The sequence below is a fragment of the Desmodus rotundus genome, chromosome 8 (assembly GCF_022682495.2).
Source record: "Desmodus rotundus isolate HL8 chromosome 8, HLdesRot8A.1, whole genome shotgun sequence".
Taxonomy (NCBI): domain Eukaryota; kingdom Metazoa; phylum Chordata; class Mammalia; order Chiroptera; family Phyllostomidae; genus Desmodus; species Desmodus rotundus.
The window spans coordinates 20,766,773-20,838,861 of NC_071394.1; the positions used below are offsets into that span (position 1 = coordinate 20,766,773).

The 72,089-nt window shown below is 39.8% G+C and overlaps 1 protein-coding gene across 1 annotated transcript; it reads right to left on the minus strand.

The window, feature by feature from the left end:
• Positions 1-3,217: 3,217 nt before the first annotated feature.
• On the minus strand, positions 3,218-39,718 carry TRHR (thyrotropin releasing hormone receptor). Its single transcript, XM_024572318.3, has 2 exons — positions 38,870-39,718; positions 3,218-3,745 (listed from the first exon to the last, which is right to left on the minus strand). The coding sequence occupies exons 1-2, from the start codon at positions 39,656-39,658 to the stop codon at positions 3,338-3,340; spliced, it is 1,197 nt and encodes a 398-aa protein (XP_024428086.1). The 5' UTR covers positions 39,659-39,718; the 3' UTR covers positions 3,218-3,337.
• Positions 39,719-72,089: the final 32,371 nt, after the last annotated feature.

Here is a 72,089-nt window from a genome sequence, read left to right on the forward strand (position 1 = left end):
AAGACCAGTCCAGTGCTGTGTGGATTCGGCTTTATTGACAGATTGTCTTGTTATTCCAACACATTCTTCTGAACATTTAACAAAGTATCCATTTAAGATGTAGTTATACTAAGCCAAGTTTTATGGCCACAGTTTTCCTTCATCTTTACTAATCGTTTAGCTCAAACCATCTTTCTGTTTCAAACATTGTATGGTGTGTTGTTCTGTGCATTTAGCCTGTTTAAGACTGAATCTAGTTTAAATTTTTCCCATTTCTTTCCAGTATTTCAGATAGTTGTATTGAATGAAGCTCCAGAAATATACTCACAATACTGATGGTGAAATCTTAGGAGGGAATTTACGCTTACTTGTTTTATTCATGATCTGTGGCCTTTACCTAATTATCTCCAGTACAAGATCTAACTAAAGACACTCAGGAACTAATGAAATTGGAATAAAACAACTCAATGAATTATATTAAGGGAAGCCCTTAATAATGTTACTTCACTCCAGCAGCAATTTTTAATCTAGTTCTTAATTTTTCATTTGATGGTATATTAAGCTTTGATTCTTTATGGAACTTCTTAGTACAGTGTGAGAAAGAATACCTTAGAAAGTCGTATCTCCTCTGTGTAAACCCAAACACCTATTGGACACTGCGCAAGGCATTTAATTTTGTTATGGCATTTGCTTTAGAGTTGAGATACTGTGAACTGCGCTCTTCTGCATTTCCCATGTGGTCTAAAACTAACAGATTATTAGCAAATAATTTTTAAAAAATTAAAATGGAAAAACTGAGCTCAGATATTAAATTTCCAAAGGTGGGAGAGGTATACTGTGTTCTGTGTATAACATGTAAGACAAACCGTAATTTTTTTCAACATATGATACTACCATCCTACAAAGTGTATATAATATATATATTATATATTTTATATATAATATATATATATTTTATTATTTAAGCCTTCAGGCTACAAGAATTTTAATCAGCATGCTGGCTTAAAAAAGAGACATATTCTCTCTCCCTAATATCTACACAATTTAGGGAAGCTGTCTTGATCCCTGATCTTTGGTCTTATCACAAGAGACATTATAGCTGCAGAGATATTGTGATGAAGATAATGTTGGCTAAGGACCTAGCAGCATGCCTGAGACATCATTAGAAGTTCGATGATATAGGTTCCTTACCCTAACGAAAAACATCTAATATATTCCAATCCCCTTTGTTAAGCAATTTATTTATATGTGTGTCTGTGTTGACATGCGCCTGCCCATGTGCTTGTGTGGTGTGGAGTTGGTGATCTCTCTATACGGTTCCAAGATTAACATTTAATCCAGATGCAAGTCAGTTAAAGTAGATTTCTTCGTGTCATGCAGACAGATTTTAGGGTATGTACGTAAATATTTGCTTGCATTTGTTTACTGACACGGGGGCAGGATAAGGACGTCTTCCTGGAGATGAGGCCCATTTTTACAGAAGCATATTTCAAAACGAAGTTCTGCATGACAAAGTCTCCATGAAGCAGCATTTTAAGTCTAAAGTTTCCAAAACAGAATGGTGTATTCTTCATTAAGAAAAGTGGGGCAGGGTAATTACCATTAATGATGAGATTTAAGAAAAGAATGCACAAAACGGGACACAGGCTGGAGAGGAGAAATTCTAGCCTATGGAACAGTTAAAGGTACCCAGTACTTTCTGATCCAGTCATTAAAAATCAGCTATTACTGAGTCATCCCCAAGTATTTTATATATATATATATATATATGTATATATATATATATATTATATATACACACACTCGGAGATGCTGATTGGCCAAATCTCAGTAGGTGAGTTTTGAGAAAGGAATTAAAGTAAGACCAGACACTCTGGCCTGGGCCAATGCACATTCATACTTCTCTCATATAACCACTGGAATAAAATAGCAGGTCTAAGTCGTAACTCTGAAGAGATACTGATTATGAGTTGAAATCAGTTTTATCTCTACAGGAAATAAAGCCAACAACATTTTGCATTGCTCTGATTTAGACTCTATAAACAAAATATCACTACGCATTTAAAAAAAGATAAAGAACCTACAAATAACAAGCAGGCCGAAAGGACAGACAATTGCAGACAAGTTAAAATCTGTAGGTTACACACAATGCTCAGAGGGGCGTCCTCATCTGGGAGTGTAATGGTTAGACTTTGAGAATAGCAACTAAGCTTTCAGCTTTAACAAGTGGGTAAGTAAGTAATAGCAAGTAAGGTTCTGACTTTTAAGCTTGATTCGGTTAGAAGGATTTACTCACTTGACGTGGCTCAATAATTTATACACGAGAATGCTTGCTTAAACAGGATTCTCTTTCTTAAAAGTTTCAGAGAAAAGTAGAACCCTATTTTAAATGCTTGGTCTTGCCTTGACTATACTTTTCAATATTAATTGTGTGTTAGTTTTTATCTTCACAGTTATTTAATCTGAATAATTCTCACATCTCATCCATCATTTAGGAGGCTTGAACAGTTGGTAAAGGCTGGATATGTCTAAAAATTAAATCTACATTTCCTCATAACTTGGAATTTTGGCTATTTTGTCATCTTTTTTACATTAAAGTTGAAATGATGACTCTCTATTTTGTAAGATATAAAAATCATCTCAAAATTTTATAAGCATTATGATATTCGCTTTTGTATTTGTTTTAGTATAGTACACATTTGTTTGAAATCTCATTTTTCCTCGATAAGTAAAATATTTTTTTGTATTTTTCCCTGTAGTCTCAGATATTCATGATATAACATTGCACTTTGTTGAAATGCTAAATGCAAACATTTAAACATTTGCATTTTGCAAAATTACCAAAGACGGGGGAGGGGGGCAAAAGTAAGTTTACAGTTGTGAATACGGGAAACAGAGTTTACTCTTGTATTATTGTTTATTAATTATTATATTATTTTCCATACAAACAATTATAAACCTAGTTTTACCTCACCTTATATGTAAATAATTTGGGGAAGCAGTTGAGAAATCATATTTAATAGAGCTATTATAAATAATGTAAATTGATCTCTAGATTTTATCTAAACTTCATAGCCTCCAAAAATAAAATGGATTTCTCAATTAGAAAGGGCTACACTCTCGATTGTCACCCTTTGGCTATTTCACAGACCTGCCTCACATCTTATGAGATTAGTTTTGTGATTCTAGAAGGGAAACATGAATCATTCTGTGGGTTAAACTGTCTCGGGCCAGGATTTGTGAGAACACTGGAAAAGATTTTATCTGCTGTCTTCACATACGAGTATTGGCCTTTTCCTTGCTTGGGTTGATAACTACACCAATTTCCTTTGTGGTCCATTTTCTTCTAACTCATGAATCAGCTTTGACTAAAAGTTATTTCAGAAGCCAAGCAGGTGTCATCAAAAGACACTTTTGTGGCAGACAAATAAGTGTCCGTGACCATGATGTCGTCGTGCTCCGTGCTTAAGTGATCCGACTCCTTAATGACGCTGTAGTTTAGGGCCACGCTGTAGTTAGCGGGCTTCTCCGTTGGCTTCTGTTTACAGTTGCAGAGTTTTCTGAAGGCTGCTCGGAATTTCTGGGACATGAGGTTGTAAATCACTGGGTTGATGGCACTGTTGAGATAAATGCAAATTCTGCAAAAGAGTAAGAACCAATTTTCTTGGAAAGGACTGGAGAGAAATGAATTAACAACCACAAGAGTCCGGTAGGGCATCCATAAAAGGGCAAACAGAATTACAACCACTGCCAGCATCTTGGTGACCTGTGGAGAGAGAAATAAAGAGAAAAAAGCAGTGCAAACACAAATGAAAACAAAGCAAAGCAAGAGAAGGGAAACAACACAACCTGCCCCCACCAAACCTTTAGTTCCCAAGATGCTGAGACAAGGACTTAAGTGTAAGCAGTTTATTTGGGAGACGGCCCCAGGAGGCCAGATCAAGGGTATGGAGGAAAGCATTGCAGAGGAAGAAAAGCCAAAACAGGGTGTGTGTTACTGAGATAGTCCCCATTATGGGAAACTGCAGATCAAATAGTGCCCCTCAGCGTTATCTGTCCAGAGGAAGAAAGGCGGGGGCATTTACTCACTGGTTGCCCCCCCAACTTTGCTTGAGGGGTAGTGTTGGGGCTTTAATGGTCCCGCATTTCCAGGATTCTCCTGCCTGGGGCTTTGCAAAGTACCTTGAGTCAGATAAACAGTCAGAGGACAGTGGACACCTGAAGTGGGACATTCTCTCCAAGCAGGGACCATCCACTGTAGCTGTGACTGCAATCAGTCCCACTAAGAGGATGCGACACAGGATGCCAAAGTGCGTGTCTGAGACAAACGCTAGGAGACTGAGGGTCTAACCTCCACTCCACTTACCTTATATGTGATCCCGGGAAAGGACCTTAACCTTTCTTATGGCTTCTCTGTAAGACAGAACCAATATTGCTCCCCTATGTCAAATGAGGTAACACACTAGCTTGAAAAGGATAAAGTGTCTTAAGTAAAAAAAGCCAATGGTAATTGAATGTCTACATGCCAGACACTATATAAGTGTTTTACATATGTGATCCCATTTAAAAAGCTTAAAACCCTCCAAAATAGGTATTACATCCTCTATTGTTCAAACTAGAAAATGGAGGTACAGAGGCTGGCAAGTACTGTGCAGGAGTTGGAGGGTCTTAGAGCCGGGACTGGAATCCATGTTACCAGGAACCCAAAGCCTTTGCCCCTCCCACTGCACAGCTTTCCTTCGGGGCAATGGGAGATGGAGGCCAGAGAAGACAAATCTGGAATTGAATGTGGTCTTAAGTACAGGCAATGCACAGGAGCTAGGACAACAGGCAGGGTGAGGTTTAATATCCAAGATTGCCCAAAGACAAGATTATTGATGGGCGTAATTCAGCAGATTCTTCTCTCACTCACTGCCATGCTCAGTGAAAGGCTGGGAATTGGCCTGAATTCAGAGTTAAATCATCTGGCTTTGATTTCATAAGTGGTTTTAAGACCTTAATAAAGTCATTCATCCATACTTCCATTCCTACGCCTAGAAATATGTCTGATCATATTGTTTCATTTACTTCACAGAGATAGAGAGAAAATGAAATAATGAACGTGAGAAGGACTTTGAAACTTTAAAGTGTTATGGAAATTATTACCCTTTGACTAATGACAATGTAAAGAGACCATAGTGTTTCAAGTAGAGGAAAGGTGCATTAAAATTGTAGCAGTGATTATCTTTGGGTGGGAGAGACAATAACTGATGATTTTCTTCAAGAGCAACACTTTACACATTTAAAAATAAGGTTTCAGACATATTTAGTCTCCCACAGAGTTTGAGAAAATTCAGCTTCCTCAACCCATAGTTTCTAGATGTTCTGAACTTGAAAAATTCCCAACAACATAGAAGAAACTGATTCCTCTTCCCTCCTCCCTCTTAACCTCTCAGCTGTTTCACTGAAGCCCCCCGCAAGCAGCCTATATTTTCTTCTGACATTGGGGAAGATCCTGTTTTTAGAGAGGGTTTTTAAAAGTTCTTTAATGTAGAAATAAAGATTCCACATCTAGACACCTATTCTGTCACTGATATGTACTATAAACTCAGCTCCCACCCTTGTACTTAATCCTGGTGGTAGAATCCATCCACGTTAGCCTCCTGTGTGAGAATACCTCCCTTTCCCCCTAGCACTTCTAGTCTGCTAGTTGTGGGGCTCTATCTTACCCTTAACCTTATCTCTTCCACCCCAGCTAGGAGCTCCCATCTTGAAATACAGAGGCGATGTTAGCCTCTTCCTGCTATTTTTCCTGGGTCTGTAGTGATTGCCTCCATCCTTGGCTCTCCAAATATCAGTTGCTGTAAGACTCCTCATCTATGGGTACACCTCACCTTCAGCTCTTTCTGAACCACTACCATCTCTTTTTGAATGACTTCTACTTTCTTGCAATGGCACCTGTGAGCTATCCACCTGCTCTTGAGTGACTTTGTTTCCTCTGCTTCTGACGCTGTCTTACCACCTTCTGGAAGCTCTCCCTGAAGCCCTCCTCTTCCAACTCACTCACTGTTCGCTGAGTATCTCTTCTGACTCAGTGTGCGTAGGATAGTTACACTTCATATTTTGTCCCCTGGGGGGTTAAAAAGTTGTTCAGTGGGGAGGTCTGATTTTCACATTGGTAATACCAAGTAAGGCGTTCCAGAGAGTCCGACTTCTTTCAGAGCTAAGGAGGGTCTACTCACTCAGTCAAGAGTTTAATTGAAGCCTGATATTTCCTAAGAAGACTTAAGATTATGAGTAAATAATCAGTCCTAGGAAGTCAAAGGCTTGATTTAGTGATAATATTCTGAGGTTTGGAAGGAGCTATTGTAATTATTATCTTTCTTGTCATCATCATCATTGTCATAAAATCCCTGCCTTTGTTTCCTGCCTAGTACTCCAAGTTCCCTGACATAAGGTCACTGCTTCCCCTTTGCCAACATCCTCCCACTCCTTGCCAAGGACTCAGCAGCCTACATTGGAATCCTGGGTTTGATTTCCAATTAGACTGCTCCCATTACATTTGAGTCCTTCACGATGGCCCATCACAAAGATATGTAAACACTATCATATTTAATGCTTATAATAATTCAATGCATAAGCTACTATTAGCTCCACTTTGCTTATGAAGAAACGGGTTTTGGGAGTGTATGTGATTTGTCCAAAGACATGGGTAGTGACAGAGGAGTAATTCAACCTAAGTCTACTTCAGCCAAAGCCCATCCTCTTTCCTTTACATTTTGCCCTCTCTGTGAAAGTCTTTTGCATTTCAATGAGGAGACTTTCACTGTGTTATCCCCACCATAGTTGTGGGCATGCAAACATTTCACTTCTTCAAAGTATAAATCCAACAAACTTACTGCTGCTAAATTTCCAAACTTAAAGTTTGAATGTCATCTATCTTTATGTTTTTCTCTACCATTGTCAGGTGAAACATTGAATCCACATTTAATATCTACCTGTCTGTTTTCACATAATGTCAGTGAGGGAGCAACTTTCATTGTCTCTAAGGAAAACAGCCTGTTTTCTTGTTTTCCTTTGAGGTTAGAATCTCTGCCATGAGCTTCCACGGCCCCCTGTGCATGCTTTGACTTCACTCCCCAAACTTTTCATCGCGACGAGCTGTATTTCTTCATCTCTCCAATAGACAGTGCACTTATTTAGGGCAGAAGAAGGTTATTTATTTCTCTCTCGTCAGGGATTTAGTACGGTAAGTGACATAGTATAGTCTTCAATGCATGTTGAATAAACTCAGGCATTGAAAGAATTATTTTAAAATATGTAACCATGATCTTTTTCTGGGCTTCGGTTCTCCAACATAATGTTAGAAAAGTTTTGCAAATACTGTATTTTTAATATTAAAAATCCTTTTTAAATGGAAATGGCTTAATTAGTAAAATGGGATCTTAATACATTTCAGCTTTTTATTTGAAATATATTGTAGAAAATTGAAGGAGGTGTGAAATGAAACAAATATAATGATTTTCTAAGATTGACCCAGAAGAAATTATGTCTCCAGTGGGCTGATAGAGAATACACTTAACCCCACTCGTAATTATTTTTAGTTAATTTCAAATATCTTTGATTACATTTAATCACTTTCTAAGATGTTCACAAGTATATTTAGCGTAGCCATAGCTTGGATTTTAGCACCTCTTACCCAGTATGGGATTAAGAGGTGCTAAAATGTCCTTTCCTAGAAAGGAAATGTCCTGGAGATTGTCTTTCGCACTCAATTAATTTCACAGCAGTTGCTGAACTTTTATTTCTGTTGTTATTCTTTATCCAAATTAAAGTAACAAAAATGCTAATTTGAAAATATCTTGGGCCATTATTTCTAAGCATTGCAATTTTTGTCGAGGCAATGCATGGGATACACAATTATATTAACAAAGCTGTCTTCTTTACAGCAGCGTCTGCCCCAGGACGGAAGTGTCCTTCAGAAACGGCATGACAAAATCATCAAAGGAAAATAATCTTACAGCACATTTGTGATTGGGAGGGAATTTATCCACTCATCCTGAGAGAGTCGTTTGCAGTCACACTGTACCTGTCCAAGTCCCGGCCCTCGAAGATGTGATGGTGATGCAGAGAGATGTTGCAAGTGGTTTCATGTACCTTACACTGTGGTGGCAGTTATAATACAATGTCATAAATGCTAAGACAGAGGATATTTGGGGTTCTCTGAGAGCACCTAATCTGCACTTAGGGTGGAGGAGTGGACAGTGAGGACTTTCTGGTTTTAGTGACGCCTAAGCCAAAATCTGAAGGTAAAGAGAGGCGGGAGGAGTGGCCTGCAGAGATTTGTGAGTGTGATGATCAGGAGGCATGAGGTAGCAGGGCGTATCATGGGGACCGGAAGTGTGCAGTCTGCAGGTTCCAGTTGCAGACCATGTAGGTAAGTGGAGTTTTCTTTTTCTTTAGGAAGCTTGCAGAAACCATTACACCATTACAAAAGCTGTTTTCTTCTTCTGTTTTAATTCCTCACCCAAGGTTATGTTCATTGCTTTTATAGAGAGAGAGGAGAGGTGAGGGGGAGAGAAAGAGAGAAATATCCATGCAAGAGAGAAACCTCCATCACCTGCCTCCTGCATATGCCCGACCAGGGATGAAACCCTCAACCCAGGCATGTGCACTGAGTGGGAATTGAACCTGCAATCTTTTGGTGCATGGGACGGTGCTCCAGCCAACTGTGCCATTCAGCCAGGGCAAAAGCCATCATTTTTATATGATGAGGTGAAGTCACACTCTATAGCAGAGGTGTCCAACCCATGGTCCGTGGGCCACATGCATCCTGGGATGGCTGTGAATGCGGCCCAACACAAAGTCATAAATTTACTTAAAACTTTTTTTTTTACACATCAGTTTTCATTAGTGTTTGTATATTTAATGTGTAGCCAAAGACAAGTCTTCTTCTTCCAGTGTGGCCCAGAGATGCTAAAAAGTTGGACACCCCTGCTCTACAGGATGCATGGCTTCCCATTGCCCAGACACAAGGAGCAGCGTGGCTGCCAAAGCAGACAGAGCCGCAGGGCAGAGGGTCTTCTGCAAACGTCAGTTCCTTGGAGCCCCTTGCCCACCAGGAAGGAGCCACTTTTGTAGAGTATATTGAAGGCCAGACAGGAAGTTGATTTAAAATCAGTTGACTAAAAGTAGTGTTTAAAGAGAGCGATTGCCAGCAGAGACAGTTAAGGGGAAGAGCAGAGCGGGAACAGGATGGGCCAGGAGCTGGACAAGCTTCTGCCCTTGGCCACCATGCTGAAGGGTTACTTTTTTTGTGAGGATCAAGTTGAAATTTTTAAATCAATATATATGTACACACACACACACACACATTGAAAACTGTTCATTGTATTTAATTGTGTGGAATAGCAGCATGTAGGTCTCATAAGAGTTTGGATTCAGATCTTCTTCCACCTTTTTGTCATCTTTATCACCTTTATCAACTCTAGACAATGACCTGCTTAGGGATTTTTTTCTTTCTATTTTGCATGTGAACGGGATACATTTCAATCTGATTGTCAGAGCTGAGATTGTGCACAAGCTCAGCTCTGTGTGGGTGTGCTGCACAAGGAAGCCGGAGGCTAACTGGGTTCTCCACTCTGGCCTGCCAAGAAAACTGGCATTACTAATTACTACTGCACGTACTAGTGCCATGACTTTTACTACAAGTTCTAAAACTATTAACTAACTTTTATATATTGCTTTTGAAAAAATTTATGGAAAAGTTACCAAGGCAGTATAGAGTTTCCACATGCCCTACCCCAAAGGCTTCTATTATTATTAACACCTTGCATTGTATGGTGCCTTTGTCAGAAGTAATGAGCAACACTGATGACTTTTATATGGAGTTAGCTCCCTACTTTACTCAGATTTAACTCGTTTTTCCCTAATGTCCTTTTCTGTTCTAGGGTGCCATCCTGGACCCCACATCATATTTCATCATCACATCTCCTTAGTTTCCTTTGGGTTGTACCAAAGTTTTTTAACTTTCCTTATTTTTGATGGCCTTGCTAGCGTTGAAGTACATTGGCTAAGTATTTTATAGAATAGTCTGCATTTTGAGTGACTGATTTTTTTATAGTTAAGAATAAAGTTGTGACTTTTGGGGGAGAAAGCCACAGAGGTGAAGTGCCTTTCTCAATACAACCTACCAAGGGTTCATGCTGTCAACTTGACTTATGACAGCTGATGTTCGCTTTGTATATTGCTTTACTGAGATATAGCTTACATGTAATTCAATTCACCCACTTAAAAGGTCCAATTTAGAAGTTTTTAGTATATTCACAGAGTTGTACAACCCTCACTACAATCTAATTGTAGAACTTTCTCTTTACCCTGAATGGAAGCTCCATACCCATTAGCGATTACTCTTTACCTCCCCACAGGCAACCACTACTGTACTTCTTCCTATTCTGAATATCTTACATGAAAGGAGCCAGCAGTCTTCTGTGTGTGACTGGCCTCGGTCATTTAGCATAATGTTTTTAAGCTTCATCCACGCTGTGACGTCGACCAGCGCTTCATTCCTTCTGTGTTGAGTAATAGTCTGTCTTATGTATTCAATATTTGCCACATTTTATTTTCCCCTTCGGTTGGTTGCCTTCCACTTTTTGCGTACAATGAATAACACTGCTGTCAAGGTTTCTGTACACATTTTTACATGGGTGCTTTTTATTTTTCTTTAGACCCAGGAGTAGAATTGCTGGGTTGTATATTGCTTTTTAAGTTATGAAGTATTCAAGAATATTAAACATTTTATCTTTGAAGCAATTCTGAGAGATAATTATCACTAATTACCTAGTAAAAAGTATTACTGACTTTACAGATATATAATGGGATGGAAAAAAGATACAGAGTAAAGACAAAACTGAAACGGTTGAGATGAATTCTTAGGCTGCTTTTGAAATTTGGAGAAAAAGTACAAGACAGAAAACATGAGTAAAAGGAAATGGGTATTTGTGGAGAAACTTATTATTTATTTATACTAATAACAACTTTTACTTATCAGACAAGCCTATTTTGGAACGGGTCTGAGAGAAGATCAGAGAGAAGTGGGTAGTGATATAAACATACCTTTTGAGAGTTTTGCTAGAAGAGGAAGTAGAGAAATAGAAGGGTTGCCAGAGAAAATCAAGAGTCAATCTACTTTTTTAATGTAAAAAATATCACTGTATCTTTGTTTGATAGAGAGGGGAAAACTTATGACCCAGGAGAGAGGGAAAGGTGACGATTGGTGGAACTACCTGGGTTCTCGAGTGAGGAAGAGTAGCCGGTGCGCAAGTGGTTGGTCTCCTCCTCTCAAGCGTATGCACAAAATTACCTTTTGACATCTGTCCCCTTTTTCCTAGCCACTCCTGATCTAAGAGATCAAGAGAACACAGAAGACAATAGCACTGTTCTTGTCAACACCCTGAATCTTGAATGGAGGCCTGGGAGCAGTTAACTGTTTAATTTCTTGAAATTAACAAAGTACTTTCATCATCGTTGAAACAGTTTGTGCTCTTATCCCTGGGAGACCTGTAGGACAGGTGTTATTATTCCCATGTCATTGATGAGGAAATGGAAGCTGAGCTCAGAAGAGCAGAGATGAAAGGTCACACAACTCATTAAATACCAAAGCTAGTTATTGAGCTAAGGTCTTTTGACTGCAAGTCTAGGTCTCTTTCTAGATCATTACAAAAATTAACATACCTAGTGAGCTGAAGACTTCCAACCGTTGTAAATAATTACGAAATATTCGAAAGGATGGCATTGTTGGCAAGAAACACTGGCAGCCTGGAATCACGTCCCCCCCCCCCAAATTGAAGTTCTACGTTCAGAAAGTGCTGATCAGGGAGAAGAAAGTTGTCACAATCAAGCAGACAGGAACCCTTCACAACAATCTATTTCCTAGGGAAAAGACAACTAAGAAAATGAAAAGGTAATAAAAAATGGCAACTTCTATTTTGTGAGGTCAAAGCCCTGTTAATAGCCCGTCATTTACGAGGATCGGGTTACATGGAGTTTGTGGACATTTTGATTAATTATCAGAGATTAGTTCATTAGTCTGACTAGGGGTCATAGGGAGTTGATTTATACTTAGTTCTCTGAGAGATTTAGTTGGAATTCTTGTACTGGTTCAGAAAAAAATTCTGATTCTTTTAATCCTATGCAGAAAAAGATTTGGTGCATGATCATAGGTCTTGCTATTACCTAGACTTTCTTCCTCGGGAGATAAAGGCTGTGGCCTTGTCCTTCTGTATGTTCGGGAGTGAGGAAGTGGAGTGGACACAGAGGGAAGAGCTGCACTTGGCTTCCAGCTTCTTGGGTTCACAATCCATCTCTGACCCCGAGGAGGCTGGACAGGTCACGTGGTCTTCTGTCTGGACCTCACTCTTCAGAATCAGTCAATGCACAATCTGGATTCCTCTGAAAAGTCTCTCCAGTTCTAACATTCTTAGAAAATCTAACGGATATGTTCATTATTGAAGTTTCTCAAGGGCAATAGAGGCAAAGAAAAAACACCTCTAAACCACCTGTGGGGACATAATTTTCCCAGGAAAAATTTGATCTTCAGTTGTGTGTGTTCTAATTCAAAATATGTAAATTCCTCCACTTGGAAGAAGTAAAGATTTTCTTAACATGAAAAAAAAAAGAAAATCTAATGGATATGTTACTAATGGTAACACAACATTCAGACATATTTACAGTCCTTTTCACATAATTAAGGTTTGTTATTTGGACGTTATAAAGCCGGGCAAAGGAAAGTAGTGCCCAGCACGTTGTGTGTTCCCCTGGGCGTGCTGATAAACCATAGGGAGAGATTCATATCCGAATCACAGTGATTGTCAGGAATCTTCTTAATAACTGCATTCACAGTGGTGGTGTAGTTTCCTGAAGGGCTGAAGAAATTATGAGAATTCATTTTCACTTCCTATAGCTAACTAAGCACATGGTGCACTCTAGACCCAGCCTTCTGGCTCCCTGACCAACCACTATTTTCTCTTTTAAAGTTCACTACAACTGAAATATTGTTAAAGAAATGGAGTTACAGAAATGTTTAAGGGTATCACTTTTTAAAAGAAAACAAAGAATTAACTCTTTTTAAGGAGTACTGTCAATTTAAACACTTAATCAATATAAATTTTCAAAGGAATGGTCAGACAAAAGTTATTTAATAAAAGGTAACAGAGCCTCATTCAAACATTTGCCTACCCTTTAGTAGCAGAATATCTAAACTGCAGGACAATATTAGTGAAAAAGTTTTCTGAGTACTAAAAAGGCAAAGCTATACAAGAGGTGACCACCACACCAGTAAACTGGTCTTTGAAGAATATTCACCACTTTTATAATCAGTAATCTTCAAGACCATCAAAGGAGGTCTTGTGAATTGTGAATAGGCTTTTTATTAATTTCGGACCGCACATTCTATAATGCCAAAGCTCTGTTTTTGGCTTCATGAGCAGAGTAAAACAACAAACTTCTACTGGATGTCTGCTGCACAGAAGATTGGGAGAAGTCCTTGGTACACATGCCTGCCACATCATAAGTGCTCAATTCACACAGCTGAGTTATTGTGGAATAAATATTTATTTCCCACAACTATAAAATATAATTGTAGGAGTACGTGTGGGTTAAGGGCTCTTTAAATTAGCAAAATGTTCTAGTTCTTATACTCTGGCTGGAACAGTCCCATTCTTCATCTGCGTACTTCCATCTGGAAACATTCTCTTGGTTACTGAATACAAAACAGTTAGTTGTAATATTCTGATGTCACTGTTTATGGGTAAGAATACGCTCTGCATTTGGAGTCTGCTCATCTTCTCCTGCACTGCTGCATAGTAACGAAGCATTCTGTTGTTACTGGGAGTCTTGTGCTCTCAGATGGCCTTCAGCAAAGTGATCGGTGACCCTTTGCATTTTGTTGCATTAAGTGACCCAACTGAAATATAAACTTGCGTAGACAACTATCAAAATCCGAATTTAGCCTAGCTTCCACGACGCCTGAGGCCTCTTGGATTTTCCTCTGGTAGAGTTTTCTGCTTTGTTTTGTCTGAGTGCCTGGACATCAGTTTTTAAAGGACAGTTATAATTACTGTGGGGTGCTTCATATCATGGAGTGAGATCATTGGTGGGGCTTAAAAATTGAATGATGGGGCCGGAAAAGGGCTTGGAGTCCATTCAAAGGCAGATGAAGTATAATAAAAGTGAATAAAGTGGGAGTGATGATTCATGGTGGGGTGATCACGGACTGTCACACCCTGCATTGTGGATTACTTATAGATTTCTTGACAAGAAGCCACCCAGAGATGCTAATGCATGGGGTTTTTAACTCTATCTGTCAAGTACAATATATAAATGTTCCTTTCAGAATAGCCATTCTGGTAAGAATTATGGGGAATCTTCTGGGCTCTGCTCTGATTAAAATGTCCATGAAAATATGAGCAGAGATTCACAGGAGAGAAACTTTGGTTGTATGTGGTGATACTTGAGGAAGAAGTGGGTTATTAAGAGAAAAAGGGTGATACAAGATTTTTAAGTGCCAATTTATGAGTGTGGCATATCCAGTGAAATTGAAACAAAAATTTCTCTACAAATCTAAGGGTGCTGAGGAAGCTAGAGCTGCTTCCTGTGTGAGACACTTGCGGGGAAAGGAAGCTGGACTTTCCCCCAGCGGGGCTGCCTGTGCTGGCAGGGTCAGATGTTGGCACTCCTGTTGGTATGACTCCGAGGGCATGACAGGAGCCAGAGGTACAGAAGGGCACCCTTCTGTGCGGAACATGACATGACCCTTCCTTTGGGACACCTCCAGTTCTCCAGTAAAATGAAGAACATCACCGAATTCCAAGTGTGAAGGCATTTCTTGAGGACAGTGGACAGAGCTCTGCATTCAAGTCTCTGATGTGGGATGAGACTTCAAAGCCTGTACTTTTTTTAAGAGCAAAGTTAGAAGCACAGGCACATGAAGAGTGGGAAAAAGTGATGGAACGGGGAGCTGTTCTGGTTAGTGGTTCAGGACTCACTGGAGAGAGACCCCAGGGGCTCCTGAGCCTCGCTTTCTGAGAATCTCCAGGAGTCTGTGTTACATGGGAACGGTCCAGGATTTCTTAACATGCTTCAATCCAGAATGAGGAGGAAGAGATGAAAACAGAAGGCATTCCAATCTAACAATAGGAACTAGCAGACGAAAGAGAAGAGGAGCATTAAGACATAGGAAATGCCTACTATGTGCCAGGCGCTGTGCTTGGTACATTCTTCTTAAGCATCCTGCATTTTACAGTGAATGATACTGACACACACACACAAAATGCCATGTGCTAACGAATAAAAGGCACACTTTAAGAACATGTATATTTGACTCCTGAGTTTCTTATTTACTGAAATACCTTGAATTGGGGCTAAAGTATATTTTTCTGAAGTTAATGGTTGGAATTGGTGAAAGCTGTATGTAGGAGTGAAGTAGGGAGAAGGAAAACCTAATTCTTATTTCTATCCAAGCGTTGTCGCCTCAACACCTAACAAAGATATTTCTATTCACACTGTGATACGCAGTCCTGATGAAACAAGTTTTTTTAATGTTTCTGATTTTAAGGTTCTTCTGCTCAGAATGGAAAACAGCTGTGTGCTAGGTAACATTTGCCACTAGACTCGAAGGTTAGAGGCAAAACTTTCCGCCACACTAGCAACCATTGTGGCGTGGAGGCGTCAGTATTGATTACAGTCTGGCGCTCGTGATGATGAAAGGCTGGCTCCCCTCCTGTTGCTTGGATGTGCTCTCGTTCACAGGAGGCGGATATTTGGAAACACACTGGGAAGGGAAAAGCTCAGCTGGCAGAATCGGGATTCAAAATTGTAATCACATCTCAGTTTAGAAAATAAAATGTCATCCTGCATTCTTTCGTGGGCCCTGCTGGAACGATGCTACAGTTCACCTGCCGTGGGTTGCGTGTACTATTTAGCCTTTTCTTAATTATTGGTGAATGGCTAAGCATGTGGAAAAGCTTCCCTTGATTCGTCTGCTTGAAACGCTTTCTTACCTTTGTTCTCTGGGGTATGCTTACTTATCCTGGGCATTTTTCTCATTGGAAGCAGACCTTAGAAATTCTGAATGAAGCACTGTGGCTGGCTCTGAGGTGGGAACCTCATTGCTACCTGTAATACTTCTATGAAGAGATTAATCCTTTCTAGGGGACATATTTCCCAATCTCATCTCTCCCCTGGGCCTCTCTGGCCACACAGCCTGATAAGGGTGACATTGTAGACTGTGACACAGAGAAGGAATCCCTCAGCTGCTCATGCAACAGGGGATAGAAAATCAATGAGAATATTTTAAAATGTAAAATGTGAATGATGAATGGAGAGGGAGGTGATCTCTAAGAAGTAAAGCTCTCAGGGCTGCCAGATTTTCAGTGGGCATTTAGTTGTTTTGCTTCCAATGGCCTTGGACAAAGTTCCATGGGGCTAAGCGTTCCTGGGAGGCAGCCAGCTCCTTCTTTACCTGAGTTTCTCCCAGGGGGGACTATCTGTACCATCCATACTTGTGCCCAGGTGGCATTAAAGAGCTAATTTTCTAGCTATCCTAAAAGGACTCACAGAGAAGACCAAAATGGTGGTGGTTTATTTCTTTCCTTCAGAAAACCATAAATTCAGCATTTTCACTGATTTTAGCTTTCCAATGTGCTAAACATGGGACTCAAAATCCGAAGATTTGGTTTGCAATCTCGGCTTTACCTCGCATCACCACTCAAAGCTTTCTAGGCTTGGTGTCTACAGTTAATACATGAAAACATACGTTTGAGGATTAATTGCAAGGATGATGTGAAAACACTTTGTAACATATACTATAACCTTCTAATATAAAGGGTTATTGTATTTCTTAGCTGGTCTTAAAATCTGTATCACTGGTAAGGAGTTCTAGCTTTATTAGTCTGTGTTCATCCAACAGATTGAATGAAGCTTCTTTGCATTTATTTGCTTTCTACGTGTTTGAGTAGAAATTTGTTGGACTCTACAAGGTGTATGATACAAACCATGACACCCTGGTCCTGTGTTTTGAGGCCCAAGCTTTCACCAGAGATTATTAAGTCATCAGGGTCTCTTTTTGATACTATTGTTCAGGACTCTTTGTAGTATTAGTATCGTGGTAAAGGGAACAGACTCTGGAGCTGGACATAGCTGGATTCTAATTCTAGTTCTGCCTCTTACTAGCTGTACACCATTGAACAAGATATCTTGCCATTTTGAGCCTCAGTATATTCATCTGTAAAATAGGAGTAAGTATAAAGGATAAGTGAGGTGACTTACGCAAGGCACCAGCATAGAGTATGGTTCTCAATGAACAATTTCTAACTTTACATTTAGAGTGCTGAGATATCTCATCTCTGGGGAAATGTGGAGGATTTAACCAAATGAGAAAGGAGCTTTTGATAGTGATGATGGCGATGATAGCAATACTGTGTCGAGCACTTAATAGATCTTAAACACAGCAGCACAGACATTACTGAATTACTTAATCTTTACAGTACTTATGAAGTAGGTAAAGAGTAGTTACTATTACAGAGAGAGTGGTGGGAACTAACTCCTCCCCAAGTGAAATACTTTCTCTCATATCTCCCTGTTTATTTCATCTGTACTAATTGTCGCATTCTAAAAGGATTGTTGCTCCATTTGTTTACCTGTTTATTGTCTCTCTTTCTTCCCTAGAATAATGGCTCTCTGGGGATCTGTGCCCTACCCTACCTGCAGAAGCAACATGCAGGTGTGGTACCTGGCAGGTGCAATAGAGATTCAGAAAAAGAAGGAAGGAAGGAATGATTAATTCACTATGCTGTTGTTTGGTACTTTCAGACCTAGCACAAATAACATTTTTATTTTGGGTTTTATTTCTTTTCTGATATGTAAGATCTTGATAGCACAAATAATATATATTGCCTATTTTTTTCTCTAGCCACTAAAATGGAGGTTAAGCATTAAAAATTGTTGAAGTTAAAAATTAAAATCAATGTGTAAAGATTCAGTCTCAAAAAGAGGCATGATAGATCAGACTAGAATCCTGGTGAAGAAAATTTTCTGGGGAACTTTATTCTGCTGTTGTTCCATTATTTAGTCTGTTACTCTAGAAATAAAGAATTGTTGGATTTATTGGTGTGAAGAACCTAGGAAATGTAAAGAGCTAAGGAGATGCTAACTCAGTATGATTTATGTGAGTTTGTTTCCCATTACTGGATGTTGATTAGTACTATGTTAATATATATCAAAATATGGTAGGATTTGCCACCAGAAGACACAAATCTCACTGTGGCAGATATTCTTGTTTTGTCTTATCTGTCTCCTTTCATGTGTAATCATCTGTGCCTTCTCTGTCACTTACGAAGCTGTAGAAAAACTTTCTCTCTAGATGATTTGCATTCCTGGAGCCTGTTAAAATCAAGGATTTTTTCATGTGATGGACAAAGCACTTTCTCTAGGAGACACAGAATCAAGATGAAGTTAGGGAATTCACTAGCTGCCAATTTAGGCTGCCTGTGATAAGCTTGAACTTTCCTGCTCTGGGTAATTTTGTGGAATTCAAACATAATTATTTGATATGTATTTATCATTTATTTCTTTGTACCCATGTCTGCACTAAGTATATACTATTTTCACAAACAAAATTTTAAATAGAAATCGTTCAGGGGTCAGCGAACTTTTACCATGAAGGACTCAGATAGTAAATGTAGTAGCTTTTGTGGACCAGGCCCGTTCAGTTACGTGTTGTCTGCGGAGGGTTTCACATTGCCGTGGCAGAGCTGAGCAGCGGGGACAGAGGCTGCGTGGCCCACAACGGCAGCACCGTGAGGAAGGCACTATCATTATCTCCATTTTACAAGTGAGGGAATGCATACGCCGCTTACAAGTGGTAAAGCTGGAATTTGATGCAGACCGTTTGCCTCAGTCTGTGCTTCAACTGCTCTGGCCACCACCAAACAGATGGAAGTCTCTGGTCGACCCTCCCCCAAAAGGGCAACCTTTACTTATTCCCCAAGTGAGACTAGGTAGAGGTGTTACACATTCTCTCACAAAAATGAAGAGAGCCTACACTGTATTTGGGTAAAGCAACATTCATCAGCAACCTCTCTCAGGCTCTGACCTACCCAGAGGTCCCATTTCCACCCCTGGGAAATGTTTTGTCTGAATTAGAATGTAGAATGCATTTGCTTTTAGAATAGGTATTATAAAAGCTTATGAAATTTAATTGAATATATACTTCCTGTGCATAAAAGCCAGTGGCTTATGTAGGCCAGCCTGGTGTTTTAACATTGCATTAATAGGAAAAAGTCTGTTGTTTGGGGCATTGATTTATAAATAGCATTTCCTTGTGCCTTGTATATAGAATCAGAATAATACTTCATTGTGAAAATGGCTACTTTTTGATATCTCTGACAACCCTATTTAAAATTGTACCCCTTCAATGTCAGCATTTCATATCTTCCTGATCTGCTTAATTTTCTCAATATGACATGTCACAATTTGATGAAAATGTGCATATTTATTCATATACAACGTGTTTTTATTCCCTGATTCCACCCCCAGCCCCCAGAATGTAAGCTGACAAGACAAGGATATTTATCTTATTTGTTCATTACCGTGTTCCTAGACTCTAAAACAGTGCTCAGAACCTTTAAGCAGGTGTTCCACACATTTTGTGGAATGAATGGGTCCATTACATTGTCATATGTAAAAAGAAGTTCCCTTTTTCTTAGGCAGATATAGTCACTATGTAACTCACCTCTGAGATACTAGTACATGGTCAAGTGTGTGAGGAGTTCGAGTATAATGTTGCTATCAGAGGCTTTGGATTAGATGCTAGGATTAGACCCTGTTCTTCCATTTTTGATTGGGTGACCTTGAACTTATGTGGCGAGATCTCAGACTTCTCACCTTTAAAATGGAGTTGAAGAATTATACCTACGCTATCAGTGCAAAGGAGATGATGTGTGAAAATCGCTGAGCACCCTGCCTGGTGCATAGCAAGAGCTCCAAAATATTACCTATCAGAAAGGTGAACAAACCACACACACCGATGCAAGCGGGACAATTTTCCAGGTTCCCTTCCAGGTGAGAGGAAGCCCAGACAAGCAGCCCGGTGCATGACATCGACTAAAGAATCTAAGCTGGAATATCCAAACAGTGACTCTTGAAGTGGTACGGGAGGCTCTGAAGAGGGTTGTGAGAATCTCTTGGGATTTTCCCTCCCTCCAGCAGTTGTGCTGGAAGGTACTTCCACTACTGCAGGTAAGCTGTCCTGCTCCCTGGGGTTCTGGAGTGAAGTAGATGTTGATAAATTTCCAAATCATTACTAAGATGTAATATGTTCCATACTGCATGATGACTGTACATGGCATATGTCTGAAATATTGGCGAGTTAGCATAGAAGGAAACCACTACTCATTACAGAGGCTCTGGTGCAGAGCGTTCCCCATAGCAAGGCTGTAACAGTTACCAAGATATTTTACTTCTGAATGCAGACATTTCTATGTCTCTTTGGGGGAAAATGACTTTGCGAATTTTACTTTTGCTAATCGTCATACTCCAGATTGTTTTTATGGTAAATTATTGGTGTTTTTGAAAGAACACTTTGTATTCTAAATAATGTGACTCTGTTTTGAATATTGGGATCCTGTTGGGTTGGTTTAGCTGAAGCAGAAAGGTGACCTTACCAAATAAATAGAAATCTAATTTTAATAGTTTTACTGTTAATTTACTCTATAATTCTTTAAAAGGCAGCAGCATTGTCAGAAAGTAGGCTTGCATTTAGGTATCAGTGTGTAAAAATTAATGTACCTTCCTTCAAAGCTACTGAGAGCTTCTTAATGACCATTAGGGATTATATGAGAAGATAATTCATGCTGTCACAGCCCAGAGATTTCTGTCTTTTGGCTAACGGGGCATAATAGGAACACGAGTTTTCTTTCACTGCTGCAGTCTTCATGATTGAAAAAATAATAATAATAAGACTGGCTTTTCTACTTGCAGTATATGCACAAATAATTGTTTTCAAACACGTTTAGAATGGGGACAATAAACCTTATGTGATTTAATAAGCTCTTTTGACTAATCATTCTGAGGAAAGGGGTGGAGTTAGGGAGAAGCCAGAAATGAAGCTGTTGTTGATTATCTTACAAGCAACAGTCGGTCGCTAGCAGCAGTGTCCTGCCTTTCTGAATGTGGGGTCTGCGTTGGACTGCGAGTGGCGGGGGCACAGACTCCTTGAGTTGGGAGAGCTCTCCTGAGTGATAAACAAACATCCTTCACGATGCTGAAGGGCGGTGCATTGATAGAGGCAGTGTTGTCCTGACGAGCCTCTCTGGCTTTTACCTTTGGTGTCTCAAGGGTCTTGGGAGGCACGAAACCCGACAAGAGTCAAGCACTCTTGATGATGTTGATCCTTGTTTCTTATTCGCACCTTCTGATATCACCTTTCTTTGAGCAAAAGTCAGTAACGAAGTCAAGGACCGTGTACAAAATGGAGTGGGTTGCTGTTGTCACAAGGCTAATTGCTTTCGAGTATGTTTCCAGAGTCTTTCAAAGATAAGTTGGAAAGAGCCAGGTTGTTTGAGGGGAGACAAAATGGGCTGTGAACACCAGCTGTGACAGCTGGAGACGCTGATAAAGGAGAGACCTGGCTCGCCATGGGGAGGGCGGTGTCATCGTCCACGAGTTGTTTCTGCTCACTCTGTTTTTGAGGAAGGGGTTTATTGAGGCACAAGGCTTCTATCCCTTTGGAGGCAGGGCTTTTGTGAATGTAGAAATCCCTGTCCTGTGGTAACGCGTCAACTCCGATCCAGTCCAGCCCTTGTCACCAGATCCTCACCTCAGTGAAGGGGATGAAGTGCTGAGTGTGAACCTGTACAGGCAGGCTGTGGGTGTGTCCCTTGCCACCACAGTAAAGGGAACAAACTGAAGACAGTGGAATGACTCATCTAAGTAAGACACCAATCATAAAGACCTTTAGGATCAGTGCCTCTGATTGTCTAAACAAAAAGATGGAGTTTTCCTAATTTTCTTGAGATGTTTCCTGGGAATGGCTCCCAGGACAGGCCCGCGGCAAAGTGCTTGGATGTCGCTAAGGAATTCAGAGCACCTGTTATTTGCTACTGCACCAGGTCAGTTTCTCTAAACATGAACGGGACTTAATCCTGTTTTCATTCTGCCTGCCATCTACCTCTCTCATTTCTCGCCACGAGTGGCCGTGTCTCTCTTCATGTCCCCTCCCTCTGCCATTGCCTCTTCATCCTCTGAGGAAGCAGAGACCAGCCTGTGAGAAATCGCCATGTCCTGCCCTATCACCTAAAATTGATCTGCAGCCATAATCATCCTTATCTCCTTTCCTGGCCTCTTACTCATTCCTTCTTTAATTCACTTGTTGAGCCATTTGTTTGGCATTAATTGGACACTTCTAGGTGCCAGACACTGTGCTGGGTGCTGCAGATGGATCAGTGAATTAGACACAATCCCTGCTGACAGGAGAGAAAGACGTCCCTTTTCTCTCCAAGGTAATGCTCTTTGCCTACAGTCTTTACGGCATTCCTTCCAACCTCCTCAGGCACCGAGCTCTATCAAAATTAAATATTGCTTTTATATCTACAAATAATTCCTCCTACCTGACTAGCTCTTTTCCATTAGGATGAAAACAGGCTCCGGTTTCTTCTGTCTTAAGAAGTAAATAAAACAAATTAAAATATCCTGACTTATTTATTTCTCCCTGTCGTTACTTCTCTCTCTCTTCCTCTCTCTCTCTCTCTCTCTCTCTCTCTCTCTCTCTCTCTCTCTCTCTCTCTCTCTCTCTCTGCCGTTGTCAAGTTTGTTAAAACAAACTTGCTAAATAAAACTGGCTACTCTTACTCTCTGTACAGTTCTCGGGTCCCCTCAACCCCGCCCCACCAATTCATTTGCCAACTCCATGAAATCTAATTTATTCTTCCTAACACTTTATGGAAACTGCACTCACCAAGGTTACCAATGCCTGTTTTGGGTGCTCTCCCAGTTCTTGTCTTTACTCTTTCTTTTGACCACTCTTCAAGTCTCCTTCTTTGGCTTTTGTGACTCTACTTTCTCCTGGTTTTCCTCCTACCTCTCTGGCGATTCCTTCTGTTTATTTTATAGGCTCTTCGTCTTATCTTGCTGGAATTTTAGCTACTCCAAGATTTCTTTTCTATCCCACAAAATTTCCCCCAGTAATCATATCCATGCCAGAGTCCTCAGCAAACCATCTGTGCACATCTCCAGGCCAGATGATTCTTCTGAGCTCTGATTCCATATTTCTAACTATACCCTCGTAGTCAGTCCATAGACGCTTCAAACACAGCACGGGCAAATCAGAGTGAAATATGCTCACTGCTCTAAAACATGTTCCTCCACTAATTGTCCTCATTTAGGCAAGTTATCCTACACAATTAATAATAACAGTAGATAACATTTATTATTTTCATGTACAGGCACCCTGCACAGTCCTTTATATGGATTTTTGCACCAAATCCTAATAATAACTACCATTAGAGATAGTTGTTATTACTAGCATCCTTTATAACAGATGTGCAAACTGAATCCAATTAATGCTCACAGCACTTAGTCAGTGGCCAACCCTGGCTCTGACCCCAGGGGGTGAGATTCTGGAATATAGGTTCTCAGCTGTCTCTCTGCTTTCTTTCTCACTGGTTTAAGTATGTACCTTTGACTCCTTTCCCTTCCCCTTTCCTCACATCTACTCACTTGAAGTCTATTGATTCTATTCCCAATGTATCTATTTCTTTTTATTCTTACTGCTATTTCCCTTACCATACTAGGCCTTCGCAGAATCATTATCTTGCCCATATGGTTGTAGCACTCTCCTAATTAATGACCTTAACTCTGGTCTAATCCTTGCCTACACTGAAGACAGTGATCTTCCTCAAGCATTAATCTGATTATAATATGCTTTGCCTTGTAATCTTCCAGTGGCTTCTTATAGCTTTTAGAATGTTGTCCAAATCCCTCAATATCTTATGTTTATTTCTTGATCCCTGTTTGCCTCATTATTCTCATCTTTTGTTGCCCAGCACCAATGAGCTACTTGAAGTTCTCTGTGTTCTTTTGGGGCCCCTGGCCTTTACCTCTATAATTCCCCCTGCATCACTATCTTCCTTCCTATCTTTACCTATGAAACTATTAATTTGCTAGCCCCAGCTTAGGAGTTTCCTTTTCCAAAAAGCCTTTTTTACGCTCAGCTCTTCGCAAGCCACCCAGGTCAGGTAACACTAACCCATGCCTGTTTTTACAGTAACACTTGTTCTTCTATGGCGTCAATTATCAATTTACTTTTCTTTTTTTCTCTTAGACTGTGAATTCTTTGTGAACAGGCCTGTTTTGTACCCTAGTGCCTAACACAGGGTCTCGTATATTGTAGGTTTTCATTAAAATCATAAACGAATAGGTGCAAATCTGTCCTTGCTTCCACCATTGCCTATTTCACATGACAAGACCATTGGTAGTTGTGTGCTAACCATGCCTCTGTCCCCTGCGATTTGTTTACACAAAAGTTTTGACTTGATTGATGTTAACATATTCACAGAGTACTCTAATTGGTTCATAAAGACATGCCTGGAGGTCCATCCTAGCATTTGATCATTTCTGTTAAATATTTCTCCTATAAATTTACCCTGAATCGGAGCCTATGTCTACCTTTCCGGTTAGAGTGGAAAATATCTCAGTGCACGCTTTTCTCCTACTCTCCCCCACCCAAGTTTTCTATATGCAGAATCTTTCAAATGTGTGCCAAGTAGAAGCGGTCACAAAGCCAAACCTCCGTGACAGGAAACACCGGCAGGTTGTCAGTCTGCCCGTTGGTGGAGGCTTGAGTCACTTGGCTTTACAAATGATCTTTAAAATTTCATGGGGTGCTCTGCATTTACCCTGTTTCTGCCCTTTCTAGCTCTCACAATGATGCCATGTATCTCTGAGTCACTTCGTTGTTTTCTAAGCTAAGAACAGCTGCCTGCAGAAAATATGCTGAGTTCTCCCATAATCATAAATCCCCATAAAACTCAAACAACAGAGGCACAGAATGGAGAAGCATAGGATGTCTCACTTACTTGCAGCAACTATATAATTATGTTCAGGCAATCTATCCAAGAGATATAGCCAAAAGTCAGCACTGTTGTTTATGAAAGGTTGCAGCATTTTCCTTTTCAAAATGATGTTATCTATTTTTATTTCAACTAAATACGATTGTCAGGTGTTTTTACATTATTCATCCTTTTTCATATGCACATGTATTTAGCCCTATTTAATTTTCTGAGCTAATTTAATTTTTAGTTGATTCCAGTTCCTCCCATGTGCCTCTCATGAATCTCTGAAGAGCTGTGTTTTAGGGGCAAAGCCATGACTTCTTAGCTGTAGAGAATCCATTTATTCTTTTTTTTCCACTTTGAAAAGAATGATTTTAATGACTTCCATGTAAACATTTTTACCATTTGCACATTTTATATTTGTAGATTAACTCACTGTTTAATATTTAACACAAAATGTATTTGTTGAATGATGGATGAATATGTTTATCAAGGAATATTTTCAATCCACTGCTCTTTTAACTGAACCTCCCCTCTCTCCTTGGATTCTTCTTTCTTTGCTTTCCTCCCAACTTGGAGCATCCTATAAAACTCTGTCTTTGGCTTTCAGGCCATTTTCCAAGAGGCAAAAATAGGTCTTTTTATCTCTAGCCAAGACTCCACTTCTCTTCTAGTTTCTTAAATGTATAACTTCCCCCAGAACTCAAGTTTTGTCAATCTGTCTTCCTTCTTTTAAAATTCAATCTGAGTCATACCCTTTTCCTATTTTTCTATTGATTTCCAAATCCGTATATCTAATCTTGACCACTCACTTCCAATCTAAAATTTCCACATCCTCATCTTAACCTGAAGATTAAAAACTTTTCTAATATCCTCACCAGAAAATATTTTTTATTGCTTTTGTGGAGAGAGAGGAAGGGAGAGAGGGAAACATCCAAGTGAGAGAGAAAACCATTGGTCGGTTGCCTCCTGTACATACCTGGATGGGGGATTGTACACACCTAGACTGGGAACTGAACCCACAACCTAGGCATGTGCCTTGCCTGGGAATCAAATGAGCAACCTATCAGTTATAGGATGAAGCTTCAGTCAACTGAGCCACACCAGTCACAGCTTAGCCTGAAAATTTTAACATCTCTCCCTCAACATTTCTTTTAACAACTCCATTTGCAGTCTCCTGAAACAATCTTTTGAGTCATATTTGATTCTGTCGTCTATCTTACTCTTTATAACCAGTGTTCACTAGTTTTGTCATTTATCAGTATGTCTCTGGGCACCATGACTCTGTGGACACAAATATGAATGGGATGATGTTTCAGCCACTGTGGGTGCACAATTTGGTAGGAGAGTTGTTTGGACAAATTACTATAGCAACATAGTGTGTTGTACAGATGCAAGAACAAAATACTACAAAGAGGAGGAAGAAAAACCAAATGCTGCCAGTGGAAGTCAGAAAAGCCTGCTCTGAGGGGCCATCTAGAAAGGGTGCATTAGAAGAGGTCAAATGAGGTCTACAGAATGCATGTGGCTGGGGGAGTGTGCCTACTGACTTAGTGGCATGGCCAGTTTAGGAAACTGCATGTTGAAAAGCATGTAGAGGACAGGGAAAAGATGGGCATAGGAAAGTAAGCAGAGAGCTGAACATACATGCCCCAGTGTGCATAATAATGATATTGGGTTTAAACCTATAAGAAATAGAAACTTCTGGCCAAGATGGAGGCATAGGTAGACTCGCTATGCCTCCTCACACAACCAAAAGAAGGACAACAATAAATTTAAAAACAAAAACCAACCAGAACTGCCAGAAAATTGAACTGCATGGAAATCCAACAACCAAGGAGTTAAAGAAGAAATTCACCCAGACCAGTAGGAGAGGTGGAGATGGGAAGATGGGTGGAGAGGACTCACAGCAAGGCAACAGCTGGAGGACCTGAGTGGGCCGTAGCTGGCAGAGTGGGCGGTCCCACATTCACATGCAGATAAACCAGGAGGAACAACTGGGGGGCGAGACAGACCACGCAACCCAGGATTCCAGCATGGGGAAACAAAGCCTCAAAACCTCTCACTGAAAAAACCTGTGGGGGTTGCAGCGGCAGGAGAAACCCCCAGCCTCACAAGACAGTTCATTGGAGAGACCAGCATGGTCCTAGAATGTACACAAGCCCACCCACCTGGGAATCAGCACCAGAAGGGCCCAATTTGTTTGTGGGTAATGGAGGAAGTGACTGAAAGCCCGCCAAGAGCCAAGCCAACAGCATTGTTCCCTCTCAGACCCCAGTGTCACAATGCACTCATGTGGGTTGCCCTGCCCTGGAAAATACCTAAGGCTCTGCCTCTTACTACCTACTTAACAGGTGTGCTGAGAAAAAAAAAATGGCCCAAATGAAAGAACAGATCAAAGCACCAGAAAAAATATAACTAAGTGATAAAGACATAGCCAACTTATCAGATGCAGAGTTCAAAACACTGATAATCAGGATGTTCACAGAAATGGTTGAGTATGGTCACAAAATAGAGGAAAAAGAGAAGGCAATGAAAAGTGAGATAAAGAAAAATATACAGGGAACCAATAGTGACAGGAAGGAAACCAGGACTCAAAATCAATGGTTTGGACCAGAAGGAAGAAATAAATATTCAACCGGAACAGAATGAAGAAACAAGAATTCAAAAAAAAATGAGGTGGGGCTTAGGAACTTCCAGGACAACTTTAAATATTACAACACCCAAATAATAAGGGTGCCAGAACGAGAAGAGGAAGAGCAAGAAATTGAAAACTTATTTGAAAAAATAATGAAAGAGAACCTCCCTAGTCTGGCAAAGGAAATAGACTTCCAGGAAGTCCAGGAAGCTCAGAGAGTCCCAAAGTATTAGGACCCAAGGAGGCACACACCAAGGCACATCATAATCACATTATCCAAGATTAAAGATAAGGAGAGAATCTTAAAAGTGGCAGGAGAAAAGGAGTAAGTTACCTACAAAGGAGTTCCCATAAGATTATCAGCTGATTACTCAAAAGAAACCTTACAGGCAAGAAGAGGCTGGAAAGAGGTATTCAAAGTCATGAACCGCAAGGACCTATATCCAAGATTACTCTATCCAGCAAAGCTATCATTTAGAATGGAAGGGCAGATAAAGTGCTTCCCAGACAAGGTCAACTTAAAGGAGTTCATCATCACCAAACCCTTATTATATGAAATGTTAAAGAGACTTATCTAAGAAAAAGAAGACGATCAAAAATATGAACAGTAAAATGACAACAAACTCACAATTATCAACAACTGAACTTAAAAAAACTAAAACTAAAACAACTAGAACAGGAACAGAATCACAGAAATGGAGATCACATAGAGGGTTATCGGTGGTGAGGTGGAGGGGAGAGAATGGGAGAAAAGGTACAGGGAATAAGAAGCATAAATTAGGTACAAAATAGACAGGGGGAGGTTAAGAATAGTATAGGAAATATAGAAGCCAAAGAACTTATATGTGTGACCCATGGGCATGAACTAAGTTGGGGGAATGTGGGTGGGAGGGGTGGTGCAGGGCAAAGGGGAATAAAGGGGGACGGGGAAGGGGTATTGGAGGATTTCAGGCAGTGCACTGACACTGTCAACATTGCATTTGGTGATACTAGCAGCACTCTGGGGGATGATTTAGAAAAGGGCAATAAAGAGACAGGGAGATTGGTTAGGAAGCCTTTGCAATAGTTTGGCAAGGCAGAGACCAGACTCCTCGTCTACTGGGCTGAGAGGAAATTATGAGACTGAAATTGAGGAAATGGCAATTGAAAGAAGAGGTCAGGTGTGGGAGGACTTCAGAGGGAAAAACTGCAGGTATTGTGACTTGAGGAGAGTAAGAGTTTCAAAATAGGCATTTAAGTCATGAAAAGAGGGAACGCATTATGGTCCTGTAAATGGATAGACAGACGTCACTGAAGTCCCAGTGGAATGGAAACTCTAAGGCTACAGTATATGCTGCATTTAAAGTGTGAGTTTCCCTGGTGTTGCTCAATAGCAGGATGAGGAGACAGGTGGTGCGGATCCTGTTTTGGTTTTCTGGCCTCAGTGATGCAGCCCCAGCCTGCCTGTCCTCCAAATTTGCTTCCCATGTCTCCCTAACACAAACCTTCGGCCCACATCTGGCTAAGCTCATCACTATTCCTCAGACAGCACATGCTCTTTTAAATCCTGGGATTTTTTTTTTCTCCTGTTGATACCACTAAAACATCCTTCTTTTCTCTCTGTTTTATCTGGAACAAACTTTCTTTTCTCATTTTCTTTAACCCTCCTCAAACCTCTAGACCCTTTTCATTCTACCAGCTTCAATTAACTTACTCTAACCTCCAGCAATCTCACCTCTATTTGGTTGTCTCTTGCCCTATGATTGATATTAATACATGCTCAGGAATGCTAGGTTCAAATCCTGGCTTTGCCACAACTAGCAGTGTGACCCAGAGAAGGTCACTTAGCATCCTTATGCCCCCAATCCTCTTCTATAATTAGCGCTTACTTTCCATTTTTGTTGTGAAGATTTATTGAGTTAGTTCATGTAAAACACTTGAACAGTACAGAATACATAATAAAAAAGTCAAAAATATCTAGCTTTTGTTATGTGTGTAATTGTACTTATTGTGTTTCACCCTGGGCACATAGTAGATGCTCAAGAAGTATTTACTAATTTGACCTTATGAATATGTTATTAGATGAGCCTAGAAGGTCTGTTTCTATTATAATCTCTAAACTTTGTCTTCTTTGGGAGAGAATTACCAGTCTGTATTTTTGCTATTTCATAACTAAGGAGGGAGCAAATACTATTTGAAATATAATATATAATTTAGATATAGTAAATAAGGAGTATTGAGTGCTTATTATGTACTAGGCATGTATCTCCTTACAGTAACCCTATAAATGGTTATCATTACTTTACAAATGAACAAACTGATGTACCAAGAAGCAAAATAACTTATCCAAAGTTAAAGAGATAAGAAGTAGAAGAACTGGGACTCGAACTTAGGTCTTTCTGATTGTAGAGCTCATACCCATCTGCCTTCCCATATACATCCAACATATGGGATCTCGTGATCTAACTGCAGCCTGAACTGGGATCTTGAGCTTTGCTCATAGGAGTGGAGAGGCATTTACAAGTGGGAAACAATTACATGAGCCAGGTTGAAAATATAAATGAGCTTGGTATTTAGGAGCATCTGGTAAGATGTGCCTGAACCTATGGGGAAGTAATAAATATAGATAAGTCCTCTCTTCCTCTTGTTTTCTGTGTCATGCTTAATAACATCACTGCCTGCCTGTCCAGTCATCCCAGCTAAAAATCTGGGACGCTCCTTAGGAACTTCTCTCATTCATCTGCTAAATTAATAGTTAAACTCCACTGATTGACTGATGTATGTCATTCCTAGGCTTCCCTACTGTTACCTGCTAACTCGAGACTTCTTTCCTTGTAGGTTGGATTGCAAAAGTGTTATTTCTCTTTCCCTGGTTCTGGGTTGACAATTTTATGAGAAAAGTTCCCAAAAGTCAAGTCCCATTGGCCACTGTCTTTGTTGGAGGCCTTCAGTGGTTCCCCGGTGCTTTGGAACCAAGTCCAGGTGTCTTTGGATGACACACAGGGCCTTCCAGGTCTTGCCCTGGGCTCAGCTCACTTACATAAACCGCTACTTCTGTAGGATGGAAGGTCTTGTTTTCCATGTTGGCCTGGCAAATGCCTACCCACTACACAAAAGCAGAAGTGACTCTGACTTTGTTGGGGGTTTGCTCTCCAGCCTTAAGTATAATGTACAACCCTTCCTTTTGCCTCTTCTGTACACTGCACAGCCTGAACTTATATTTTCCTACTGATTTTGAATAATGATCTTTCATATTTTACTGCAGTTTCATAAGATTGTGGCTATCAGTGGTTCTCTAGAACAATGCCAAGCATGAAATTGGTACTCAATAATTGTGTGTTGAATTAAAGAAATAATGGATGAACAAAGCCAGAAAAATGATGAAAAGGTCAGATTTTAATAGGCTTTGAAAGCCAGTCGGAGGAGATTGGGGGTATGTCTTTTTGAAAAGGTGACGTGCACAAATTGTTTTAGGAAAATTGGTCACATAGGAGCTCTCAGATAAATTTATTCTCATCTCTATACCTCTGTTCACACTGTTTTCCTTCCCGCAGTTGCCAACCCTCGGTGCCTTTGCCCATTCTGTCCAGGGGAGCTCCCTCATCATGGAGGGTGTTTGAAAGGCTCTTTGGAAAACCAACAGGAATTTATACAAAATGTAAGTTACTATTTGAGTCTGCCATTTTCTAAGTCAGCCTGACCTGTCTGCAAGAAAGAAATCTTAAAAAGCCTTATTTACTAACAAACTCACCATCATACTAACAGGCAGTTAGTTTGACTATTTTGGAATTCAGTAAGACAGGGAAATTTTAATTAAAATTGGAGAAGGACAAAGCATAAATAAACAATTTATAGGGGAGCAAAATAAAGTGTTGGAATTGACTGAGCCCCAAAGCATGCATGCATGCATGTAATATTTCACATTCATTTAGTACATATAAAATTATATATGACATATATATATACACACACAAGTATACCGATAAATATTTAACAATTGCCTCACCACAAAAGAAGGGAGAGGCCCCGAGGTGTCATACTTGTTGATTTCTGCAATGTGAGTACTCTAACCATGACCAATTTTAACCACTCAGTTTGATGTCACTGAACAGAGAGTTGGGAAGAGATGCTAAGAACCTGCACTTGTGAAGCCTATATTCTTTGGCTGTAACATATGACAATGTATATAAACTTCTGGGAGCCTACTGCATGTCAAACTCAGTGCTGAGGGCACTGGGGATGGAAGGCCCTGTTCCTCAGGGTGTTAGTGGCAGGTGAAAGACTGACAGGCTAACAGTTATGATACATAAGAATAACTGAACCAGAAGTATCTGCAAAGTACTGTAAAAGCATACATAGAACTCCAAACATACATAGTTATAGTTAGGCATTCAGGGATATAGATTGGCCGGAGAAATTCAGGGAAGGCTTGATGGGGTGCATGGGGGACATCGAGTGCTCTTAGATTTGAAAGATTACTGGGAGTTTGCCAAATGAAGGGCACTCCAGTGGGAGAACATAGAAAGTTCAGAAAACTACAAATAATCTGGTATCACTGGAGCAGAAAGTATAAGTTAGGAGAGTCAGAAGAGATGATGCTGAGAACATAGGAAGGAGCCAGGATCTTTTTGTTATGCTGACGTATTTAAACTCTAGGCTTCAAGGAGCCATGCAAATCATTTTGATAAGCTCTCTCTGTGTTAGGTCTGCTAGTGAGCACTGTGCAGAATGATTGGGGGAGGGGGGATAGTGAGTAGAATGGGATCAGAAAGGCTGGTGAGGTGTGTATTGAACTAAGCAGGAGACAAACAGTGAACTAGGACAATGTAGAGGAATGGGGGCCGTCAGCAGTGAGAGTTAGGAGCTGCAAGTGCCAGGCCTTGGCTATTGGTGGGATTTGCAGGTGGGTGGGACCAAAAGGCACTTGGAGGGCCTCCTAGCCTTCTGGCTTAGGAACCTAAAACAGGAAAGAGAGAAGAAGGTAAAGGTGTATCAGGGAAAATAATGGGTTTAGTTTTAGACATATTAGATGGGATGTACATGCGTGAGGTCCAAAAACCTGATCCTACGGGCCAGGAGATGGCTTTGCTGGAGCTGTCTGTGGAGACTGGGAGGTGGTGGCTGTGACAGTGGGGATGGGGGGAAGCAGGCAGCATGGCAAAGGCCAGGGCTGGAAGGGCAGACAGGAGTTCGACGGAGCAGGACTACAGCCTGGTTCAGACTTCCTTCTCTAGACAATTCATTTTTGTGTTGAACTGTCTTCCTTCCTTTTCTCTCTTTCTCCTTATTGCTGGTTGTAGACATTTTGCCCATTTTTACAGGCCCTGTGGAATGCCATGAACTCCATAAAACCTTCCTCCTTCCCGCCCCCACCCCCCGTTTTTCTTCTCCCCTCACGGGTGTGTGCCCTCCGTTGTAGAACATATTGGTCCATTCAGAATTACATGGCCAGCAGTGCGCTCCCTGAAGGTGAAGAGCTTGTCTTTATGTAACCCTACAGCCTCAACGCCTCTGCCAGTGCTAAGTGTCTTGTGGGCAGTTTAATTTAATTGAGGATGGCATTGACTATAAAATGACCTACTGCAAAATTTGACTTAGTGTTGACCAAGACCTAACTTTATACCACTCACCCTTCCTCTAAGTAAATTAAAAAAAAAAAAAAAAAGTAAGGGAGACTTTACTATCTGTGAGAACATAGATACAGCCATGCCGTCACCTGTTTGGAACTTGGGGTATCGGTTTGCGTAGGAAGAATTCACAAGAGGCTACATAAAGAATTATAAAATAGTTTGTTACGTTCAAGGTTAGCTGATTTTATGGTGGGTGGTTTTTTTTTTTGTATGTGTGGCCAAATTGAGAATTCTGAAGGAGTTCAAGTTTTCTGTTCTTGCAGGCATTTAGAAAAATTAATTTTTCTTTGTTGATAAAATTATGGCTCAAAGCTACAAGTATAAAATTGGGAACAAACAACGTGTGTTCATCTAACCGTAGCATACAAAGCAGCTAACTGCAGGGGTTGTCACTTAGTCAGCTCAAGGGATATACGCCGCGCGAATGAGAAAACATAAGGCTATTTTTTAATAGTGAGATGGCACACTTAGATATCTGTGTGCTAAGTGACAAAAATTGCACTTTTTTTTCCAACATAGAGATCTTTAAATTACTAAGGATATAGTTGAAACCAGACAAGTGGAACAAATAAAACAATTACAAATAAAAGATGGGCCTGTGAAAACACTATAAAAACAGTCCCAGTGAGTTTGAGAAACCTCTAATTTAGGCCTAATGTTGAAGAGTTTGGTCATTAGTTTTCCTTGTAAGGAAATTAAACTACTTATATAACTTAAGGGACTCTATGCTCCCAAATATCAGCCCTACTGCCTGACGTTCTACCATTATACCTCCTTCCCTGTGTCTTAAAGGGTGTTTTCTGGTTTAAGATTTCTTCTTTAAAAAATAAATAGCAATAGAGGTGGGGGTAAGAGGGCGGCAGGGGGAGAAGGGAGAAGACACATTAAAGCCCTTTCTCCATTTTCCATGAGCATATCATACTACAGGAAATTGCTTAAGAGAGAGAGGGGAGGCTGTCTAGGAGACGGAGATCGCTGAGGACAGGTGTGAGAGGAGGTAGCTGATGGGACAGGTGGGAGGAGAGCCAACATGAATTTTGTCTGATGCATCTCATTTAATTTGAACAGCTACTCTACGAGTAATTGTTATTCCCATTTTATTGATAAGAAAACCGTGATTGAGAGAAACTAGCTCAGTCTTACCCATTTTCTTTTTTCTGGGCTATTTTCCTTGAGAATATTAATTTATAACATGTATATATTATAATTATATAAAAAGATCCAGTGAAAACATTAGAAAAAGAATATAACTAAATGCTAATAAATTGTGATTATAAGAAGTGGGATAAAGGATGCTTTTTTCTTATTCCTAGTTTTCTGTGTATTTCATAAAGCACATGAAGGCTTTTGTATCGTCATCCATCCTGGTAACAATGGCAACAACAACAAAAGGCAAGTATTGCCTGAGAAAAAAAAAACGCTGCTTCTGTTTCTTAGGCTACCAACATTCTCTAGTAGAGGTGGAAGCCTTTTAAGAAATTTATGGAAACAAAGACTCTTTGGTATTTTAAAGGCTTGTTTAGACACATGAAACTCATAATGAAAATTTGGCCATAGAGTCCGGAAGCTTCTCTCCGGACTGTGTTAGAGTTGCCTTACCAGTCACACTGACAGAAAACTGCATGAGAGTGAATCAGCTGAAAGTACAGCTGGCAGCGTGATGAGTGATGGGTCCTGCCGACCCCTGCGTTCTGCAGACAGTGAACATGCAAGTGGAACGTGTCTATCCCTATGACAGTCCTTTGAGGCACATGTTTTTGTTGCCTTCAAAATGCCAAAGATCCAGTCAATTCCTTTGAAATAGATGATCAATAAGAGAGAGAGTTTTTCTACACGATGCTGAACACCTGAATTGGCCGAACTGAGAGAATATTGCTGCATTGTGCAGAGACAGCTGAAATGGGACACACTGATTATTTAAACCGTGTCCCCTCACTATCAAAACAACCAGTTGTAAAGTCAAAAATGTAGTCAGCCAGATAATTCTTTTGTCTATGCATTTGTTTGAGTAACTTGCTTCATCAGATTTACCGAATATTTATTTAGTTTCCTAAAATATAATTAAATCTCTGAATAACAGAGAAAAAAAAGATTCTGTCCTGGGTTTTCTGCATAGACAATATAAATAAAAAACAAACAAAAATATCCTGTTTGTCCCTTACATATAAATGCTACTTTATTTCCTTTTTAAATGTAGTTTGTCAGGCTGTGTACATTTGACTTTAATAACTTGGTTAGGAAGACCTGGCTTGGATGGAATATTTATTAAAACATGAATTAAACTTGCTTGAAGAAAAAAATGCAGAGAAAATATTCAAATAAAATCCCTTAGGTTACAGCAGGTAGAGGTTTAAACTTTAACAGATGTAAGAAAAGAGCTATTCGGAAGAGGAAAAAGCCAGATCAGCAGGGGCCATTGATTTTGGACACCGCTTCTCTGCGCTTGCTCCCATTTGTCAGGGGCACTGCTGTTGTCCCAGGCTCGGAGCCCTGGTGCCACACTGAGTCGTCCTCTCTGGTCTTTTCTGTCCCACATGCTCACCACTCACCCTTTCTTTCTTTGAAACGTCTCTCCAGTTCACACCCTACTTTCCATTTTCCTGATGGAGAGTCTTACAGCCTCATTCCTGCATCACTAAAGCAACTTCCAGAGTGCTCTTTCTGCCCCAGTGCCTCGCCCCCAAATTGGCCCTGTCCACAGCTGTCAGGGTTGTCAGCCCTGAGCACCATGTCCCTCGGTGCTGCTTCCTGCTCACCACTCTCATTCCTTGTTGCCTTTACACTAAGTTCAGGCTCCTTTCTCTGCCTGATACTTGGGATTCTCCAAAGCTTTCTCTCTCTCTCTCTCTCTCTCTCTCACACACACACACACACACACACACACACACACACCCCTCTATCATCCAATCTTACTCTTCACTACTCGCCCAAGTACATCATTTGTTTTGGTCAGCCAAGTCACTCATCCCATTAAAAATCACTCACTATGTGCTCATTGTCCCGTCTTCAGACCCATACCCTTCCCATCCCATCCATGTCCTGTCCATGTGGAGTGCTGTCCCTCCTGGCTTTTACTTTCCAAATAGTCCCCATCTTCCCAGAGCCTTCTCAAATGCCACCTCTTCCATGACGTCTTCCCTGTTCTGTCTAGCTTCATAATTTCTTTTCTTTTCTCTGAACTTCTATCCTATCCATGATCAGGACTAAATTATGTGGCGAAGTACTTCAATACAATGCTGTCGATTTATTTGCCATCCCATAGGTCTCCGTGAGGGTGTCATTGGCATTGGTAACAGGGCACTTCATTGTGCAGGACTGACTGTCGTGCATGTTTCAGGGTATCTGGCACCCCTGGCTCTTGATGCTAAATGACGGTGATGTTATTATGACAACCCAAGGTGCTCTGAATACATTTCCAAACACCCTAATTATTAAAAATTTCCTTAGAGAAGTTACTATGTGATACACACACCTGTTTAACAAATAATTTTAACAAACAATCTTTGTTTAAATGGCAAATGTATATTTTTAAGAATAAATCTGTATTTTCGTAATAGTTACCAACATACTACAAATTTAGGAAGGAGGTTAATTAACACCTCGTGTTAATCACCACTCCATTTTAGGTGTCTTCCATAAGATAGTTCATTGAACTCTTACAACCCTGGATGTAGTGAAGCAGCCTCATTTTATAAATGAGGAAACTGAGGCACTGAAAGACCTGTGTATCCAAGATTGCACAACTTGATTAGAACCTTGGCATTTAAGCTCAGGATTGTTTGGAGCCAAATTTTTGGCTTTTTCTTTGACCACACAGCCCCTATAAAGACAGCCTGTCGTAACATGAAACAACAGTGTGGATGTGTAACACAATTATCAATTTAAAGGACATTATTAATGGTGTTAGATCCTAATGACTATAATTGAAAGGAAGGCTATGAGACCAGACAAACAATGTTTCAGAATTTATAACAAGGATGTCAATTGGAGTCTGAAGAATAAATTTACTCACTGACCTTCTTTGCTGCAGACACGAGCCCACAATTTGCCTCTAATTGAGATGTACATATTCTTTACTGTCGTATGGTATCGGTTAATGTTTGTCTTGGCAGATGGCCAGCAATTCTCTCTAAATTCCCCTTAATCAGGTTTGGGGTAATAGAGGGCCAAATGTGCCTTGTATGAGGTAGCACTGCTGGACCCAAAGCAATAGGAATCTGAGAGCTGGCAAGAGTTGCTCGGGTCTTCCCTGTCTGTCATCTAAGCATCTTCACTAATAAATGTTGTATAAGTCAAGCACCACAATATGTAAAATGCTGTAAATATTTCTTTCAGTTACAGTTCATTATTCATTTCATGTTTATCTAGAACAGATACATCTATTAGTAGCTTATTTCACTTGTACCTAAATGTCCTATTATAATTCCTCCTATATCAGCTAATCTAGAGTCTAGGAAGTGGTAGCATAGATTACCCATATGCACACTGTCAAAGGTATTCTCAGTTTCTACCTATGCACGTGGGGAGGACTGCATTCTTTACACATGCACACACACCCACACACAACCAACCCATTTGAAAGAGCTGGTAGTGTTGATTTCAAGGTTTCTTTTTCAGCTATGAGAATAAATGTTGACCATGTACTTATTCTGTTTAGCAAAGAAAGAAAAGGAACTAAAAGCTAAGTCCATAAACAACTTAGAACAATTGTGTAAATGTAAGTATGTATATACTATAGAAGTATTTTGTTCCTAAATTGTCTTTTAAACCATATCTACTGTAACAAAGTTGTACTTCATTCACTAGTAAAAATACTATTCAGCTGTAACCACATGGGGATTCAGGTGACCTGAAAACATAAAGGGATTTTTAGTTATGCTTAACAGGAAAAACAGGCACTTTTAAAAATTCAAGCATTTTTTGTGACAAGTTGAGCTTGGTGTTAGGGTGTTTATTAGAACATTTCCTGAGCAAAGTGCACTTTCAGCTTCTGCAGGATGAGACTCTTAATAGAGAACTGGGGAAGAGGGTGAGGGAATCTTTCCCACTAAGATTTTTAACAGTGAGTTCAGGAGCCCCTCTCAGTTATGTGTGTCAGTCCAGAGCAACGACAGTATGCTAAGAAAAGTTTCATTATTGCTTTGTCTCACCTCCTCTCAAACTATCTTGTCAAACCTTTGCTGTGCAATAACATTCTTAAAAATATCCAGCTGCTCCCTCCAGAAGCCAGAAAGGTGATAAATAGTTTGATAACATTTCCCAGAGAGGCACGAGCATTTAAAGGTAGATTTCTAGGGCTTCTGCTTATATGTCCTTATATGTTAATAACACCTGAACCAGTACCTGCTGATGTTCTATCAACATCTCCCCGTCTATTTTTAGGTCTTCAGTTGCTTTAGGGATGGATTTAATATGTAAAGCAGAAGCTTATGCTGGGAAATGTTTGCATGATTGCATTTTGGTTGAGGCATTAGCTAAGAAGGGCAAAGTTGATTTCATCTCACAGGGACCTCTGGCCCACATTTTCCCTGTGGACCTGGGCATTCACATGTGCTTACCTGCTTCCTTGAAGATACTGTGCTGTTGAAACACCTATTAGAGGCCTTTGAATTCAAATTCTTGTTCTGATGAATTGAGTCATTTTTCCACGTCTTGGAGTTTTCTTTAGGATCTGAAGGAATGGGATTTAAGAAGAGGATCCTCGCTATGAATCCGTAGAGGACAGTGGCCAGGATCATTGGCACAACGTAGAAGACAGCAAAGTCCATTAGGTAAATCGGTGAGTAGTAATTTCTGGAGATCTTGTAGCCACAAGAGACCACGATAGCATTTTTGTAGGTGCTAATATTGAGGTCCAGCAGGAAGAACCAGAGCATACAGTAAATAGAGGTGAAAGCCCAGACAAAGATGATGATCTTTTTGGCTCTGGAAAATGTGCAGAGAAACTGGGCTTTGATGGGGTGACAGATTGCTATGTACCTCTCAATGGTAAAGGCTGTGATGGAACAAGAGGATGCATTAATGCCCAAGTACTGGAGGTACGTAATGCACAGGCAGCCGACATAGCCATAGACCCAGAAGCCGTAGATACTGTCCGTGATGTTGGGTAGGCCCGCAGCCACCAGGACCATGAGATCGGCGACTGCCAGACTCACCAAGTAGCAGTTTGTGGGGGTCCTCATGTGCTTGGTTCTCATGACCACCAGGACTACCATGATGTTGCCCACGATGCCCAGGCCACAAATAATGAGCACAAGTAAGATGGTGACCACTTGGTATTCCAGGGCCACCACTGCTCGTGGCTGAAGCTGTGTTTGGTTCAGCTCACTGACTGTCTCGTTTTCCATCTTCAGTGGTGTGAAGTTTTTCTGAAAAAACACTTCTCAAAACATCCTCTTCCCAGTGCCCTGCCGTTGTTACAGTGCTTCTCTGCCCTGTGAAGAGTGACAGTCCATATTCATTCACAGCCTTGCTGTTGCAGATTAAGATACAGCTTCTGCCTGCTAACCCTCGCTTCCTCTCCTTCCCCCTCCCCTTTTTCTGCAAGAATAGGGCTGATGCGTACTTCTGAAAACTCCTTTTATTGCAACTCCAGTGCAGGATGAACTGTGTTGACTGGCTTACAGTAAGAGGGACCAGTTTCCTCTTCATGGAAAAAAGGCTTAAGAAAGAAGAAACAGAAAAAGCTCCCTGTTTTGAAAGAGTGCTCAGAGGGAAAAGACTAAAAAATACATGCAAACAAAAAAATAAATAACAAGAAACCTCTCAGACGCGTGGAAAAAGTAAAAATAAGAAAAAGGTACGAGAAGGGGGGTGTGGGGGTGGAGGGAGCCGAGAGGCTCACTGATCAAGCCTGATAGGAAATCAGCATCCACTTCGTTAGCTCTCAGAGGGTGAGATCCCTTTGCTACAGAAAAGCAAGCCTTTGAGCCTACAAATCTGGTGCCCCCTGCCCTACCTACCCCCTAAAGAACAGTCTCTTCTCTTACCTTTCTTCTTCTGTTGCGCTGCTTGCTTCCCTGGGTGTATGAAGCAGTAAGAAGTCCAAGTTCCCAAAGCTGCAGAAATTCGCGTCTACTTTGTTTGACAGGGAGACCACTTAGCAGCGCTCCTTCTCCAGAACTGCAGTTCCTCTGAACCCTCGCAGCTCTGTTCAAGTGATGACAGACCATTCAGCCGCAGCAGAGGCAGCAGCAGGAGCAGGAGCAGCGAGGCTGTCAAATCATAGATCGTCTCCTAATGAGAACTCTCTCTCCCTCTCTCTCTCTCTCTCTCACGCACACACACCACACACACATTGACATACACACTCACAAATGCCACTCAGTCCTCACTGATTCTTAATCTTCTTCTCTTGCAGGATTTACTTTTAACTCTGCTGATGTTACGCTCTTCACTCTGGAAGGCTGAAATCACAAGCAAGGGATCCAGTAGCAGGTGGTCTTTATAGTTGCTTACGGCCTGAGTTCTGCGGGCACCTCAATTCCTGAGCATCCCTGAAATATATCGACACCCCCTGTTTGGTAGGACTTTTGGAAGAGCAAGCACATCCCTCTCAGCCCAGACACAGCCCTTGGATCTTGAAATATCTGTCTGAGCTGAAATCAACTTCTTTCTCGACTACAGAAACCCTTAGGCTGTTTCTCCAGAAAACCAGTAAAATTGTCTCCCTCCTCTCATGTTATGTGAATGGGGAATGAGTTAAAATTAATCTAAAATCATTTTAGCTTCAGTCTTCTGAGGCTTATAAATATTAGTGAATTAAAAAAACGGTTTGAGCTGAGAACATCAATTTAAACCTGCACCTGATCTGTTAAGCTTGTTTTGCAATTCTGCCTCTGCATCACTTGGTAGAATTTCCCTAATTGCCCCAGGTGCCTCTGCCATCTTCTCCTCCCCTCTGGACCATCAGCCAGAGGGACCACCCAGCAATGTTTTTCGTTAATTTATTTCCAGGTGAAAACTTGTTCAGTGGAAACCTACGCCAGTGACTCATGCCTCTTGGTACCACACGTCTGAAATGAAACTTTATAGACCCATCTTTTTTTTTTTTAAATGAAATGTGAACTTGACATTAATTTTTATTTGTCTAAAGTAGTCCATGGGCAAATCTTTTTTATGGAAGCTTAGAAAAGGTGTCTCACCTCTCAGGCACCAACTGCATACACCAAATGTTAATGCTTGTCCACTTTTGTTTTATTAACTGACTGAGAAAAACAGTCCTTAACTGAATTTCCTATTTGGTGACATCGTCCTTCCAGAAAATGTCAACGGAAGAATAGATTTTGAGTAGACAGGACCTTGGGGGTGTCAAAACCATGTTCAAGGCCAGGTAACACTGACCTACAGGTGGGGCTCTGGATCATATGGAGTAAATTCCACCCTCTGAATAACCAAGGGCTCCTTGAGTGTCTACTGCTCCTTTCAAATCCTCGGTAGTTATAAATTAATGACTCATGACCCAGATTCAGCTTCCAAATATGTATTGTTCAGCCTGCAGGTGTAAGCTTGAATGTAATTTAAAATAAGCTGATCATTGTCGACCTTTCAAAATTGAGAAATTGTATACTAAATCTGGATTTCTGTCTGTCCAGAAAATAGGAAAGATGTAGCAATCATGGGCCCCTATTCCTGCATAGAAATGGTCATCTGAAGCTGAGTAGTGGCTGTGGGTAGCAGTTTGAGGAGCCCTTGATACGGGAAGTGCCTTCCATTTTCCTCACGGAAATTACCTCCTTCTTACCTGTCCCATGTGCCAGCTTCACTCAGTTATCACACACACCTGGCCTCTGTAGCCCTCTGTGTCATATACAAGTTCCTGGGAGAGACAATGGAGAGTGCCAGCCACCTGCAAATTCTTTTTACCCCAAGGAGAATTTCAGCCCACATTCGATTGAAGTAGTTTGTGTTCCCCACTGGCCTAGCAGACTGGACAATGGATGTACCTTGTACCTTTCTCCCAGATCTAGAGAGCAGAGATTGCTCTGAACACCCCATTTCTTGACTAGACCTCTTCATTTTTCAGGATAAAAATTCTAAGATGAAGGCATGACCTCCCTACCAGATCCCAACTCCACCGCCTCCAACCCGAAATGCCTCTTGAAGTCATATTGCATAAAGCACATCTTCTCCTGTCATTCTCCCTAGGGTTTTACTCAGTTGCCCAGCCTCCCAAAAGGACCTTACTTCAGGCCCTATGCTTGAGTAGTAAAGATGAGGGGAGAAATCATTTATAATGCCATGTGCTGTGGCAATTCCATCCCTGGTCCAAGTCTTATCGCATTCTTCAATATTTCTGTGCAAGTGCATCATTCTGAGTCTCTATTTTGTGTCTCTCTTTATTCTTTTAGCACATAATTGTTAAGCTCCTACTATGTTCTAAGGACTTAGCATATAAAATTTTGTTTTTACTTTCAAATAGGTCGTAGTCTATTGGGAGAAGCAAACTTATCAATAGATACAGGGAGATATGCATAAAAAGTACGTTGAGAGGGTTTAGAGAAGTCATCTGTAGGTGTGTGTGTGGGGGGGGGGGGGGTGCAATGGACTGAGGAACCAGAGAAGGCTTCAGTCTCAATGTAAAGTACAGCTTCCTTTTGTTAGGTGGGGAGAGTGAGATCTTCTGACTGAAGGCCATAGGATATGTAAAGGCCAGCTGTGGAAAATGCAAGGATTTTGGAGGGTGGGGGGCAGCGATTTTATGATTCTGCTCTGGCCATGAGGAGTCTGAGCTGGTGACGAGACGGCCACTGATGATGAGCAGGCCCTCCCTTCTGCTCTGGCTTAGACCGTCCCCCTTCCTTAACTTGTCCTTTCAATTCTGGGGAGTCCAAACTTCTGAGTCCACCTTCCCAGACATGTCTGTTCCTTAGGGTCCGGCCTATTTTCAATCAAAACTAAATACCCTTTGAAAAATTATATTTTCAAAGTAACTGTGATTTTTATAAGGTGGGATTTTTTATTTGTAACCCCCAATTAGATAACATCTAATAAACACTCCCTATGTGTAAAGAACTGCACAAAAACAGGATGCCATTAGGCTAAACCTTACATGTGGGTTGAGACGTTTTGTTTCTAATAATATCTGAAACTCTAAGATATTAGAATTGCAGCTTTTATGTCTTTTAAACTATCTTTTTATATCTTTTGAGTACTTTTGACTGGAGAGATGCACCCTTTGAGAACAATCCAGTGGCATCTGTTTTTGAAAAGAGCACGGTAAGTCACGGCTACGGTAGTGCAGACGGCAAACCCAAAACACCACACATGCTTTCACGCCCACTTCAGTCTCTCTGTGTTTTCTCTGACCTTCCACCTTCAGCCAGGCTGCTGCACTTGTGCACCCCGTGGCCAGCATCAATATGAGCATCAGACTTCACAGGCTCCTCTAAGAATGTTCTTGGAATCCTGGTCAGGACTATTTGGGGGAGGGTCTGGCCTCAGACCTTACCCTTGAACTTGGGAAAACCTTTAGTATTGTACTTCTGCTTCCCATCCTTGGCATTCCTAAGCAGATAGCTTGCTCTCAGCATCATACTTTCTATTTCTTTGCTACTCTAGGGAACTATCTGCTTGTCATTGAGACACAGTGGCTGACATGATATCACACCTGCTGGGCCCACCTACTTCCACACGAGAGGAATTCAGGAGATGATCTTAGCTACCTAGGTAGTAGGTGGTCCTCCACTGGTTTTCACAAACCCATTAGAGGATAGATGATTATTTGTGCTATCAGTGTTTCTCAAACTTCAGCATGCATCCGAATTTCCCAGAGACCTTATTAAAACCTGTATCTCTGGATTTATCTCTAAACTGCTGTTTTAGTTGCTCTAGGATGGGACCTGAGTATGTGCATTTCTTACAAACTTCCAGGTAATGCTGATGCAAGTGGTCTGTGGACCACAGTTGAAATAACACCATGAGTAACTGTACAATCTCAATGGTTCTCCTGTGGGAAGTGAAGAACAATGATGAATCAGAATCACCTAGAGGGAGTTTTAAAATGTACATACCCGGCTAGCCCTCCTACATATTTGAGATAAAGGTGTATTTCCTAGGATTGGACTAGGGCCTGAGAAGGAGATCTAGACCCTGGACAAAAGTGTTCTTCTCACTCTGTGTCTTAAACTGGCATAACCAGGGCTGAGCTTTGCAGGTAGGGGATTGCTGGGAAATAGAACAGCTGTGCTCACCACAGTGAAGTGCCACTGGGGTCACAGACAGTGTAGACAGTCAGCTGGGTCAGTGGCTTGTAGCACCCATGGCAGAGTGAGGAGGGGGCAACATTTAAAAGAGGGACAAAAACCTCAGCGATTGATATTTAAAGTTAATATTTGAATGCAGTATTTTTTAAAGAATTAACGCAAAAGGTCTTTGATGAATAAAATATCAAAATTTTAAAGACAAGACCAATATCATGAATTTTTCCTTTCATGTTAAATCTTCAGGTACTGAGCCTTTATGTAAAAGTTTGATAGTTTGTTTATTATGGACTATTTGCCATTCATTTTGATTTTTAAAGCTACAGCATTAAAGTTGTATCTTGATCACTAGGGTTTTGTTTTTGAGGTCCCTTACATTTTGTACCCTCACTTGCTTCACCCTATTCCCAGCTTCCTCATCCCTGGTTGAATTTTAGAATCATCTGAAAGGTTTTTAAAAATTTAGATACTTAGGCCCCTCCTCCAGATATTTAATTAATCATGAAACAAAGCCCGAGATTTGGTACATACAACGATGGTCCAGAGCCACCTATCCTCACCACAAAAGCTGGCCTCTGGAGATGAGGGATGAAGCACAGGACAGCCGAGGCTGCAGGACAGCCAGCGCGGTGAAATAAACTGGATGCAAGTCACCTGCCAAGATTCCGAAAGGGGCCAGCAGGAAGCTCTGGCAGCAGAGGCCTGGCACGGGTCTCTGGGTCCTGGGAGAATTTGTATGACTGTGCAGGTATCTGGGTTTAGAAGTGCTGAATGTGGTGCAGTCTATCAAGTTAATAGTCAGGCACAGAGACCACGTCAAAGACTTAGTCTCTGGACTTGGGATTTGAGGTCAGGGATCTGGGAATAGAAAACAACGGGCTTTATGCTGAGTCACCTAGATACCGAACTAGGGATCCTCCAATTCTCTCAGTTCAGGTGTAACTTCCTACAGAGTCTGGATAGAAGAAGGCATTTGGCAAACTCTAGGGAAAAAACGTTAAAACCCATTTGTTGCTGAAATTTAAATATTAGCTAGAGAGAACTGTTGGCTATTGATCAACAAAGGAAACTACTTTATGTGATGGGATTATGAAGCTGTGTTTGTGCTTGTGGAGAAGACATGAAGTCCTGTTTAGGCCAAAAGATAAAACACGCTGTGTTGGGTATTTTGGCACAAGTTATTCATCTTTTCTATTTCTCTATCATGCACGCATATACGTTCTATACGTTCATATATCCTAGAGTCCACATTTGTGAAGAAAATAGGATCTTAAATTTAAAAACAAAGCACAGTAGAACTCAACTTAAAAATGTTTAAACATGAAGAGGTATAAACACATACACGTAGCTCCCTTTCCCCTGCAGTTGGTCCCTTTTGTTATCTGACCAGGGGGAGTATGTTCAGGAAGAGTTAACCCTGTTTACAAAAGTTTCTCCAAAGTGCCACTTGTGGGCATGACCTGTACAAAAGATTAAAGAGTGAGAATTTAATCAAAACATCTAACTTCTGAGCTTGTGCTTATTCTGAGTTATTGCATGTTTTAGTGGAACACTAAACTTACTTTTAAAAATGCATATAATTTAAAAAAGTTACTGTTATTATAGACTTCCATTTTATAGTTGATTATGTTTTATGCTTTATTCTGAATGTTAAAAATCTCAAGTCCAAGTTTGTATTTTCACATGAATAGTTGCATAAGACTTTAACAATAAAATGGTTTTTTCCTACTAAATCTATCAACTTAGTATTTGACCTTCAGTTCCCCCTCTGATTCATATTTCTTTATTGTGTCATATCCACAAATGCAGACACATAATGATGCTTCCCAAATATGCATATATAAATTTCTCTAAAAATATATTCTATTTAGGTACAATTTACATAAAATGCAACCATTTCAAGTATAAAGTTTTATGAGTTTTAACAAGTGTATAAACCTTTGTAGCCACCACCACAAACATGATACAGAAAACTTCCATCACCCTAAAATGTCCCCCGGATTCCTTCTGTGTCGAATCTCTATGCCCTGAGCAATTCTGCATTCAGGTCAGCGTTGTCCAGCCTTCTATCTTTAGATTATATGGATCTTTTGAACACTTTCATGTAAGTGGAATTGTAAAGCATATAGTTTTCCCTTTTCATTGAATTATTTTGGGTGATACTGGTGTGCAAAATTATACAGGTATAAGGTTCACAGTTCTACCAGACATCATCCGTAAGCTGTACTGCGTGTTCACCACCCCAAGTCAAGTCTTCCTCCATCACCATTTACCCCCCCATACCCTCCTCCACCTCCCTCCACCCCTCTCCCCGCCAATCACCAATCTATGGTCCCTGTCCATAAGTTTTTTCTCTTTTCCCCCCTTTCTTTGTTCAATCCCATAATTCGTCTACATTTTTAGTGTTTTCCCAAACATTTAGAGTCATCTTGCAATAAGTAGGGATTTTTAAAGCAATTTTTTAAATTAAGTTTTACAGCATACAGCATGTATTCTTATGTTTGGCTTTTTGAAATCAGAGGAAGGGAGAGAGAGAGACACACACATTGATTTGTTGTTGTTCCAATTACTCATGCATTCATTGGTTGATTCTTGTATGTACCCTGACCAGGGATCAAACCTGCAACCTTCGTGAATCAGGAGACAAGGTCCAACCAACTGAACTACATGGCTAGGACCAGCATTTTGTTACATGAATCAGTAGTTGGTCCCCTTTTATGGATGCCTAATAACCCATTGTAGGGATACATAGCTGTATCTTATTTTGTTTATTAACTCAACTTTTGCTGGATGTTTTGATTTTTTTTCAGCTTTGGGTTATTATGAATAAAACTCCTATTAATATGCATACAAATACTATGTCTGTGGAAATATTTTGTCATAGTTCTTGGATAAGGATTATCAAATTACCTTTGAAATTGTTAGGACATAAATTTAGACTTTGTTTATATTTTTATGAAACTGCCAAAATGTTTTGCAAAATGATTGCACCATATTCATACAAATCTACATAATGTTTTGTTTTTATTCAAATCTGCATAATGGCTACATATAAAACAGTCAAAGCAAGAAAGTAACCCTCCATGTTCAGGGGAAGCTTGGAACTCTCCTTGATGCACTGGTGTGGCCCCAGCACACAGCAGACAAAACACACACAGAGCCCAGAGAAGGCAGCTTGTGTGCAATACAACGTTGTTGTGCAAATGAGTGGATCCATCTTCCCAAATGACTGACTTAAAATATAATTTATAGAATAGAAGTGAAGAGGAAACGACATACTATATATAAAGCACTCAATCTAGCACTTGGCACATAATAAAAGTTTAGTATATTTGCTACCTTATAAACACAATGTATTTGTGAACAATAAAACTGGCATTATTAAACTTACTAAAATGCCACACTGCACCTTTAAAATATCTAAGTTATAAGATATGTCTTGCTGTATCTCACAGAGTATTTTGGTGGTTGGGCTGAGAGTTATCTCTACGGAGACCCTAGTGCCGTATCACTCTCATTCTAAGACTGAGTCAATGCAAAATGGAACGTTACATTTTTTTGTACGTCAGTAGTCTTATTAATTAATTTTTAAAAATGCAAGTATTTGTTCATTCGCCAGAATTATGTCTATAAGAAATAGAGGAATTTGTGGAATTGAAATTCTTACTGACGCCTTTGAAATTATATTGATTGTGATAGGAAATCTTGAAAAAAATGATTTGTTTTCATTGTTAGGAATTGTTGGCTTATGTAGTAGCCTAAGACAGAGTAGGAAATACAGAAGCTGTACATAGTAAAAAGGCAAGGAAGACAGTACTTACAAATAAAATCCAGGCGATGATTAGGTTTTTAGTTGCAGCTGGATAATTGCGGTTGCTGGTGAGATCATCCCAGCACCCATGTGCTGAAGGGGTCACATCTCCGTGAGAGATGTTTTCTGATAGTCCCCCAGGTGGCCCAAATGCATGGAGAGGGTGGGTGGAGTGGGAGCTCCTCGGGGGTGAGGGTGATAAGAACTGGTGGTTTGTTTGAAAGAGTTAAGTAAGATCTGCTAAAATCAGAAGTGTTGGCTTAGAGTATCAAAGGCCACTTTAATATTGAAATGATTAATGAATAAATAACTGTAAATAGAAAGAGGCGTTGATGCGGAACACATTTTCAATTTGTGAAATCATCATGGTAATTTCCTCTAAGTCGAGACTTTTCCGAAGCATCTTATTGTATTTTTTCACAAACTTTCCAGTGTGCTGGGAAATCCTCCTGGAAGAAGAATGGCAGGCAAGAAGTGTGGTGAATGAATTATGAGACAACATAGGAAGTGATTTCTCACCTTCAGTGTAAAGGTTCTGTTGCCTGCCCACCTGTTTATCCATTCATGCTTGGTAAACGCTTTCTTATTAAGTGTCAATTATTTGGCAGGCTCTCTGCCAGACCCTGCAGATAAAAATGTGACTACAAGGAGCGTGGAGGAGCTCCCAGCCTGGCAGGAGGCACCCACATAAACTGCCAATTGTTATGCAGTGTTTTAGCTGCTCTAATGGAGGTGTGTCCACCTTTTTAAGGGTGTATAGTGTAAGGAGTGACTAATTCCATGTGAAATAATATGGAGGAATTTCACCAGACCAAGGAAAAAGTCAGTAAGTCTCAGGTCTGGGGGGAAAAAAAAGCAATAAAGAATCAGACAAATAGCCCCTGGCCAACCAGCTGGGAAATAAAGATGGAACCATGCGTAGAAGGTTTTCAGTGTGGAGCAGCAGAGGCCTGGTCTCTCTCTGAGGGTGTTACAGGTGAACACTGCTGCACAATACATGCAGTGCCTCACTTTTTCATTGCTGGGTGGGGAACCCTTTCACAAAGGGATTCACTAAGCCCGCGGCCTTGACGAAGACTGACTGGTCTTTATTTTGGCAAGTTGTTTTAATCATAGTTATAGAGTTTGTGCCTTTTTTAGGATTAAATAAAATAATATGAATTAAAATTATTAGAACTATGCCCACACAAAAGTGTACTGAATTAACTGTTATTATATTTAGAGTAGAAAAAACAATGTTTTCTAATTCTGCCGAGGTTAGAGACATGGGCCTTGAAAGTTATATGCAGCTAACTGCTTATTGGTTTCAAGAAGTAACAGGGTCCCCTGGCTAGTGTGGCTCAGTGGATTGAGTGCTGGCCTGTGAACCACGGGGCTGCTGGTTCGATTCCCAGTCAGGGCACATGCCTGGATTGCAGGCCAGGTCCCCAGTGGGCACACGAGAAGCAACCACACATTGATGTTTCTCTCCCTCTCTTCCTCCCTTCCCCTCTCTCTAAAAATAAAATGAATAAAATCTTTAAAAAAGGAAGTAACAGGACCATCTAAAAAAGCTGGATGGTCATCAGTATTGAAGAGAACAGAGAAAAGCCAGTATTTCAATCTGTTTAATTATGAGAGGAATAGATAGAGATGATCCTTTTTTTCTGAATGGATTCTTAAAATAAGCCAAGGTGACTAGAGTGCCCATTTTTGTGACTTCTTCTGACTGAAGCTTTATAGTCTCTCTGCGTGTTCTAAAGGAATTTCCAAAAGCAATAGGTATTTAGCAAAATCTAGCAAACGAATACTTAAAAAGAGAATAAAATTGTCAAGCATTGTTATTTTTCAAACTGCAGGTTAAGACTCAATTTTGTGTTGTGAAATCAATTTAAATTTTTATGACAAATACGATGTTAGATTGAAGATAACATGGGTAAGTATTATGTCATAAACTTCTAGTTTTACTGAATTCATATAGGTAATAACATGACTGACAGTGTTCTAAGAGCTTTATAATACTCCATTAAGTCTCATAACAATCTTAGAAGATCAATTGCCAACTCTATTTTGCAAATAAGGAAACCAAGTTGGTTAACCAAGGGGTTAAACTTTACAAGGACAGAGAGTTGACATATTCCAGAGCCAGGGTGCAGACCTGGAAGTCTGGCCAGAAGCTATGAGGCATATGACTATAGTATAAAATATACACCTCACTGTGGGTCTAGGTCAAAGAGTTGGAAAGCCACTATGATGAAGAGTTGGGCAGGTCTTACTACTCTGAGGTCTCTCGGCAAGTGTGCTGCCTTTGCAAACCTCCCCCCTTCTTGGCAATCACAGCTAATGTTAATGTTCACATTACCTCTGAGTTTTAGCCAAATGGCTGAATCAATTTAAAAATGACAGAGGATTGTATGTGTATGCAAAAGAGTAAGATGTCAAAGTCTTCAAGGGCATCCTTTTAGGGAGAGAAAATGCTGAGCAGCTGGCATGTGCAGATCATATAAAATTCTGTTACTATTATTCACAAAAATGTATTTCAGAAAGTAAATATTTGCTATAAACTTACGTACTCCAATTTTTGTGGGGATCAAAGATAAATAAGCAGGGTCTCTTGTTCTTCAGTAGTTTATAGTCCAATGGGAGACAAGCAAACACACAATAGAGGCACAATATGACCTTGCAAGTTCAACAACAGAAATACGAAGACATGCTGTGAGCTCTGTAGTTGTACAGAAGAGTGGCCACTGTGCGGCCTGGAGGCTTAAAAAACCTCCTGGAGGAAGAGCCAATTCTTGACCTGAATCTTGAGCGTGGAACAAGGAAGGGATATTTCAGGCTGAGCGATGAATGTACATAATAAAGCGAAATAGTGGGATAATGGAATATTTTTATGGAGCATAACATAAGTTGTTCCAACTTACTACCCAGTTTCCTAGTAATGAGAAAGACTTTGGAGTTAAACATCCTATATTTTTTCTACAACATCCTAATAACTGAAGAAATGCTGAACCTTGCCAAAATTAGCTGCATTTTCCTAGTCTCTATTGAATATGTATAATTGAATACTAGCCCAGCTGGAAAAGGAAAACTCTTCAACATTATGCCTGTTCCTAATAAATTCTGGCTGAATTGGCTTACCTAAGGGGTTAGTGTGCTTCAAAGATGGAAATACTTTCTATTGATTGATTGACTGCCTTTCAAGTGAGACGCTGCACAGAGCAATTTTAAACTTCCCTTGCTTGTCTCAATTAGTATGTCAAGTGTTCCCCAGCTCCCCAGAGCAGAACAAACCATGAGAACATCTTTTCCTCATTCTAGACATATGCTTTTAACAACATGTTTGAACAAGCAACATTAGCTGTTAGCTACCTACAGTTCAGTATAATGAGTCATGATCCAATGTCATTCTTTTTTTTTAATTATTTTTTGTTGTTAAATTACAGTTGTCCCATCTTTTCCCCCATTGCTCTCCCCTGATTGGTCCATGCTTGGAAGAGCAAGGAGGTAAGGTGACACCTGTAACAGAAAAGGAATCCTTCAGTATCCCATAAAAGACTGGAGCATCCCATAAATCATCTGATGACCCTGGGCAATTTATTTTAATTCTCTGAGCCTCAGTTTCCTGGTCTATAAAATGGGGGTGTTGGAATCACTGACATGTTCTGTTTTTAAATGTTTGATTTTGACAGTATTCTAGGTGCTTCTTGAGAACCAAGAGAAAAGATGTTTAAGGTTTAGGTAGTGCAATCCTATTCTAGCTTCTCTCCTAACCCTTCATCTCTAGGGAATCCAAGTTGAAGAAGTCAGTATCTTCTATGAAGCTGGAATAAGCTGTCTTCTGAACCCCATCTGGGAATTTGGACCCTCTGCTCGTATCCCTGAAATTTCATCCCATATCTGTAAAACCGTACTGCCTGCATTTGCTGGCAGCCTACCTGGCTGCTCTGTTTGGCTCTCCTGCCAGTTTACCTCCAGCCTGGAGAAACGCTCAAGCTCTGATGCATCAGGGAAGTAATGCCTTTATCTTTCAGAGCTTGCGGAGGCTAAGAGCTGCATAAGGGAAAAGAGCAGAAAAACTCACATGACTGACATCAAAGAATCGAGCTCTTGGGGACCTTTAAACCCACTGTACTAATGCAGATGAGTCCCCTTGGGAGTACAGGTTAGTATCTCCTCTTTGGAGATAATCATTAGATCTACCATCTTGTTCTCTGTTCTTCTGGAATGCATATTAACACAAGAGAAAACCAGCGCTCCACTGGGCTAATAATGTATATTTTACAGGTCTTTTGTTGTAAGTGCACCTCTTTGATTGGTTACCTCCTTAACTGTGGTTAAGGAAATGCCAAATCCTGCTCCCGTCCTGTTGCTATAGTAATGTCAGAGCGATAAAAGCCAGGCATGAAGTATTCAGGTGAAATTTTTATTAAACTGATGTTTAAATTAAACGTGGACTTTGTTTATCAAACTATTCAGAATGCGGTGATCAGGGAAGATGAAGCATTACTTTCCCAACGACCTTTGCCTTTTCCTCTGTGATTGCTGTTTTGTGCACACGTGTGTCTTCAGCAGCAGTGACTCACCTGCATTTTCTTATTCCCAGGTGAGAATCCCTGAACCACAGTGAAGGCAGTTTACTGGCAGTTATAGCCAAAGGGTCCGCCTTTTCTGGGCAACAATTTACCTTTCTATTCTTTGATGGGAGCAATCTAACTACAAAGAGATTTTAAATGCTTCTTTTCCCTCCCACTTGAACACTGGCCCAAATATTTTTAAAGTCACGATACCTATATTTTGGAAATTTGGTGTGGTTACTAGTTCCATTTTGTAGAATGCTCACTTTTGCTGGGGTATTTCTAGCCATATATCTCAAGACAAAATGAGCTAACCCATTGCTGGTAGGTCAGAAATCTGCTACTGCTACACATTCATGTACAGAAACACAGGTGTGAAATAAATTGATGGGGAGAGGGGGAATAAGTTTGCCTGGATCATCCCTTGAGTATGTCAAATGTGGAGAATCCTCCTCAGTCCTTGCTCAGTGTTGCATAGACCAGGCACCAAAAACCATTCCGTAATAGGGCAGAGAAGAACTAGTTTTGGCTTTTCACGCCTTGCCACCTTGGTTGTAACTGCTCCCTTTTTTCATGGTAGCACAAAAGCAGCCGTGAACAATGTAGAGAAGAATAAACGTGGTCATGTTCCGATCAAATTTTATGAACGATGAAATTTGAATATAATGTGATTTTCACATGCCACAAAATATTGTTCTTCTTCTGATTTGCCCTCACCAACCATTTAAAAATGTAAAAATTATCCTTAGCTCATGGGCCGCTAAAATAACAGGCTGTGGACCCATTTGGCCAGCAGGCTGCTGTTTGCCGACCTCAGCATAGACTGGTAAGAAGGTGAAATCAGGTCAGATTGTCTTTCTCAGAATGCTGGACTCTTCCTCTCTACCTGCTTTGAGTAGTTAATTTCTCCATGTCTTGGTTTCCCCAGGTGTACAGTGAAATTGATAATAATACGACTGCTGGAGCTTTTAGAGTTTAAATAAGGGGATAGGTATACGGTGGTTAGAATTGTTTCTGACATAATAAGTGCTCACAAATCAGAGTAATTCTCATCCACAGACGGCCTCAGGGCACAACAGGAGGTGCTATGTCATCATGGGACAGGACTGACGTGGAAAGTTCTGATAGCCACACAAAGAGCTAATGTGGCCCGGATTGAATGTATACCCACCCTTCCTTCTGTCATCATCAAAACAAGGCAGCCTGCCTGTCACCCACTCGCCTTGGCTGCCTGCTCCTGGCCACCGTCAATGTTCCCCTTATGACAAATGTGTCCCTGTGGAAACGGCTGCTTGTGCTCTATGGGCCAGCACCTTCTGTCACACACAATGTAATCATTTTTATTTGCCTTCCACTGCACTTTCTAAGGGTTGACACGGTGATTTCAGGACTAGGCTCATCATTTTCAGATCTTACGACGGCCATTTTTTATACCCCATAAATTCAGACAGGAAAAATTTGCTGAACATTACGCAGCTGTTGGGCAGCCGAGAGCTGCCCTCCCAGAGTTGTCTGTGAAAATAATAGTTTTTTATGATGCTTGTTGTTTTCTCTCCTCCTTTCACGGCCCCTATTTGTTTCTGGCTCCTGGTCTTTTAAGGGATTTCGAGCTGAGGAATATTTTTTTTTGAGGGGGAGTAGACAGCATATAGAAAAGACATGTTTTATTTGGAGGAATTCTGAAAATATCTAGAGGTTATTCTCTGATGATTTACTTTCTGTTTAGCTTTCTTTTTGATACTTATTTTAAAATCTTTCAAATTAGTTTTTCCAAGAAAGACCATATCCACATCTTATTATTTATTTTTTTAAAGACACAAGCCACGAGAAAAAATGCGGTACCGAAGTAATTGCTCTAACTTCCAGAAAGCCAGGTGTTTATTTGCAGAATTTCACAATGGAAGCCACTGTCGACACTTTTTATGGCTTCTTAAAAATGGTGTCAGGCATTTTCTAAGATTAATGAGTTTAGTAAGTATGTGATTCCTATTTTTTTGTGTATGACTCCCTCCTGAGTTGTCTTATAATTAGTTCAGTTTTTTTAAACGTTATTAAATTATTCATTTATTTAAAGCACAAAACATAAGTTCTGGAGTCAGTTCTAATGCTAGCTCCATCACTTATTAACATTTTGACACAAAATAAGTTATTTAAGTTCTTTTTGCTAAATTCCCATCTCTGCACAAAATGGGGGTGGGGGTAATAATCATATCCCTCTCATAGAATTGTTGTAAGAATGAAAGTCATAATTCACGTAAAGCTCTTAGATAATGCTTCGTACAGAGTAACACTTTAATCAATATTAGCTCTTTGCAATCATTATTTATTGGTCCCTACTATGCTCAGACCTTGGCCTCTTTTATTTACTAGCTGTGTGACCTTGGGCAAGTTGCTTAACCTCTCTGAGCGTCAGGCTGCTCATCTAAGAATGGTACTTACCATTAATAATGGTACTTACCTCATGGTATTGGAGTAGAAAATATGTTAAAAGCATTTAAAGCATTTATATTAAGTCCCAACACAAAGTAATGGCTTAATGCGGGTAGCTATTATTATATTTATAATTAGTCAATGCTTTATGGTAAATTTTAGGAATTTTGACACAAAAGACATAGCCACACACAAATTTGTAAAGGAAACTATGAGTAAGCCAATAATTCTAACAGAGTGTGATAACGGTGATGACAGATGTGTATACAGATGGTTCTTGGCTTAAGGTAACAGCCCACAGTCAATTTTCATCCTTTAAAACCAATGGGGTCAGAGTGCTTTTATTTTGAGTATAGACACAATATTCTGCCTCAAAAGCAGAAGGCAGGGTGGCTTGCAGTAGAGGGTGGCTCTGTGGTCCAAAGGAAAGCAGGGGAAGTCAAAGAGACCTGGGCTCAGACTCTCACCTTGCTGTTTTTCAGAGAAGTTTCTCAGCATTTTAGTAGCTCCGTTTTCTTCTTAATAAAATGGAGATGATCTTACATAACTGCATTATAGCTAGAAAATAATATTCACTCCTTATCTGGCATATGGGAGGCATATGGAAGCTACAGTGATTATCAGCTAGGAATTTGAAAAAGGAAAGACTACTGCCAAATTAGTCACCAGGTTGGAAAAGCAATTATCTATTCATTCAAGTAAAGCATTGTTTCCTGGCTTCTATGGACAAACCTTCAACATTCCAGGGCTTCAAACTTACAGATGTTCAAAAATACAAATGACTATTGTAGAGACATAGTAATTTAGTTCACAGAGAAAATATGATTAAAATTGATAGGATAATTATTTGTAAAAGTAGTGAATTAGCTAAAGCCTTAACTGGTGATTATTAAGCAATGTTTTCCAAAGTGTTTTACGGAAAACACAAATCCTACTAAACCCAAGTGGTAAGATATGCTGTGGTTCGAACACTTGGAGAAATTCTGGTGTAAACATATTTCTTCTACAGAAAATCTCATGTTTCAAGATAATAATACATATTGGGTATCTCTGTGAAAAGATGTATTGTAGTATGTAACATTTCCGCAATGACTTTGACCATGGAATTCTCTCCTCTTTGTCCCCTGCTGTGTGTGTGGGTGTGTATTTCATGCCCTCGTTTAGTAGGAATCGTTTTGAAAAGCAATGCTTTATTTTTTACACTCCCATATAATACCCAGGCATGTCTGTTGCATTACCTCTTACTGACGTTCCTGCTGGTGTCCCAAAGGTCAAATATAATATCATGCCAGACACAAAGTTCTTCTTCACATCTCCTTGAACTTACAGGAGTCCTAGAGATTTTCCTTTGAACTGTTCCTAATGAGTATCTTAAATTTTTTTTTAAGGAAACTGTGAAGGCATCAGATTAACACTTTGAAACAGGTAGAAAAAAGCAAATAATAAGAAAAGAGTGTAAGTGTGATAGCTGAAATCCTTTGCAAATATATACTCCAAAAACAGTCTTTCATCTCGGATTTGAAAGAATTCTGTTTTGGGCATTAATAAAGGTTTCTCCTCTGTCCGATTCAAGCTCATTGCATAAATTACGCTCAGATTACGTTCAGGTAATGCTTGGAGCTCGCAACCAGAAAGAGGGGCTGTATACCTATTGCATAGGCAGGTATATAATGCCTGAAAGCAAAAGTATCCTTTCGAGGAAGAATCAAGAAAACAGCCATGGCCAAGGCCAGCCAACTAGAACATTCTACCACTCACCTCCTTCTCCGTGGCATGAATTGCAATGTGCCTAAACAGACAATGAAGGACCCACATGAATTCCTCAAATCAGGGTCTACCTGGGAATAAACACACTTTTGGTCAAAGTACTGTTTCCATAGCCATTCTCAAGTCTGAATTTATGTAGTCGCACAAAACCCAGAATGCACATGCACCTTTCCAGAGCAGTGAACAGTGTCACTGCAAGACTTACTCCGTCCTGGAAGGCGCGCTTGATGGCTCAGCTGTCCTGGGCTCCGCGTGAGTCACTGAGCCCCGGGGATGCGTCTGCACCAGGGCTTGGCAGCTCCAGCAGATGGCGGTCCTGTTTTTACACGGTGTTTTGGGGATAACCACTCAGTTCTCAGTGGGGAATACAAATTAATAAATTCAGTAAAGGCTGTAAATAAACAATTTGAAGACCCATAAAACTAGTCACTAACCGATTCTACATTTCCAATTTGCCCCCCCAAATGAAATTTGACCTGCCACACCGACACCACTGCATATACACTGAATTCCTGAAGGGAGGCAGGAAAATCCTCCCCAACTCAGAGCTCATTTAGACTGCACTGTCTTCAAGGCAAGCCAGCTGAAGACCTGGAGACTGCCCTTCAATTTCTCAGTAGCTTTTCATTTGTCTTCAAGGCAGGAGTGGTAATTTAGAAATACCTTGTTCCGCCCTTTCTTGTACATTTTGAGGAACTGTTATTTCTAAGCACTTTAAGACATTAATTACAAAGGTGCTCCATTTTTATTTTTTTAAACATGAGATACTTGGTTGTTGAGATTTAACTTCATTGCTGAAGAATATTTTGTGAGAAAAAAATAGTTTAGTGTTCAGACTTGTTTGTTCACCGATTCTTCTGTTTGCTCCCAGGAACCTTATCCTCATGCTAAAATAATTTAAAGCCCACCTAACGTCTCGGCCTTGCCCCAGACAAGGGATGTGGAACTGTTGTTAGTATCCCCACTTTGCAGGTGAGAAAACAGACAAGGAGGTGATGAGAAGTTTACTTAATGTTGCCCAGCTTGTGCAGAGCTGGGAATTTATTGTGGGTGGTATTTTCCTGGAGTCTGTGTTCTTAACCACATGTTCTGGGCCTACCCAGGGCCTACTGTGTAGAACAGACCCAAGCAGGATGAAAAAAAAATGCACATATAGGAGTTGCAAAAAAAGAAAAGAAAAGATGGTTGGTCACTGTCTTTTTTGAATTCTAAAATATAAGTTCCTAAAATGTTTGGAACTATAGCAACCACTGCAACTGTCTTCTTCCCCATGACGCTTTAAAGGTGGCATTGTTAGGATGCATAAATGCCACTGCATCCCGTAAGACATTTCACTGTAGCCACTCTTCATATACTGTAATCAGCATCGCCAAGTGACAAGCAAATTTTGACAAACTAACTTCCTTTTTCATGGCTAGAGAGGCAAGACAACAAAAGCAAAGATAGAATGCTGTAGTGCTTTCATTAAGGTTATGTTTTGTCTGGTGTAGCATTCTTAATAATGAAGACAGAACAGCGTTTAGACGGTAATATAGTCAGATTGATGAATAACCACCATTAAAGTAAGACCTACAAGAGGAATTGCGGGAAGTTCAGGTTCACGTGCTGTGCTATTCAACAAATATCAATTCTGTGGCCAAAGTAAATTCTGTCTTGCTTCCTCCACTTCTACAGGTCCTTGGGATTCTTATCAAGTTTTTTTTTCCCCTCAGAGCTTTTTCCTTCCCTCAACTGGAAAAATGCCCTGCGGTAAACCAATGAACCCCTCCCTGTTGGATTGACCCCTACACTCTTCACAGCCTGGTTCACGTCATGATAAGTTCATGGGAATCTCAACGTGCCAGTCCCTGCCCACCCACAGCTCTGAATCAGTCTCCAGTTCCTATGGCTGACACTCCCCACTGATGGGCACCCAGTGTCCCAATGAGCTCTCACAATACTGCACAACTTTCCAATAGTCAACATATTTCCCCTGTAAAATTTGGCTTTCTGTATTATCTTCACTGCTTCCACTTAAGAGTTCGAGGACGTTCTTTGTAACACCCACATTGTAAGGGCAAAGTTTCAAAAGTGCTTGTAGACAATGTTGAATGAAGTCATCTACCACAAAATTAACTTTTTTAAAGCCCACCATTATGTTTGATAATGTTCTCATCCCTTGGGAAGAAAGCAGCATTTTCTGTTGGTAAGTATGATTTGTGCAGGGAGTATTTCTTAGAAATTGTGGCAGGCATTGCTATTTGCTTCCCAATAATCACTTCCCCTGAGAAATGTGCACAGCTCTGGGCTATAATTCTCAGTTTCTCTTGAAGTTCTGAGATACAAATGGAAGTTGCTCTTCAAAATTTCCAATAAGGCTTTCAGAAAGCTGTAAGGGAGCTAAGAGGTAAGATCTTTGAATTTTACCTCCTCCTGGGAAGCAGGCATAGTGAGTGGAGATCTAACTGCCATTTTGAACCATTAAGTAACTTTGAAGATGCCAAGCCATATGTCATTGATAGAAAAAGCCTAGATTTCTGATGTTCATGAAGAGACCAGCTTTAGACTTCCTACTTTTATATTTTTCTGATGTGAGAAAGAAAAAATATTCTATTTTGTTTAAGGAAATATTTTATTTGTTTGTTTGTTTTTGGCTTAATGTTTTGTGTAGATAAACCCAATTCTACCCAATAGAGAAGTTAATTTAAGTGACTGTCCAATCAAATGTTAAATGGCATAGTACAGATAAGATGTCATTAGGAATTCAGTAATACTTTATAAAAGACCATTACAAAAACCCCCAAAAGATTGTTCCTGAAGTTTTCCATCTTAATTAGGGTGGATGGTTAATAATTTATACAATAGAAATTGTCACGAACAAGTAATTGGAAGATAATGAGAAGTTTTAGAATGGTCAATGTGACTAGGCTGAACTACCTTTCTCAGAATTCTCTTTCTAGATAAGGTGGGCCATAAGAGAGGTCCGTGTAGGATAAGTGGATGCAGAAGCGAAGCTGCAGTCATTCTGTAGCACATAGAACGTGCTGCATACCTGTCGTTCACCTCATTCGTTGGGGCAGCAGGCAGGTCTATGCTACCTTCCTCTGGGTCCTCCTTCAACTTGTCTGAATCCTGGCCCAGGTGTGTGTGTTTAATTCTATGCCGGCAGGTCCAGATCTCTTCAGGCACTCACATCATCAAGGTCAGAGGCGATAGGATATGACACAGATTTCACTCCTTTTTCATGGACTCCACACTTACAGGCTCCAGCTTTTGCTTGCTGTTCCCCTCTTTACCTCCACCTTCCCTTCCTGACTGAATAATGAGTGGACCTCAGTCTCTAACATTAGGTCCAAAGACAATAACCTTACAGCTCCCGCGGTTGCAGAAGATCAAATCCCTGTGATAAATCCGTTCATATTATGGGTTCTCCTAATGGCTCTGCTTTTCTGATTAAATGCTGGCTGATACAATGTACCCTTTCAAAATAGTTTGATGTTTAAGAGATATAACAAAGTGCAAAGTAGGACAGTTAGGAATAAGAAGCCAAATAACACATAACTAGGCAGAAGCAAAGAAGAAGGAATTTTGTGTATCATTCTTGATCTCATTAATTATTTAACAAATATTTACTGGGTGATACTTACACATAAAGTACTATGCTATATTCTAAATTAGAATGATGGGCAACAGATTTGGTCCTGGCTAACCGAGTACCAGTTCCAGGCATTGGTGATACAGCAATGAACAAAGCAAATATCCCTGTCCTCATGGAATTTACGTTCTGATTGGTTAAGGCAACCAATGAACATATAAATAAATTAATTAAATATGTATATATCAGATCATAGTAAGGAGAACAGAGAGAAACCAAACAGAGATAATCCCTGCATTACATGGTGGAGGCAAGGATTTAGAGATTGTGTATGGAAAATGCCTGATCCACAGTAGACCTCCCATAACCTCAAGTCATTGTTGTTTTTTATCAGCATTCTGGCACGGGGATGAAAAGAGGGACATGGGATTAAAAAGTCCATGAAAAGGGAATAATTAGAACTCAGCCACTAATTACTCTTGCTGTTTAAATGAGGATGAAGTAATAAGATTTGAATTCTGGCCTCTAGAATATGAGGACATTAAAAAAATAATGAGATTTGAATTCTGGCCTCTAGAATGTGAAGAAATTTAAAGAAAAGAAGAAGAAGAAGTAGTTCTCCACACGCGTGAGGTAGTAAAACAAAAACTCCATTAATTAGGAGAACCAAAGAAGATATGCTGTCTGGAATTTGGCAGCCCTGAACATAAGGAAGAAGGTAAGACCACTCACAAGATAAAACCCCAGACTCTTGCTGAACCTGACTCTCTGAAGAACCCTAATGAGGGATTTAAACAAGGTGAAAAGTGATGGAACAGTCACTTTTGGTTGGAGAGACCCAACTCCAAGCCTGCATGGCTCCATGATCTTCTGGTCCTGGGATGATGCGTCTGCTGGTACCTGAACTAGACCATGGGTGGCATCAGGAGGGAAGCCTGGGTTGTGGTGGGGCTCATTTTGAATCATGGGCCACTGTGGCTAGTGGGACCTCTGAGTGGGCCTGGAGCTGGGCACCAAGCCCTGCACCTGCCCTGCAAGGTTCCCTGAAGCCACTGCACACTCCCATCCCCACTTGCCCTTAATGAATGAGTACGCAGAGTTGAAGAAAGTGAAAAGGTCTAACAACCATCTTTAAGAAACTTATTTTTCCAATGAAGAAAACTGAGTGGTAGGTGCCATGCTGTCAGGAGAATTAAAGAAAAAGGTTGGCAATTAATAAAACCAAATGAGATTTGATGGGCTTCATTTCAGCAGCAGATATTGTAAATGATAATTGCGCTTCCAATAGTTGTACAGAGCAACAAGTCACTGATCGTCTTCTTTTGTGTGGTGCAAGGGGACTGGTGCTGCAGAAAGAGAGGGACTGCGGAGTGGGCGAAGAAGCAATGAGTGCAGAAATGGGGTGGGGGGCTGTTGTGCCAAATGGTCACCATGACCACAGATGACAACAGAGTATGTTCTCAGCTTAGCTGGCTAAGTGAAACATCCTCACTTTTACATACCCACATTTTTAGTGAATTGTGTGGAAACTGATTCTTTAGGTTTTTAATGGAGAAAATATCAGTGTTCCAGCAGTATTTCCTTGAAGGAGACATCCTATGAGAAGGTTAAGATGAACACGAAGACTCTTCAGTTTGGAGCCCTGAGGAAGCAAATCATGAACATGAGCACTCAGAATAGAGGGCACTGAGATGCAGACAGGAGCTATTTTTGTTGACCCTGGTATGTACTGAAACGTCAAAAGCCCTGACATTCTGGTTGGTAAGAGAAGTTATTGAACCAAACACACCCCAAACCTGGAAATGATTTAGGATTAAGGTTTTCTGTCTTCCTTTTTGCTCTCTCCCCCCCTTCCTTCTAACCTCCCTTTCTTTCTTTTCTTTCTTTCTTTCTTTCTTTCTTTCTTTCTTTCTTTCTTTCTTTCTTTCTTTCTTTCTTTCTTTCTTTCTTTCTTCCTTCCTTCCTTCCTTCCTTCCTTCCTTCCTTCCTTCCTTCTTTCTTTCTTTCTTTCTTTCTTTCTATAAAAAAAGCTTTATTGGTTTCTTTTTTAAATAAAAAATTAATAAAGCATGGTAGCGTCTGCTTTATTTTTTAATTTAATCTTTATAAGGGGACTAGTTGGTAATGGAAAAAAATACAAAAAATTGGGCTAAGGTTTTCAACAGGAGATTCTATGAAGCTTATGGGGAAATGGAGGCCTAGAAAGGTTAGACGCCTCTCCTGAGTTAAGGGGAGAGACTCTATGCAGTGTTCTTCAGGATAGCCTCGCTTGACACCATGACCCAGGACCACCTGCCCCAAAACAGCCATAATACTCCCTCCTATGCTGCTCCTTGAGGGCAGTAACCGACATTACTCAACGTCTTGTTGTCTGCACTTAGAGCAGTGATTGGCCCAAACTAGGAAAAATGGCAAAATCCTTTGCATTGTGCCAGGTGTTGTTTCAGACTCTTCTCCTGTGTCCTCCATGGAGTCCTCATGACAGTCTCGTGTGGTAGGTGTTATTATTACTCCCTTCCAACAGATCCACAGAGAAGCTGCACAACTGCCTCAAGTTACACAGTCTGTGTTTCCGAAGCTGGCTGTGTGTACAAGCGCACTGTTTGGCCCCGGAGAAATGGTTACCCTAAAAGAACAACGTCTGTGTAAGTGTATGCGAAAGTGCTCACTGACGAGAGCAGTACTTAATCTCCTCTTACTGATCCCTTTTGAACTGAGAAGATTATGCGTATTATAAATACACATAGGAAGGGTTGGGGACTCACTGATGACAGAATTTTGGAATACCAGAAGATGTGAACTTTTATCATTGGTTAAATATAAAGTTTCTTATGAATATGGTTGGAAATAAAAGATCTTTGTAAAAGAACAAAACACCTTGTGTACTACTTCGTTTCAACTTCCCAACTTACGTAAATACCTCATTTCAGTTCATGGTGGAAGAAGCATTCAGCAGCCTTCGTACTAAATTGTAAGATCAGATGAGATAACATGAACCTTTTTCTTCATTAAGGTTCTGTTTTCATGACCATTGTTACACGTGACCTTCACAAAAACCCGAGTATAACAAAGACCAATATTCCAATTTCAATTTATAAATGGTAACCTTGAATGTCTGATTGACTTGCTGAAAAAAAGCACAGGTAGGACATTATGTGTAACCAGATCTTCTGAGTCCAAAGTCCAATGCCAATTTATGTGCTTCATTTAACACTTAGAGATATTTTAAAGACCATTGCAATACATTTGCACGCAGAAAGATGAATGATGTAGAAAGAACCAAGTGTCCCAGTTTGTCTGGGACCAAAGGAGTTCTCTGAACATGGGACTTCCAGTACTTAAATCTAAAAATCCCAGAAAACTGGGACTAGTGGGTCACCTTTTGTAAACCTGCTTGTTTATATGATTTGAAAGAAACCCAGGCAACTGTTATTGGTTTCAATGGCCACGGGTACATACACAGAAAAGAGAGAGAGAGAGAAAGAGAGAGAGCGAGAGAGCAGGAGAGAGAGAGAGAGAGATTAGCATGCCATTAGGTGAGTTGTGACTGAGAGTGAATTAACAAATAAAACACTTTAAAAGTGGGAAGAAATAAACATGGCAAAGTGTGAATACTCCTCTTTCAGCTCATTAAAAACATAATCTAAAAGTGCAGGAGCGTGGAAAAGCTTCCAGGAGAGGGAAGTTAGTGACCAGTGAGGCTTGAAATACTGTTCGGAGACAGATGGGATATTTTCCCCTGAGTAGTTAATGAGAGTGTGATGAAGCTTGGAAGAAAAACACTGGTTTTCACCATTAAATTGAAATATAAATGGAATTTTTATAATTATATCAGTATGGAGTTGGAGCATTAAACTTACAATTTCTTCAAGATATTAACAAGTGATAAAAAAGAAACAAAAAACAAAACAAAATATCAACAATAGCTCACATTGACTGAAAACCTGCTCTGGTTAAGACAGTGTTGTAGATATTTCACATTCAATCCTCACCACGTTCTGTGAAGAAGATACTCTTATCACCTCCACTTTACACACGAGGACCTAAGGCAAATGCAAGGTGCCACCTCCACAGCGAAGCTGCACTACAAACCCAAGTCAATAGTTCCAGAGTCCAGGTGCTTAGTCTCCATGTTGCATCCAGCTAAGGGCATGACAGGAAGTGGGCTACTTCTGTTTACTTATAGCTCTCACTTTGAAATCATTCCCAAATGTGTGAGAAGTAGCTGGGAAGTGCCATTTGGAGGAAGAGCTATTAGAGGATTATATGTGACGTTTGGGAAGAAATATTGACTGATGCGTTATTAATGGGACTCTTGGAGACGTTACTCTCTTTCTCCTTTCATTCTCCTCAAGCGGAGTCTTCCTTTAAGTGACAAGTTCTGGGCTTCGTCAGCTCCTGTGTTGTTAGCATACCTAAATGAGATGAGAAGAAAATAAAATGTCAATTTCATGTAGTAGTTCCATTGCCCCCCATTCCCCCCACCTCGGTTTCCCTGAGGAAATCTGTGGTTCATTCTGTACTTTACCTTATTTCTCTTTAAATGAAATTTTGTCGAGGTATATTTTCCATAATTAGAATATGGGAGTTGGTTAATGGCTAATTTGTTATAGCAATAGAGGTATTCCTGTAGAAAGGTCTTTGCAGTTTTTGATATTCAAGATGGAGCTGAGAGAATGTTCTCTGCCTTTGTGATTATATTTAAAAGCCGCAGGGGTCGATTTTTTTCTATAGAATGATATTTAAATATAAGTCATAGTAAACAGAACATTCTGGGTTCAGAGTGTTTTACATGGGCTTTTGTATAGGAAAGGATTTGTTTCTCAAAAACAATTCACTTACTTACTGTACTTTGTTAAAGTGAATCTACATGAAATCATGTTGCTGAAGTCAACCAGGTCTCAAAGGATCTAACTTTTTAGCAAAATAAAAATTATAAAGATTTTTTTAAAGTTTATGTAAGATCAGCATTTTATGGTTATGAGAGAAAAAGCAGAGGCTTTGGAGTTAGACAGACTTGGATTCAAATCTTGTTGCTCCTCTTCTTAGCTGTCATTGGTTGTTTGTTGTCTTCGTTTTGCTTATCAATGCAATAGAAACGATAAAACCAACCTAACTCATAGAAGTGTGAGAAGTAAACTAAGTCATGGAAATACAAAACCTAATACATGGTAGACCGATAGTAGGCATATATTTATTTCATAAACTTTCTGTGCAGTTTCCTAAACGTCTTAGACTCCCTGATGGGCAAAAACAGAACAAAACCTGATTTTTATTGTAGGGACAAGTTTGCCAAAGTTTCTCCTGCCTCTGGACTTAGATCTGCCTGGTTCACAGACCATCACATTGAACCTGCTGCACCGTCCTTGGACAGGGCCTAACTTGTTGGAAGAAAATGTTGTACTTACAGGGTTTATTTGGCTAATGTAAGTCTAGCCTGAGCCCTTGAATTTTAATTTCTTCCTAAGAGCTGGTCAGAAAATATTTCCACATGTGTGCCACATGAACCCTGAGATGGCAGTTAATGTCCTAGTAACTATGAATTAACACCAAAAAATTGTTAACAATTTTACAGTTAAAATATGATCTTATTATATAGTTAACAGATTAAATGTTGGCATTTGGCAATTTATTTCTTGCAGCTTTTTCAAAAGCATAGTGAACAAGGAAACCTGGAACCAAGAAAATAGGGAAAAATTAACCCTAGTTTTTAGCATACTTTAAAATTGATATTATATTTAAGCACTCAGAAGGATATGCTTGACTTCGTGTACACTTGCTTCCCCATTTATGTGACCCACCTGGAAAAACTCCCAAAGTACAATTGTTATTAACACATTCTATGTAATTCATATTTCCTTCTTTTAAGGGAGATGGTAAATTTTGAGGGCAATTACAAGAAACTGAATAATAGTTGCCCTTTAGAGCCAGTATTTCTGTTCCTTTGCTTTTATCTCTGTCCTTTTACATCTTTATTAGAGGCATTTATTGTAATTGGACATTTCTAATTGAAATGAGGCTCTCGGAAGCTATTGCCACAAGCGCGAGGAGAAAAATATTAAGTTTCAGAGTGATTAACAGTGTTTTAAAATTATAGAATGATTTTATGAGCTTCCCAACCGAGACAACTCAGATAAAGTTACTGAGATTGGGGAAAACTTAAAATATGCTATATGTTTTAAATCATTATGTTTGCTTATGTTTAAAATAACATGTCTGCTTATTTTGATGGGCCCATAAAGCCGAAGTGACATATAGAAGGTGTTTAATGTTTTATTAACTAGATATTGTGACAGTCTAGAAAATGGTAACCCAGTTGATGGAAAGGGAGTTTATTCAACAAGGTCATAATACCAAATAATTGAGTTGACTCAGAATCACATCTATAGCTTTTCTGCCTTATTAATCCCCTTATTCTGTACTATTGCTAGATTGCTCTATTTCCAGTTTCTGACACTTGTCATAATTCCTTTAACTGTTTTTTTGCACACGCTTTTCTCTCTGCTTGGAACATTCTTTCCCATGTACTGAAAAGGCCATATTCTCTGCCTAATGCTTTCATACACCCGTCACCCAGTCATCCATTCATTTATTCGGTTTCCAAGTACAGCCAACACGGGTGCAGGTGCCGGGTGTGGGGGGAAAGGAGCACCGTCCTGGACAAGACCCTCAGGGCTTCTCTGCACAGGGCATTTACAACTCTAGCAGATGGGGCTTTCTCCCTCCTCTTCCCCTCCCGTGTTTCTTCTCAACTTGCCCCTGATGGGAAGCGGTTGTTAGACGAATAACTTTGACGTTAAAGAGAAAAGGAATCAATAGTCACAGACACAGGTTTGGTGTTCTTATAGATTTATTTACCTAAGAAATCTATAATTAGCCAACAACTCTGAGAGTCCATCATCAAAGGGCTGGAAACACAGCCATTCTTGCTTCGACCTTCGGGGCACTATTATCTCTGGGGATCAAGAGTACTGACTGAGTCGGTAGCAGAGGAGTAAAAAGCTGAAATGGGAGAGAGAAAGCGGAGAGGCCACCCCAGACAGTCATCGGTCTCTGAGTTCAAAGTCTCTTCGAAGAGTTGCCATGTCTCTCCGATCACAATGTAATGCATTGTCGTTACCAGGGCCTTTGCCCGTTTTCTCTCCAAACTCTAAGATACCTATTAACCTTCGTGTCCTCAGAGTCGGTCTCAGAGCTCAGCGCACAGCGGATGCTCTGTAAGTGTTTGTTGAACTAGTGAATGGACCAGAGAAGCCACGAAGGTGGCTTGAACTAGTGAATGGACCAGAGAAGCCACGAAGTATGGCTGTGAAGGTGACCAGCTGCACAGCTCTGCAGGAGCCTTTCACAGAGACCGTACGTAGTGTGAATGGTGCTGACCGAAGTTCTCCACTGTATCACATACACTGTGATGCTAGAAATGAGTTAATAATGTACTGTCTGATAAATAATAATCTATGGCAAAGTGTCTAACTTCCGATACACAAGGTATTCCACTTTTACTTTTCATGCTTGGTCGTTCTCTTAAGAGTGAGGGAAAATGTAAGGGAAAACCTGTCTGTACATACGTACAATACACAATCTACTTATTTACTGCCAGTATATTGAAAATAAAATGGAATTTAGACTCCGACAGACTTCGATTCGAGTTAGGATCTTGTCAGTAGGTGGATAGTCACAAAAACATCAATTCTCTACTCTTAGTCTCAGTTTCTTCATTTGTGATGTGAGGATAAAAACATCCAGCTCTCATTTTTGTGGTCTAGACATCTATCCATTTTATCGTTCTCTACAAATAATAAGCTTTTGGCTATATTGCTATTTTGTACTTACTTTTCTGTTTTCTATTTCATTGATTTCTATTTTTATCTTTTATTATTTCTCTCCTGGTGTTTGATTTGGCTTTCATTTGCTCTTCTTTTTCTATTTCTTAATATGGAAGTAGATCTAAGATCATTGAGTTTAGACAATTCTTTTTAAATAAAACGAACATTCAGGACTCCAGATCTCCTCCTAAGCACACCTCTGGCAGCGCCCCACCGATGTTATGTTGCGTTTACATTTCCATTCAATTCAAAATGTAGTCCAATTTCACTTGTGATTTCTTCTTTGACCTTTTTTGTATTTTGAAATGTGTTGCTTAATTTCCTAACAGTTGAGAATTTTCCAGATATCTTCCTGTTCTAGTTAAATTCTGTTGTGTTCAGAGAATATATTTTGCAGGAGTTCAGTTTTATTTTAACCATTATTGAGACTTGTTTTGTAACCCACAATATTTTCTGTTTTGTTGAATGTCTTCTGTAAAGTTGAAAGCAATATAGAATCTGCAGTTGTTTGGTGAAATGACATAAATATGAAGTAGGTATTTTTGGTTGGTAGTGTTGTTCAAGTCTTCTATAAATAACTGTACTGATTTTTTTTCTTGTTCTATCAATTATTAAGACTGGTAGATGCATTTGTTTTTTCAGTTTTATTAGTGTTTTACTTTATTGTGAAGTTGAATATATGTTATTTATTTAAGGCTGTTGTAAGTGAGTTCTTTGTCATTATGAAACCCTGAGTATATCTGGTAATATTCCTTATTTTAAAATCTACTTTGTCTAAAATAGTATACCTATCCCAGCCTTTTTGTTTTTAGTGTTTTCATAGTATAAGTTTTTCCATTATTTTACTTTTAATCCATGTGTATCTTTAAAGTCAGGTTTTGTAAGTAGCATGTACTTGGTTCCTACTTTTTCAATTCAGTCTGACAGTTTATGCCTTTTATTTCAGATTATAGACAGTTTAGAGTTTGTGTGACTAGTTATATGTTTGGGTTTGAAACTACAAACCTGCTATTTATTTTCAATTTGTTCAGTTTTCTATAATCTCCTATTTGTTCCTTCGATTAATCTAAGAAAGGATTTCAATTTCTTGGATTAATTGAAGTTTTTGTTTTTCTTTGATTTTACCTTCAATACTGACTTATTAATTGTATGTATTTTAAGTTTTAAGTGATTTCTCTACAGTTTTTAACATATTTCTTTGACCTGTCACACTTTAAAATGACACCACTTCAAGTACAGTGTACAAATCTCACATAGTATGCTTGTCTTCTTTCTTGTTTTTTTATGCTACTAAATATTTTACTTTTTTATATACTATAAATGCTACAAAAAGTATTATTTTTGTTTTAAATGGTCGATTATCTTTCAAGAGAATTTAAGAAAGTAGAAAACAAGTCTTTCATCTTTACCTACCCACCTTATTTCCAGTGTTCATTCTTTTGAGGAAGATGGTTTCGTGTTCATTCTTTTGAGGAAGGTGGTATCTTTCTTTTTAAATACCTGAGTGACTTCCTTGAAGTTTTATTTATTGCAGATCTGCTAGCAATGAATGATTTTCTCTTTGACTTGTGTTAAATAAAGTCTTTATTTCCAATTAATTTCTGAGACAAATTCTGCTGGGTAAAGAATTCTAGGTAGAAATTTTATTTTTTTGTACTTTAAGGATATCATTAAGTTTTCTTTTATCTTAGTTTCTGAAAAACAGTATGTAGTAATTTTTATCTTTTTTCTATGTATGTAATAATGTCTTTTCCTCTGGTTGTTTTTAAGTTTTCTATTTATTATCACGTACCTAAAAGTATTTTCTTTATTTATATACTCCTTGGGATTTGTTGAGTTTCTTGGAAGTTAAGGGTTAAAATTTCTATCAGCTCCATAAAATTTTTAGTTATTATTATTAAAAACCTTTTTTGTCTAACCTTCTTTCTCTCTTATTTTTGGAACTTCAATTACAATATGTTAAACTACTTGGCAGTGTCCCACAAGTCACTGTGTCCCCATTGTTCTGCATTTTAGACAATTTGTATTATTATGTTTTCAAGTTAATTGATCTCTTCTTCTGCACTGTTTAATCTGCTCTTAACCCCACCAAATATATATTTTAACTCTAGGTTAAAATAACCTTCTGGGTCTATTTTATACCTTTCTTCTCTTTCCTCACATATTTGTTTTCCTCTCCCTTATTAAACATATAGAACATAGTTACAATAGTGTTTTAATGGATTTGTCTGATAATTCTTATTTTTTTCTGCATCTGTTTGTAGTAACCGATTTTCTGGTTACTTGTCATTTTTTTCCTGCATGGAATTTTAATTGGATACCAGACATTTTTTAAAACTATGTTTTAGAATCTGGGTTTGCCGTATTATTTAAACAATGTTTAACTTTGTTCTAGCACAGATTTACTTGGTTTCAGTTTTATACCTTCAGGGCTTGCTTTTAAGATTTGTTAAGGAAGATCCAGAGTAGCCTTTATTTAAAAGCACATGTCCTAAGGAGCTTATGTGAACACTACAATAGGTCTTGGCTGGTGTTTCATTTTCATTTTGATTTTTCCAAATTTGAGAGCAATGCCCGGCATTTGGAAGCTTCTCCACAAATATCTGCTAGCTGGTTGGACAGATAAGTAAACGTGTTGATTTGTCTGATTAAAGGAAAACAGGCTACATTTGGCCTCAACAAACCCATGTATGAAGCTTATTTGTGAGCATGTAAGTAAAACTACTAGTAGGTTATTGATTCAGTATTTTAAAACATCTTTCCAACAGCTGCTGATATATTATTTTTGTTGGATTATAAGAAGCTAATTAAAAATTGTCTACAAATAACTACTTGTTTCAAGACGAGTTTCCACTTACTGAAGAAGCTGTGGGAGAGTGGACAGAACACTAGGCTTCAAAGCAGAAAATCTGAATTTTAATTCAGATTTCGTTACGTATGTGAATGATCTTGAGTAACGTAAGTTGCTCATTAATGACGTTCAGAGGCCGAGAGTGATCCAAGGACCTGCCTTCTGTTTTGTAGATACGGTTTTAAGGGAAGACAGCCACACCCACTAGTTTAAGTGTTGTCTATGGCTGCTTTCACAATTCAGCAGCAGAGTTGAGTAGTTGTGACAGAGACTCAGTATTCTACAATGTCTAAAGCAATTACTCTCTATCCCTGTATAGAAATTTCAGCTTCCTTATCAACATATAGGAATGATAACGTTCACTTACAGGGATGCTGCCAGGACACTTACTGTGGTGTGTGCACGTGAACATCTTTAGCACAGTGCTTGGTACGTGGCTATTGCTCATTTGGAATCTAAAATTTCACCCCAATTGCTAACTAACACTGAGCTGTTCTTTTTTGAACCTTTTTAAAAAATAAGGTGAAACAATTATATGTCAAAATGTAAAATTTCACATTTCCCCTTTACAAATACTGACATTTGTTTAGCTATCATGACTTTATCAAACACCATAACCTTTATGCACCTTTCTAAATAAAATAACAGCAAGAGATTTTAATAAATCGATACAGTGCTGAGCTCACAGACTTCACACAAATAGAAAGGTGACAAAGTATTTGAATTTTTTGAATGGCAAATATCACAATTTTCTTGTTTTCA

Bases quoted from the DNA above. Each gene is read 5' to 3' on its own strand.
- TRHR (XM_024572318.3), bottom strand. From the start codon at position 39,658: ATGGAAAACGAGACAGTCAGTGAGCTGAACCAAACACAGCTTCAGCCA. The intron at 3,746-38,869 runs GTAAGCACATGT...CTCTCTCCACAG, and splicing joins CAGTATCTTCAAGGAAGCAG to GTCACCAAGATGCTGGCAGT.